The sequence below is a fragment of the Cricetulus griseus genome, chromosome 2 (assembly GCF_003668045.3).
Source record: "Cricetulus griseus strain 17A/GY chromosome 2, alternate assembly CriGri-PICRH-1.0, whole genome shotgun sequence".
Lineage (NCBI taxonomy): Eukaryota > Metazoa > Chordata > Mammalia > Rodentia > Cricetidae > Cricetulus > Cricetulus griseus.
Genome location: NC_048595.1, coordinates 116,110,172 through 116,182,260, shown reverse-complemented (window position 1 = coordinate 116,182,260; position 72,089 = coordinate 116,110,172). Strand labels below are relative to the sequence as shown.

The 72,089-nt window shown below is 37.4% G+C and overlaps 1 protein-coding gene and 1 pseudogene across 1 annotated transcript in view; one reads left to right on the top strand and one right to left on the bottom strand.

The window, feature by feature from the left end:
• The first annotated feature begins 42,923 nt into the window (after nucleotides 1-42,923).
• LOC100764193 lies at nucleotides 42,924-43,527 on the top strand (annotated as a pseudogene).
• A 27,598-nt stretch (nucleotides 43,528-71,125) lies between these two features.
• Fut9 (fucosyltransferase 9) overlaps nucleotides 71,126-72,089 on the bottom strand; it is a gene marked incomplete at its 5' end in the record, with an annotated part of 2,072 nt that continues 1,108 nt past the window's right edge. The window contains 1 exon segment of the mRNA NM_001244024.1: nucleotides 71,126-72,089. This exon segment is cut by the window's right edge and continues 1,108 nt beyond it.

The following is a 72,089-nucleotide window of genomic DNA, read 5'->3' as shown; positions in this document are numbered from 1 at the left end:
TGTCCCATGCTTGCTTCTCACAATTCTCTCACTTTGGTGAGGAATAGAATCTCAAGGGAAGGTTTAGGAAGTAGGACAGATTGTTTAGAATATTTAAAGAAGGGTTGAAATCTTTAAATTGGGCTTCATAGAGGGATAAATCTTTCTCCCTCCCTCCCTCCTTTTCTCCCTTCCTTCCTTTGTTCTTTTCTTCCTTCCTTTATTCTTTCCTTCCTCTGTTCCTTTATTTCTTCCTTCCTTCCTTCTTTTTTCCTTCCTTCCTTCTTCCTTCTTTCTCTCCCTCCCCTCCTCCCTCTCTCCCTTTCTTCCTTCCTTCTTTCTTTCATTTATTTTTGCGACAGGATCTCTCTCCATAGCTCAGGCCATCCTAGAACTAATTATGTAGACAAGGCTGGCCTTGAACTCATAGAGGTCCACCTACCTCTTCCTGTGCTACCACACCTGCCTCCCTTAAACCATTCCTTGGGTGTTCTCAGGAGATAAGTTTCACTTTCTTCCTTTAGTCACATTGAATATCTGTACATCACAGTACCTTTACCAGCAGCAGTACTTGTAACTAGGATTTGTTTTTGACCCTTTGTCATTTAGGTCTTTTCTTAAGCTTCTCACTCTATGTAGTCAACCAGGGAGAGGACAGAAGAATGTTTAGTTAATGCTTTCTTAGCCTGAAGCATCCATCTTCAGTGCCTTACATCTACCTCTATGTTGGAAGTGCCTTTTATGGAGGTAAACTGATTCCTGAGATGGCTCAGATGGAACCTGATGACATGGACAAGGTACCTTGATACTGATTTACAAGGGGATTTCATTTCAAATATGGGCATGATTTTTAAAACATGAAAGAAATACTATGGAATAAGTTTTCTTTACAAACTCTCTTTAGCTCATTTTTATTAAAGTTTTAAGGCCAACAACAGTTAAATTTACATGGGAGCAAAATCTTTCCAATGTGGTCCAAACAGTTTGTGATTAATTTGCTTCCATTGTGTCAGAAGAGATGGCATTGCACTGGGGAAGTTTACATTAAACCAGTCTTTAAAATGAGATACACATGCACGTTTCAGTTAATAAAAAAGTGATTACAAAGGGCAGTGAAAAGTCAAAGGTAGGAAAGGATCTTAAATGTTCTTGTTTCAGTTAGCTAAATCTCTATCTCTGCTTGCTTGCTCATTTGTTTGTTTGTTTATTTATTCTGAGTCATGACTTTACTAGGTGGCCCAGGCATGCCTGGAACGTACTGTGTATAACAGGCTAGATTTATCTCTTCATGGGCTTTGCCTTGCAAGTGCTGGGCTTAAATGAATACACCACCACATTCAGCCCTCAGCCTCCATCATTTTACATATGCTTCTTCAGGTCAATTTGATGTTTGACTCCTTTAAAAGATTGCTGTCTTCTTAGTGTGTCTCTCCAACATGCTGTTTGTTTAGGAAAAAAAAAAAACCTCCAGAGTAGCAGGGTGTGCCTTCTTCCCTTGCTGTCCTCTAGTCTGGCAAGTGCTATTTCTCTTTTGTTTGTCTTAAGTCTGCATATTGGTTATATATAACAATGCATTTCATTATGACATTTTCTTTTATTTTTCCTATGAAGTTTTGATTTTGTGTTTATTAAATGATAAAATTTATGTATGTCTAATATTCTCAGAACACAAATTTATTATGAGTTAATGTTTGGTTTATATATTTGCATATTTACATTATACATATATTATATGTACCTATATTATATTTAATGGCATGCATTATATATACAAATTTGCATGCACTGTGGATAACTACATATATATTTCTGGTTCACATGAAAAGTTCTCAGATTAAAAACAGTTGTAAGTAGAAAAGTTTAAGAAGGTTTAATCTACATCACACTTTGTTGGTAAGCTATGATGCATGGTGGGCTATTTGTATTAAATATATTTAAAACTCACGATATCTGACATTTCACTGAGGATAATCCCAGATTGCAATCAGTTAAGATGATTGTAATTCACTGGAGTATCTGAATGAATCTTGGTTGAAAGAAAATATGCAAAAAGCTGGATAGGTAAAACATGAGATACTTTCCCAGTCAAATGGACCCAGAGCACTGTGGTAGTGTATTTATCACAGTACTCAGCCTTGTCTCCATACATACAAGCTTAAATTCTTTATTTGCTGACTTCTGGGAAAGGGATCCCATTACCCAATCTTTATGAAGTGGCACGTCAATCAGCATTATGGCATTTTCTTACATTTGCGTAATGTATTTTGATTATAATCTTCTCTATTACCATTCCTTGTCGTCTTCTCATCACCTTCATTGTGCCATCTTGTTCCTCTTCTGTTTGTTGTCTTTTTTCTTTGTGACCCAATGAGTTTCTTTAGGTTGGTTTAAAAGAATATGAATGAGGTGTTATTTACAGAAGCATGATCACCCTATTCCCTATTAGTGGCTATGCCACTGAAGAAAATGTTACTTTCTCCCCCAGCAATTATTTACTGCCTTTTGATCCCTGTGGAGTGGAGCCTCACGTGCTCCTCTCCCTAATCTACCATTAGTTGTCTATAAATGCTCTGAGGAATGATTGTCCTTGTAAGTCTATTCCCCCTCCATGTTGGGTCATTGGTAAGTCCAGTCTTGTGCAGGTAATCATGGCTGCTGTAAGCTCAAGAGTGCACTAACATTGCATTACTGTTCTACAGCATTCTTCCCACCCTCTGGCTTCTATAGTCTTTCTGTTCTCCATTTTATTTTACGGGAGGGTGAGACACATGTTCTACTTGGGGATGGGCACTCAGCCTTTGGCTATTCTCCTCACTTCGACCAGGATGAATGCCTATAGTTGGTTCTGCTGACTGTAAAAAGAAAATTCCTGAAGAAAGCTGATAGAGCTACTAACTTGTAGGGATAAAAATAACTATTTAATTTTTTTTGTTTACGTTGATTTTTTTCTGAGAATTTCATACACTAGCACTGTATTTATATTATTTCTACCCCCAGACTCCCCTCAACTTCCTCCTTTGTCACTACTCAGTTTCATGAACTTGTCTTCTTTAATTTTTTTGCACGTGTGCACGCGCGCGTGCGCGCGCGCACACACACACACACACACACACACACACACACACACACACACACACCCTTCTACTTCTCTGAGTCCATTTGTGTTCCGCATATGCTTAGAGTTGAACTTTTGGATTCAGATAACCTATCAGGAGCTTAAAACTAGAGAAGACAGATTCTTTTTGAGAAGCCATTAATAGCCTGTAGCAATTCATCTAGGGGAAGGTCCTTGTGAGATTTCTACCACCCATGCTTGGTTGGCAACTGGTGTTGTTGTACAGGCCTTGTTTAGGCAACTATATTGTTATAATGTTAAGATTTCTTTCTTTCTTCTTTTTTTTTTTTTTTTTTTTTTCGAAACCTGGTTTCTCTGTGCAGCTTTGGAGCCTATCCTGGCACTCTCTCTGGAGACCAGGCTGGCCTTGAACTCACAGAGATCCACCTGCCTCTACCTCCCGAGTGCTGGGATTAAAGGCGTGTGCCACCAACGCCCGGCCAAGATTTCATGTATTATATGTAGAAGATACTATATCTCATACCTGATATCTTGGTTCTCTGGCTGTTACAATCCCCACTTCTGTGATGTTCTCCAACTCCATTCCTAATATAACTATTTTGAAGGCAATTTGCTGGGCACATCTTATCTATTTAGCAAATAATAGCTGTGGCTTGCACTATTGGTCCTATGACCTCTGCAGTTACAAGTTTTTGAATAGATTTACAATATTAGATGGTTTTCCTCCTGTGAAGTGGGAATCAGTACCAGTCAAGAATTGGTTGTTTACCTTCATTGCAGACTTACCATTATTATACAATGGATACATCATGTGAGAGTAGTTTGTCATGTGGCACACAGTTCAGAGTTGAGAATGATTACTGATGACAGTTCTCTTCCAGAAGCCTGCATAACTCCTTCCAGGGCTATGAAGGCTAACTAACATGGAGAAAACTTTTATATCAGAGGCACTGTGTTTTCTGTGTGTTCTGTTACCGGATTTATAAAGTCTTACCTTATAGTTCTGTTGGGCAACCAGCTATAGTGGCAGTTGCCCAATTGCTTTAGGGGTCTCCTGCGTAGGGAGATAGTCCACTCCTGCACTTAGATTTAATCTAATAACTTGTAGTTTCTGGATACAGCATTATTCACTTACACAAGATACCTTAACTCAAACACTTTCAATAATTTTATTATTTATTTGACTTTTGAACATTAGGCTTCCTTACAGTATTTCATATATCTTTCCATCCAGATCCCTTTCTCTGCCCATCTCTTTCCCCCAACTCCTTAAGCTTTTCTACCCCGTGTATAAAGTACTTTCACATCACATGAATTCTAACCTGCAATGCACTGTTAAACCATCTCTCATGGGTTCCTTTCTAGTTTCCAGTTCTCTATACATACTCACTCTCACATAAGTACACATAAATAAACCCACATATAGGGCAGAACAGGCAGGCCCTGTGTATGCTGCATAAGAGACTTGTATACTTAGTAAATGGAAGGAGGATAGTTCGTGGAGAAAATAAAATAAAACAAACAAAAATTTGAGTGGTGTCTGGTCAAGTCTATGACCAAATATACACATCCTCTTGAGAAGATAATCATTAATTATCAGAGTTAGAATGGAATTACAGAACATAGCATTGAACAGATTATTTGGGATGAGATACTACAAAATGTGAAATACTTTTGGTGTTTTCTCCTTTGTTTTTCTTCTTAAGTGATCCTGATGTTACATTTTGCTATTATTATGACTAAAGAAGTTGGGTTTTATAATAGGTGGTTAGCATCTAATTATTCTCCACCCACTCTAGTCAGCTGAACCCGTTAGCATAATTCACTTAGATCATTATCTCATTTTTTTTAGTTGGACTCTTTTTCTTTTCACTTTCTTTTAAAACCAATAATCTATATAAAAGCCAGAGTAGCTGCTTCAAAATGTCGACTAGATCACAGATTTCTGTGCTTAGCTCAATCTATGAATATTACACTTGGAAAAAAACTACAAATACATTCTTCAGCCTTTTCTAACATCCGTCTTTGAGTACATTTCTGGCTTTGTCCCCTATCTAGTCATCATTCTTATTCTCACTTTCTGGGTTGCTACTACATTGGCTATTCTATGGCTCCTCACTTTCACCACCAGTCACCATTTAAGTGCATTAAAAAGACTCAATATTTATTTACAAAACAAAAAACTGGATGTCCCCTATATCTATGTTGTTCTCCCTCATTTATCTCATGATACCCAAATTCATTTCCTTAGTTTAATGAAGAGTTCTCTGTTCTCTTTGTGTCTAATCAGGCATCTTGTCTTCTTCAGTTTACCTATGTGACTTTGAATTTTCTTCCTGGTACTTACTGCTACCTAACAATGTTGTACATCTTATCATGGTTTATCTTCCTCAGTAGACTTTATATTCTTTAGGAATAGTTATTTTTATTAAAAAATATTAAAGATTTTGATGAAAAATTTACAATGATCAAGAAGACTATTTTAAATCTAAATTATATCCCATATCTTTGGAAATAAATTTTGCCTGAGGAAACTAATTATGCTATAAAGCCATCACTAGTTTCAGGGTTCCAATAAACTAATCATTTGGAAAAATGACCATGTTTTAAACAATATTGGGGGCTATATTAGACTATAGTACTTTATATAACTTAGTCAAATAAAATAAATGATGAGTTGAGGTTTCCTAAGAGTTCTGAAAGCTCAAATACCATTTTTTTTTTTCATTATAGAAAGTTTTGTTGATTTAGTTGTCATTTTCTTGGTGAAAATAAGTTGAAATACTACATGAAATTAATGTGTGATATTAGCAGATAGAAACATTTCTAGAGAATAAAGGAACATGTGTTAAGAGCATATCATTTCAGGAGGTTGGTCAAACTAGTGTGTGAATGCAGAAATTTTGTCACTTGCTATGTTAGGATTATTTTTGGGAACAAAGAAAGATGCACTTCCAATTATGTATTCTCAATATAAATGACTTCATTTAATGAATAATATTTTATGATGTGTGTGTGTGTAAATATTGATAAAACTTGCTTACGAAAGAAGGTCATTGATTCTAGAAGAAAACCTACTGTTATATTTTGTTACATGGACATGGTGACATACTATCTTCTAAAAACTTATTTATTATGATAGATTAGTGCTGCTTTCAGCCTTGATCAGAAAAATTTCTGTTAGCAGTAGACAATAGTCATTGCTTGGAGCTGTAAATTAAATTTCTCTTTATGATTGCATGGATATTGTCACAACTGAAATGCTGTGTAAAAAAAAAACAATTGGCAAAGAGAGGATCATTTATAGCTGTTTTGAATATAAGTTAAAATGAGAACTAATACAGAACTCTGAATTATTTCTTAGCATAAAGAAGCAGACATGAACACTCTTTTGTAACTCAGACTAGTTGTTATATTATGCAAACATTTATAGATTTGACCACTACAAAGAAACTGTATTCTTTTACAAAGGGTGTGATAGTTAATCTTTGTTGTCAACTTCATTGGGTTTAGAATGACCCAGTGACATATTTCTGGCCATGTTTAGGAAAGCGTTTCCAGAAAAGTTGAAGAACAGGGAAAGACCCAAAGACTGACGTCTTAAACCAAACACAAAGAGAACAACGGAGAATGCAAACTGAACATCAACATTCATCATGTTCCAATTCTTCCCTGTAGACACAGTACAATCTGTCTCGTCACATGCATGTTGCCATTCTTCACTGTCATGGTGGACTGTGTTCCTTCAACTGTGCACCCAAATGAAACCATCCTTCTTCAAGTTGTTTCTATTGTTTTACTTCCCTCTGCCCACAGAAACAGGAAAAGTAGCTAACAAAGAAGGCAATAATTTTAATTTTTTCTACCTTTCTGAAGCTGAGAAGGCATATTACACAAAGACTATTTTTTAACTCAAAATATTGTATTCAAGTAAAATTCATAAATTTTAACACAGAATTGAATTCTTATTCAGATAACTCTATGCCATGACAAGAGAACTTTGAAAATATGTAATTCAAAATGTGGTTTGATTGACAAAAGCAATAGCAGATAAATCACCTCTACATTATGAAGTCTGTATGTCTACACTGACCTAATAATATCTTTTAAATTTTCTCAGAGAAGAGTGATATATACTCGAAATGCATCTATCTATCTAATCTATCTAACTAAAATATTTGTACATGTTTTAAAAAATAAAGTGTGCTTTATTCTATAAGGTCTGATCAACATTCAGAAAGGTAAAAATTCATTAGCTCCATCTGATATTGATGAATAAAATTGAAACAGTATATCAGGATTTAGTAGATATAGTGGGGTAATTTTTCTATTTGGATCATTTTTTCTGTTTAAACTGTTTATTACAACACAAAAATTATCTAAAATTTCATATTGTAGCATATATTTCATAATTTAGTAGCAGAGGTGAGCAGACATTAAGAGGATTAGACAGTTAAAACAAAAGTAGTGTTTATTACTTCTTATTGTTCAAGAGAGAAGTAATAGTTACAGAAAACCTTTAAATGAAAAGGATCTCTAAGAATTTGTGGCATATTTTTCCAGAATGAATGTGTGCCATTCAATCAGGTATGAAAACAAAATGAAGGTATAAAACAGACACTGGTATTGGTATACATAAGGATGTTACGTAAACATCGATAAAGTGTTTTGTAAGCACCATAGCATTTTAGATTATGCTCGTGTGTTCTTTTAACCATCTGAGCACAGAGCATTAATGCCCCAATGCCCATATCTAACTCCAAGATGCTCTAGTGTTTAGCTGCCTGTCAAGGTAGGAATTAGTCTCAGTCTAAAGTTCTCACAGCCCAGAACTCTCTTGGTATTGCTTTTCAAAACAAAATTAAAAAAATTCTTTCTGATATGAATTCCCATTTTTAGAAAAAAATATTTACTATCATTTAAAATTGTGAAATATCACATATTTGAGTGTGACTTCATTTCCTTCTCCAAGTTAATTTCTCTGCCTTGATGTGAGTTCTGGCTTCAGGGGAAGCTGCTCATCCTCACTCATTCCCCCCACTTTGTGTAATCTCACCCTTTATCCTAACTGTTATCCTTAGTTCCCATAGTGAGTATGGGAAAAGATACTCACCAAACCCTCATCTGACAGAGGACTGATTTCCAAAATATACAAATTTCATTCAGAACACTAGCTTAAAAACAGAAAAAATATAGAACTTCAAGAACAATATTGAAGAGGTATGGAGACAGTGGACAGCCATAGCCAAAACAATCCTGTACAATAAAGGAACTGCTGGAGGCATCACCATCCCTGACTTCAAGCTTTATCATAGAGCTATAGTCCTGACAACAGCTTGGTATTGGCACAAAAATAGACAGGTAGACCAATGGAATTGAATTGAAAAACCACATACCCACGAAAACCTGATTTTTGACAAATGAAAATTATACAATGGAAAAAACGAAAACATCTTCAACAAATTGTGCTGGCATAACTGGATGCTGAAATGTAGAAGACTGCAGATAGATCCATATCTATTGCCATGCACAAAACTTGATTCCAAATGGATCAAAGACCTCAACATAAATCCAGCCACCCTGAACTTCATAGAAGAGAAAGTAGGTGGTACCCTCAAACAAATCGGTATAGGAGACCACTTCCTGAACATAACCCCAGTAACACAGACACTGAGATTGATAATAAATGGGATCTCCTGAAACTGAGAATCTTTGGTAAGTCTAAGGACACAGTCAACAGGACAAAACAGCTGCCCACAAAATGGGAAAAGATACTCACCAAACCCTCATCTGACAGAGGACTGATTTCCAAAATATACAAAGAATAAAAGAAGCTAGTGAGCAAAACAACAAATAATAAACAACAAATAATTAAAAAAGTATGGAACGGAACTAAATAGAGAATTCTCACCAGAAGAATCTAAAATGGCTGAAAGACACTTAAGAAAGTGCTCAACATCCTTATCCATCAGGGAAATGCAAATCAAAAGAACTCTGAGATACCATCTTGCTCCTGTCTGAATGGCTAAAATCAAAAACACCAATGACAGTTTAAGCTGGAGAGGATGTGGAGAAAGGGGAACACTTCTCCACTGCTTGTGGGAGTGCAAACTTGTATAGCCACTTTGGAAATCAGTATGGCAGTTCCTCAGGAAAATGGGAATCAGTTTACCACAAGATCCAGCAATTGCACTCTTAGGCATATAACCAAAAGGACATACAACAAGGACATCTGTTCAGTTATGTTCATAGCTTCATTAAATTTGTCATAACCAGAAGCTAGAAGCAACCTAGAAGACCCTCAACTGAAGGATGGATAGAGAAAATGTGGCACATTTACACAATGGAGTACTACTCAGCAGAAAAAAAATGGAATCTTGAAATTCTCAGGCAAATGGATGGAACTAGAAGAAACTATACTGAATGAGGTAACCCAGTCACAAAAAGACAAACATGGTAGGTACTCACTCATATATGGATTTCAAACATAGTGCAAAGTATTACCAGAGTACAACCCACACCTCCAGAGAAGCTAGGAGACAAGGAGGATTGTACATGATCCCACGGTGAAGGGGAAAGGGACAAGATCTCCTGAGCTAATTGGGAGTATGTGGGGAGGGGAGAGGGAGTTAGGAGAAAGATATGGGAGAAAAGAAGGAGAGAGGCAGACATGAAGGAGCAGGAAGATTGAGTCAGGGGAAGAATAGTGAAAAGCAAGAAAAGAGATACCATAATAGAGGGAGTCATTATAGGTTTAAAGAGAAATCTGACAATAGGGAACTGTCCAGAGATATACAACGATAACTCCAACTAAGAATCTAAGCAATAGTATAGAGGCTACCTTAAATGCTCTTCCCTGATAATGAGATTGATGATTACCTTATATGCCACCCTAGAGTCTTCATCCAGTAGCTGGTGGAAACAGAAGCAGACATCCACAGATAAACATTGAGCCAAACTCCTGGAATCAGTTGTAGAGAGGGAAGAGTGATGAGCAAAGGGGTCAAAACCAGGCTGGAGAAATCCACAGAATCAACTGATCTGAACAATGAATGGGGAGCTCATGAACCCCAGACTGATTGCTGGGAAACTAGCATAGGACTGATCCAGACCCTCTGAACATAGATCTCAGTTTGGAGGTCTGGTCAATCAATGGAGCCTCTAGTAGTGGATCAGTATTTATCCCTAGTACACAATGGACTTTGGGAGCACACACTACATAGAGGGATACTCTCCCAGCCTAGACACACAGGGGAGGGCCTGGGCCCTGCTCCAAATGATATGACAGACTTAAAAAAAATCCCCCATAGAAGGTCCCACCCTCCCCAGTGAACAGAAAGGGGATGGGATAGGGAACTAGTGGGAGGCAGGGGAGGAGGGTAGGGAGAAGGAACTGAGATTGACATATAAAACAAGCTTTTTTCTAATGTAATTTAAAAACACAAACAAATTTTTCCCTACACTCTATTATCTAATTTTTATTTTGTTTTGAATATCAGAAATTTAGGAGTCCATTTTTGTTTGATTTTCTCTACATAACTTATTTTTCAGAATGTAAAAAGAACCATTACTTATTTATGTTCATTCTTTCTATACAATGCATTTTAATGACATTCCTTCTTCTCCTCCAGCTCCTCCTCTCAGATTGTCTTCTGTCTGTTCACCAAATTCATGTCCCTTCTGTCTCTCCTACACACACACACACACACACACACACACACACACACACACCACACACAGAGAGAGAGAGAGAGGAGAGAGAGAGAGAGAGAGTAAAAGAGAGAGACAGTGACAGAGACATAGACAGAGAGAGGGAGGGACAAAGAGTGAGAGAGAGAGGGGGAAGTTGAGAGAGAGAGAAGAGAGAGAGAGAGAAAGAGAGAACAAAATCAAAATTAACAAACTAAAGCCAACAACAGTAACAAGAAAATAACAAGACAAAAATTACATAGCAAAACAAAAAACACTGGCTTCATTTAGTGTTTCATCTACTACTGGGCCTGGTGTCTAGCTTGGAGTGTTCTTGGTATATGTACCCAGTGATATTCCATTGGAGAGAAAAGATTTTTCCATTTTTTCCCATTCCTTTCTTGGTTAGTGTTCTTGGAGTGTTCTTGGTATATGTACCCAGTGATATTCCATTGGAGAGAAAAGATTTTTCCATTTTTTCCCATTCCTTTCTTGGTTAGGAGTGGGAATTTGTGTCCACTTTCCCATCTAAGTGCTGGGATGTTGCTGGTTTGAACCTGTGATGACCTTATGTGTGCTATCACAGTTTATGAGTTCATATGTGCACTAGCCCTTTAGAGTTTACAAGCAGAGGCTGGGAAAGTTTGTAGCACTCAGCCCTGAATGGGATGTCCTTATCAAACCCCTTTACTCCAGGCTCAGGTATCTATGCAAAAGAGGAAGTATAAGGACTGTCAGTGCCAGAGGTGGTAGATGACCACAAAGATTTCTCTTTCAAAGTCATGCCTACTTGGTGATTAAATGATCACTTTTTATTCTGCTCAATGATCTTTCTGAAGCCTTGTACACCTAAAGAGTCTGTTCTTCATTTTGTTTTATGATATCATCCTACTTCCTCAACATTTATCACAGATCTTTTTCAAGTCCCCACATTACCAAGAATTTATATTAATCCATATCTGTGCCCTGACTCTATAGATTAAGCTTTCTTTCATATAGATATTTCATTGTATTTATCTCCCATCTTCCCTTATACAATTATGAAGCTTAAAATGAGATATTTAAAAGGATTACGCAGGAGTGATCAAGTCAAGAGCTCATATTTTGGGTAGTGTGTCACTGAGAACATCATGGTTGAACAGTAGCAATCTGATTGTGAAAATCTGAATATTCCAAAATAAGCCTATTGAGCACAGGCATTGTGACACATGCTGAAATTTTCTTATGACCACTTATGTGCCACAATCAAAAGGCAAGTGTCTGGGAATACTTCATTAAATTGGCTTCAGGTTAAATGTATAAAGTATATATGAAACATAACTTGAGAGCTGGGCATGGTGGACACCTGTAATCCTAACATTCAGAAGGATCAAGAGTTTGAGGTCAGAGTATAACATGTAATAAGACAATACTGTAAGTCTCAACTGTGCTTATCTGTATATTGAGAAATATATGCACATATGTGTAAAATTAGGGGTCCTATCGTCTAGATATTGCCTAATGTGTGTGTCCATTTTCTAGAAGAATCCTTGTTACTTTCTGAAACATCAGAAAGCAGCCATCCACTGTCTTTTTTTTTTTTACTGTTCCTACCTCCCAGCAGAATGGCCCTTGAATCTCTGCTTACAGCATTTTAGGGCTTTATAATCCAAAGTCCCACACTCTTATATTCATTCTGAAAACGAGTTCCAAAGGCTACAAACCACATGGTTAGGTGTATGACAACAGAGGCCCTACTTGTCAGCACCAGTCCTCCTTTCCTTATAACTGTGACAGAGTTCCAGACAAACAACTTAAGGAAGAAGGAAAAGGAAGGTTTGTTTTGATTCATAGTTCAAGGGTACAGGCAACCATAATGAGGAAATCAGAATAGCAGACACTTGTTGTGGAGAGCCACAGCCCTAAGATGGTGCCTGGCTGGATGCCAGGTAGTCTGATCTTAGCTGTAAACAAGCCTTATTTGGAAGTGCTTGAGGCATCTGGCGTGCTTCCTCCTTCTGTGGCCTATCCGGGATTGCCAGATGGCATGAGCTGATTGGGCACTGAGCATCTACTTAAGCGCTTTTGGGGGCTGGGAGGAGGCAGAAGCTGAGAGAGAAGCTGATGTACAAGGTTCATGAATAAACTGCTTGAAGAAGAGTCATGGTCATGTTTCTCTTGCTGGTCGAGATAGGCGCAAGAGTGGTGGCCCATACGGGGAGCATCCTCGGGTGAACGGCTCAGAACTTTCTGCAGTCAGGGCAGTCGACTGGTAAGTCCCAGGTAAGTTGGGACCAAGTTAAGGACCTCGGAAAAGAGGCAATAAGGTCTCCGGTGAGGAGCAATAAGGTCTCCAGTGAGGATCGATAAGGTCTCCGGTAAGGAGCGATAAAGTTCTGGGAACGGACAAAGTAGAGGTAGCCAAAAGTGAAAGTATGGGAACTACAACATCGCAACCAATTTTCATTGCTCTTCAAGAGCTGTTACGGTCTAAGGGATTGAAATTAAAGAAAAGTACTTTAGAGAGATTTATCAAAGAGGTTGACGTGGTAGCCCCCTGGTTTGCTGATTCCGGTAATTTAACCACGAGATGCTGGGACAAGCTTGGAAAAGATCTAGATTTTGCCTGGGCACAGGGAACGCTGAAGCCAGGGATGTGGCCTATTTGGAAAATGGTTCACAGCTGTCTAGAGGATCAAAGATGCCGCAAGGCTGTAGAAGAGGGGCAGGAGACATTAGAACAGCTGAAGGAAATAAACAGATTCAAGTCATGGGGCCTGTGCTGTCAGCCCTACCCAATCATGAAGAACCTGATTTGTGGTGTGTGCAGCATAGTGTTCAGTTTGCTTTTACTTTACCTTCTATTCTCCATACCATTATATAAGTGATATATATATATATATATATATATATATATATATATATATATATATATCCCAGGGTATGGCCAATAGCCCCACTATGTGTCAGCTTCTTGTGTGTCATGCTATTGCTCCTATTAGAGAGAAATACCCTGCTGTGAGATGTGTCCACTATATAGATGACATTCTGTTAGCTAGTAAGGAGTTGAAATTGCTGCACTTAGCATAGGGAGATTTGGTAAAGACATTGGAGAGGAAGGGATTATACATAGCCCCAGAAAAGGTCCAGTAGGGTAGTGTTATTAACTATTTAGGAGCTAAAATAAAGATTGTGTTGTGCCGAAAAAAATAACACTTAGATTAGATACATTACAAACTTTAAATGATTCTCAAAAATTATTAGGAGATATAAATTGGATCCGACCATTTTTCAAGCTTTCTAATAAAGAATTAAGGCCTTTATATGATATCTTAATTGGCAATCCTGATTTGAATTCCTCTCGGGTATTAACTGATGCAGCCCGAGTAGCCCTGCAAAAGGTAGAACATAGCTTGAGCACAGCTTCCTTAATGTGGTGCATTCCAAATCAGCCCATTTGGCTGTGTATTCTGACAACCGTTTGTCAGCCTACAGGAGTGCTATGGCAGGGAGCACCGTTGTTGTGGATCCATCCCAGAAGCTCAGTGAATAAATCAATAGAGCATTACTCCACCAGTGTGGCTACACTCGCCTTGATGGGGATTCAACAGTGTTTACAGTATTTTGGATGCCAACCTGATGTGCTCATTACCCCTTATTCTGCTGCTCAAATAAAAGTTTTAGTCGCATCTTTGGATGAGTGGGCAATTCTAAAGTGCAGCTTTGATGGGGATATAGTTAATCATTATCCCAAACATCCTATGTTAAATTTCTTTAAAAAGCACCCAGTAATTTTCCCAAGAGTGACTCGTAAAGAACCTATTAAGGGTGCTGTGAATATTTTTACTGATGGATCCAAGACTGGGTGTGGTGCTTATGTAATTGGGGAGAGCACCCCAGTTGTTTGTCAATTTATACCAGGATCACCTCAGATAGTGGAATTCCAAATAGTTCTTGAAGTGTTTTAAAGGGTCCCTGGGGCCTTCAATTTGATCTCAGATTCTAATTATGTGGTTAATCTAGTTAAGGATTTAGAAGTCACTGGAAAAATAAAGGTAAATAGTCCCATTCAAAATTATGTGAACCAACTACAAAAAATTATTTGGAAGTGCTCACAACCCTTTTATATTCAGCATATTAGAGCGCATACTGGTCTGCCTGGAGCAATTAGTGAAAAGAATGATTTAGTGGATAAATGTACCAGAATGCAGTTTGCATTCACCTCCCTTCCATTGGATAGAGCTCAACAATTTCATTCACATTTCCATGTTAATTCTAAAACTTTGCAATGCCGCTTTGGTTATCCCATGCTGCTGCTCATGATATAGTTAAGGCTTGTAAGGATTGTGTTACTTTCCTACATCCTCCAGCTTGGGGAGTAAATCCTAGAGGATTGACTCCGCTTAAGTTATGGCAAATGGATGTTACTCATATTCCTGAATTTGGGATATTAAAATATGTGCATGTATCTGTGGATACCTGTTCTGGAGTAATACATGCTACCCCCTTAAGTGGGGAAAAAGCAAGGAATGTAATTGCCCACTGCTTGGAAGCTTTGGCTGCATGGGGCATGCCACAACAACTGAAAACAGATAACGGACCAGCGTATACCGCTGTATCCTTTCCTGCCTTTTGCAAGCAAATGAATATAGATTTGAAGCATGGACTTCCTTATAATCCTCAAGGTCAAGGTATTATTGAATGAGCTCATTGAACCTTGAAGGAATGCCTAATAAAACAAAAAGGGAGAATAGGCCAAGGCCGCACCCCAAGGAAAGAATATCGTTAGCTTTATTGACTCTTAATTTTTTTCAACTGGATTTGGATGGGCCTTCAGTTGCTGATCACCATCATAGTGCCTTTCCCTGTACTAAGGGATTGGTAAAATGGAAAGATGTCATTACTGGACTGTGGAAGGGTCCTGACCGTGCTATCATGGGCGAGAGGGTCTGTTTGTTTTTTCCAGAAGGATCAATCAGAGATGGTGTAGGTTCCAGAAAGGCTGACAAGAAGAGTCCCTGCCTCTGAGGATGGCAAAAATCATAAGCAGACCAATGTACCTGATGCTGACGATCATGACGGTGATGCTGATCAACAAGACAACAGCAGAACCCTGATGGGGGATTCTGTCGGTGTTCCGGAAACCACTGCCAATCAGACATTCTGCTCAAGTTTTCCCTAGATTTTTAGTAGCTATTTGAGTTTAAATTTACCTTTTTTGCCTTTAGATAAGGATATTAGTCCTGTAGAGGGTAATGTTAGTTTTGGTTTGCCAGGGAATTTGTGCTTTTTTTATAGTCAGTAATATTAGTCAGAATAATGATGGGTGCCCTGGAAGGAATGCTTATCCTTGTCAGTATCATTGCTTTATGGTGTCTCTGCAGGATGAGGGTTTCACAGAGAAGAAGTAATGCCATGATTGCACAAGCCTTCGCAGCCCTGGAGGCAGGGCAGTCTCCTCAGGCTTGGTTAACAGTACTCAAAAGCTAAGTAATTACTTCCTCCACACAGGTTGTGAGACGTAGTACTGCACATGAAGTGTGAACTTCATGAAGGGCAAATCTGATTGCATATGGGTTGGTATCGTAATCCCATCTCTGACAAAAGATACTGGACTGGTATGGCACCAGCTTGGCTGATACCTAGGTGTGGGGCCATTACATTGTCCCTTGTTTTCAGAGACCAGACCCCACCCTTACCTGTTGTGCTATAAAATAAAAAAAGGGAACTGTGGAGAGCCACAGCCATAAGATGGCAACTGGCTGGATGCCAGGTAGTCTGAGCTTAGCTGTAAACAAGTCTTATTTGGAAGTGCTTGAGGCATCTGGCACGCTTCCTCCTTCTGTGGCCTATCTGGGATTGCCAGATGGCATGAGCTGATTGGGCACTGAACATCTACTTAAGGGCTTGTGGGGGGCTGGGAGAAAAGAGAAGCTGATGCACAAGGTTCCTGAATAAACTGCTTGAAGAAGAGTCGAGGTCGTGTTTCTCTTGCTGGTCGAGATAGGCGCGACGAGACTTGGGGCAACTGCTCGCAATCCATCACAAACTTACTCAGATTTTTTTGTTTTTTGTTTTTTCCTGAAAAGATTCAAAATCACATTGAGCTGAGATCAACCATCACCCTCATTACAACAGAGAACATCATTCTGAAGCCACTGTGACACTTTGTTCTGTGTCACAGTCAGAACAAAATGGAGGACACCAGATTGGCTCTCTTTTTATCATTTCACAAGCATATTTCCCATCATATGTGCTTTATTTACTTCAGTGACAAGGGAGAGTTGCACTTAGATCTGAGATGGATGGATACACAGTAATCTTCATTTTGGTTAATATGCCCCTATGTAGAGATCACAACTGGGGGAGTAAATTCTGATAAAATTGTTCAAAGAATGTGGCACTAACACAAAGAATCTCTCTTCTCTTTGATAAAACATGTAGAGCAAAGAAGGGTTGTTTGTGTAGTCTTAAAAAAAAAACAGTGCTGATCTTCCGTGCCCACTCATACTCCCCTCTCATGAGTTTGAGATGTAAAGACAATACATCATACAAGGTTCTTTACTGCTGTGCCTAATTCTGAGAAATGAATTGTGAAATCTTGCAAAGAATGACATAAAGCATATAAATGTTGCCCCTTTCGGGGAGGTTGCTCAACAAACCTGTTTCTAATATTGCACATATAATACTAAACTTATTTTCCAAGGTCTCTGTGTAGCTTTGCTTCCATTTATCAGCATTGTCTGCAAGCAGGAGAAGGTCTCAAAGATGAATATGTTTGGATCGCTCTATCTGCCAATGTTAGAGACAATGAATCCTTCTTGCTCTAGTTTAGAGAAAGCTACACCATGTCCATGACAAATGAAAGGTAAGAAAAAGCAGTATATATTCATCTCAGACAAAGTGAACATTCAAAGATGTTCACTGAGATTGATGACTACTTATATGCCATCCTAGAGCCTTCATCAGGTAGCTGATGAAAGCAGAAGCAGACACCCACAGCTAAACACTGAGCCGAACTCCTGGAATCAGTTGCAGATAGGGAGGAGTGATGAGCAAAGGGGTCAAAATCAGGCTGGAAAAACCCAAAGAAATAGCTGATCTGAGTAAGGGGGAGCTCATGGGCCCCAGACTTGATAGCTGGGAAACCAGCATAGCACTGATTCAGACCCCCTGAAGGAGGAAGTCAGTTTGGAGGTCTGGGCAATCTATTGGGTCTCTGGCAGTGGATTAGTATTTATCCCTAGTATACGAATGGACTTTGGGAGCCCATTCTCCATAGAGGGATACTCTCCCAGCCTAGAGTCTAGGCCCTGCTCCAAATGATATGACAGACTTAGAAGATTCCCCCATGGAAGGCCTCTCCCTCCCTGGGGAGCAGAAAGGTGGGATGGGGGGCAGTGGGGGTGGTGGAGGAGTGGAGGTTGAGGGAACTGGGATTGACATGTAAAGCAAGTCTAATTTAAAAAAAAAAAGAAGGAAAAGAAGTAAACAAGAAAAAGAAGAATGTCATAACTGTGGAGGCCAAAGGAAGGTATTGGACCCCTTGGCACTGGAGTTACAGGCAGTTGTGACCCACTTGACAGGAGTATTGGGCACTGAATTCTGATCCTATGCAAAAGCAATGCATGTTCATCTCTTCAGCCCCTGTTTTTTGGTTTTGCAACCTGGTTTCATATGACTAGGCTGTCCTCAAACTCATTATGTAGCTGAGGATGTCTTTGAAGTCTTCATCTTCTTGCCTCCACCTTGTTCTGGGATTATAGGTGTGTATCACCATGCTAGGCTTGAAGTATAATTGTTACTGAATTCATGTCACTTTGACACTATAATAAATTAGCAAAAGTGGTAAATTGGGAAAAATGATACTACTATGTTGTTAATTTCCATTTCCCCTGTCATTAGCTAGGTAATAGTGTTTTCCAATATCATACTGAAAATAGTGCAAAATAATGGAAGATTTTCTGGTATCCCCTCTCTGTCAAGACAAAGCAAATAAACAGAAAATTTAAGGGGATGAATGAAAGAAAACCAGTTAAGAACAGTATGTAACCTCTAAATTTGAAATAGTATTTTCTTGTATTCTGACATTGAAAAGTTTTGTTAGTTTAAGACCCAATCACAAGCCTTTGTCCATATTCTATTAAAAACCCACTTTCTTTTGAAAACATTTGCTGTGCTTCACATGCTGGCATAAAACAAGTTCCCCTGATTCAGGCCTGGAAATGGATCTGTGTACTTGATATTTGGAGGTGTTAAATGTGCTTCATGTTTTTTCATAGGACCTGAGTTCAGTTTCCAGAGCTCAAGTCAGGTAACTCACAAGTGCTCATTACTTTGGCTCCTTCCAGGGTATCTCCTGATGTCCATAGGCATGTGCCTGTGTGCAAATATGTGTGTGTGTGTTTGTGTGTGTGTGTGTGTGTGTGTGTGTGTGTGTGTGAGAGTGTGTGCTCCCCCACCACACACACACACAGATCCAGAGATCCACAAACACACAGGCATACAGACTCAGACATGGACATACACACATGGACAAACACACATACACTCAAAAACTAAGTCTTTAAAAACTTCTAATGACTTGTGTTTGAAACGTTAGAACCATGTTATTTTGAGCAACATTTTAGAAAAATATCCTTTTCATCATCCTTAGAGAATAGTTCCTATCTGACCTTTCTACTATGTGCACTGAATTATGTATTTCTTAAATTCATAGTTTGAGGGGGAGTATATGCCTGGGATGTACTGTAACATTTTATACCCACTAAGTAATAATTTAGGTGTCCTGAGTAGCGATTTGCTATGTTGAGGTAAACTAAATATTCAAAATACCTTTTGGATTTGTTATTTTTATTTTGATTGATTGATTGATCGATTGATTGATTGATTGTGTGTGTGTGTGTGTGTGTGTGTGTGTGTGTGTGTGTGTGTGCATGTGAGCGTTTGGGCATGTGAACATAAGTGCAGGTGAGTGCAGAAGCCAGAGGCTTCTGGAAATCTGGAAACAGAAGTTGTAGGAAATGAGCTGAGCTCATGTCTTCTGGAAAAGAAGTAGGTGTTATTACATCCTATGCTATCTCTTTAGACCACAAATAATTTTTGATGTAGAATCTGCTGTATTGCTAAGTCTGGAATCAAACTCTTGAAAGCATGTGCCACTATACTTGGAACTCAAAATAACTATAAAAGTGAAACAAAACTCATTTTCCCCTGTGGAGTAATGTATAATCCATGTCAGAATTGTTTTACAGTTAAATTTTGAATTCTGTGCTATGGGGGTTTTGATTCATATTCTTTCTCTGCAGAGTGATATAAACACTTGGTACAAGGGCTCTTAATTTACAAGCAGAGATTTCACCCTTTTCCATTGTATTTTCAAGACATTGTTTTAAGAAGATTATTTTCAAAAGTACTTGATCATAACAGTCTCACTGATGCTCCTGAAAAAAAAAAGCTATATTTGAGCTCATACCTTTTTCATCTGTGGCAGGTGTGTTAACTCATCACTTCACTATTCTATTTCCACTCAGTAGAGGTGCTGAAAGTGAACTTTTTGAGATATGATTGTGTCTGCTATTCCTAGTCACACACATACATGCCAGCCATACCTTTAGAGCAGGTCAGGGATTCAACCATTGTCCTCTGGCCTGCAACTGCTTGAGCCCCTACACTTACTAAGTACTGTCTACCTCTACTCTATGCATTTTGAAATACATTTTACTAGCCACAGATGGAAAAGTCATTCTAACTTTATGAGAAATGTTGAAATGGTATAAATATAGTCACATATAATTTAAAGTTAACAGAATTATACCTTTTAAATTTCAAGTTTTTATTGACATAATTATACTATTTAAAGCTTGCCTATGTCATTGTTGATGTTCTACTATTGGAAGGATGTTTTGGAGGTGAGTATTGCTCTCATCACAAACTCAGACAAATTTTTTCTTTGTATTCTTTTTAAAATGTTTTTTCTGCTAAAATATTTTTTCCTATGGATATTAGAAAGATTGGAAAGTACTATATTTTTGTTTCTGGTGCAGAAACTTAAACATTAGTATAGGCCCTTTCCTCGCAGTTCCAGACTTTTTACCCATACAGGACTTGAGGTGAACCTGGGAAAATTGTTAACATTCTAAACTCTCCTCTCCCCTCATTTTTCTGGCAGTCTCCCTTTTTGTAACATACGCAATGGTGGTTCAATATATGCAAACCAACACATGTGACACTCCATGTGATTGCTGATTTTATTTGTCAACTTGACATGATCTAGAATACAGGCTTAGCAGAGTGTCTCATCAAATAAGGTTTCCAAATAAAAGAACCATCATCAAAGGATAGAGAAAACATCACTAAATCAGTTGCTCACAACATTCAGCATGAAGTAACGGTGAAAGTTGAAGGGTGCTTCAGGGTTACCAATTGAGGTATCTCTTCATGAATGAATTTTCTTTGGATGAAACTTTGACTTCCTTTTCTCACTTTCAACCACATTTATAACCAGGTGCAAAAAATAGAAAGCTCTGTTGAAATTAAGTTACCATCTTGTCCCAATAAATCAAAGACCTCAACATAAATCCACCCACACTGAATCTCTTAGAAGAGAAAGAAGGTGGTACCCTCAAACAAATTGGTAAAGGAGACCCCCTCTTGAATATAACACCAGTAGCACAGACACTGAGATTGAAAATTAATAATGGGACCTCCTGAAACTGAGATGATTCTGTAAGGCAAGGGACACAGTCAACAAGACAAAACAGCAGCCCACAGAATGGGAAAATATATTAACCAACCCCACATCTGACAGAGGGCTGGTTTCCAAAATATACAAAGAACTCAAGAAGCTAGTCTCCAAAACAACAACTTATCCAATTAAAAAGTGGGGTACAGAACTAAATAGACAATTCTCAATAGAGGATTCTAAAATGGTGGAAAGACACATAAGAAAGTGCTCAACATCCTTAGCCATCAGGGAAATGCAAATCAAAACAACTCTGAGATAACACCTCACACCTCTCAGAGTGGCTAAAGTAAAAAAACCAATGACAGTTTATGCTGGAAAGGATGTGGAGTAAGAGTAACACTCCTCCACTACTGGTGGGAGTGCCATCTGGTATAGCCACTTTGGAAATCATTATGGCGGTTCCTCAGGAAAATGGGCATCAGTTAACCACAAGATCTAACAATTCCACTGCAAGGTGTATACCCAAAAGATGCACATTCTTACAACAAGGACATCTGTTCAACCATATTTATAGCAACATTATTTGTAATACCCAGAAACTGGAAGCAACTTATGTGCCCCTCAACTGAGGAATCGATACAGAAAATGTGGTACATTAATACAATGGAGTATTACTCAGCAGAAAAGAAGAAAAAAACAATGGAATCTTGAAATTCACAGGCAAATGAATGGAACTAGAAGAAACTATTCTAAGTGAGGTAACCCAGTCACAAAAAGAAAAGCATGTTATGCACTCACTCATATATGGATTTTAGACATGGAGCAGGGGATTGCAAGCCTACAATCTACACTAACAGAGAAGTTAGGAAAGAAGGAAGACCCTAAAAGGGACATTCATAGTCCCCTGGAAAAGGGGAAAGGGACAACATCCCCTAAGCTATTGGGGACCATGGGGGAGGGGAGAGGGAGTTAGAAGAAAGTGAAGGGAAGGAGGGGAGTGGAGAGGGGGACATGAGGGAGCAAGAAGATCTAGTCAGGGGAGGGATGGAGGAGAGCAAGAAAAGAGATACCATCATAAAGGGAGCCATTATAGGTTTAAAGAGAATTCTGATACTAGGGAAATGTCCAGAGATCTACAAGGTTGACCACAACTAACAATCTAAGCAATAGTCAAAAGGTTACCTGAAAGGCCCTTCTCTGATAGAGATTGATGACTACCTTATATGCCATCCTAGTGCCTTCATCCAGTAGTTGATGGAGCAGACTCAGACACCCACAGCTAAACACTGAGCTGAACTCTGGAGTCAGTTGCAGAGAAGAAGGGAGGAGTGATAAGCAAGAGGTCAAGACCAGGATGGAGAAACCCACAGAAACACCTGACCTGAACAAGGTGTTGCTCATGGAACAAAGACTGATAGCTGTGAAACCAGCATAGGACTATTCCAGACCCCCTAAAGAAGGAGGTCAATTTGGCTGGACAATCTATGTGGCCACTGGTAGTGGATCAGTATTTACTCCTAGTACACAAATGAACTTTGTGAGCCCTCTCCACATAGAGGGATACTCTCTCAGCCTAGACACACTGGGGAGTGTAACAATAACTCTTTCTGTCAGCTGCCTGGGTTCTGCCACCACTTTAGGGCTCACAAATAACAGATAGAGTATTATATTAGTTACATTGCCACTGACCAATGAGTAGGATTTCTTATTTGCTAGCTCAGTCTTAATTATCAATCATAACCACTTATCTATATATTTTTATAAGGACTTATCTTACCAAGGACACCGACAATATGAGTCCTTTCTTCCTGGGATCACAAGGATATTCTCTCCCTTTCCAACATTTCCCAGAATCCTCCTCCTCCTCTAGTCCCTCCTAACTTGCTACCCTATTGGCCAAGAGTGCTTTATTTATCAACCAATAAGACAAATATTTACACAGAAGGACCTCCCCCATCAGCGGAAGGTCTAGGCCCTGCTCCAAATGATATGACAGACTTTGAAGATCCCCCATGGAAAGCCTCACCCCTCCTGGAGAACAGAAAGGATAGGGTGTGTCAGTGGGGATCAGGGGCGGAGGGGAGGGAGAGGTAACTGAGATTGGCATGTAAAAGAAGCTTGTTTATAATTTAAATAAAATAAATTACAAAAAAGGAATCAAGTTACCATCTAGCTATTATGTTGACAATATTTTTGTTCTTGGGCCATTTTGGTTTTTTTTTTTCTTCCCTAACTGTGACAGAGTTAGGGGAAGCTAACCTATTGTCACACAAGATCCATAAAGGACACTTTGAGACTAATTTGGGTCTGGAATTACATCGATAACTGTCTTCCTGAGCCAGTTTCTCAGTGAACTCAAAGGCATGTAACAATTTACCAATATAATATGTTACTGTAACTTTAGCTAAATGGAGAAAACTGAGAAAGAGCATTTCCTCTCAAATTAGAAAAGCCAAGGATTCCTAAATATAGTATTCAGAATTTTAGTTAGAGTAATAACACAGGTAAAAAGAAACAACAAGATTGCAAATAGGTAAGAAAAATTTTCTACATGTTTTATTTATATATGATATGTTAATATACTTTAAAAACTGTCTGGACCCTACTAGAAAACTCTTAAAACTGATATTTTCATTAAAAGTGTAATATACAAAAATTAACATATAAATTGAGTAACTTTTTTGTTTTTGGTTTTTGAGACATGTTTTCTCTGTGGCTTTGGAGGCTGTCCTGGAACAAGCTCTTGTAGACTAGGCTGGTCTCAAACTCAAAGAGATCAGGCTGCCTCTGCCTCCTGAGTGCTGGGTTTAAAGGCATGCATGATCACAACTACCCGGGTATAAATTGAGTAATTTTTGTATGTATCAATAACAAACTTACTGAAGAAGAAATATCCCATTCATGATGATTTCTCAAAATAATATACTTAAGAATAAATTAAACAAGAGAAACATTATTAGTTCAAAATGAAAACATTGTATGTATAAACTGAAGAAGACGGTAGTATTTTGAAAGACATTCTTTGATCATGGAATGGCAGAATTGATTTGTAGATCAATGTGGCCTACAGATTCAATGCAACCCCCATAAATATTTTAATGATATTCTTTAAAGAACTAGAAAGTACAATTATAACATTCACTTAGAAATAGACAAAATTATCATAAGCAGAAAGAACAATGATGAGGGAACATCATACCTATCCCAAATTACAATACAAAAGACTAGAGATACAGAGCTATAGCTACAGAAACAGCATAAGGGTAGCACAAGAACTGACATGTAAATCAAGAATATAGAGTACACGACCCAGAAATAAACCTACACAGCTCCACTAACCTATTTTTTCACAAAATGGCAAGAATATACACTGGAAAAAAGACAGTCTATTCCATTTAGGGTGTTAGGAAGACTGGACACCCACCTGAACAATAACCAGTTTAAAATATATCAAAGAGATTTGAATCAGCATAGTGGCAAACTCCTTTAACCCCAGCACTAGGGAGATAGAGGCAATGAGATCTTTGAGGTCAAGGCCAGTCTGCTATTCAGAGCAAGTTTTAGGACAGTCAGGGCTACACTAGAAACTATGTCTTGAAATATCAAAATGAAAATGAGGAGAGAAAAACAGGAAGATAGAGAACATGAAATAATAAAATTTCTAGAGAAAAAATAAGGAAATCATTTCAAGATTTGAGATAGTGAAGAATGCATTGGAAAGAATTCTAACAATACAGTAAATAATAACCTTACACAAATCCAATTCCATAAAATTAAAAAAAAATCTGTATAGCCAAAGAAACCACCAGCAGAGTAAAGAGAATAAAAACCTACAGAACAGGAGTAAGTTTTTGGCAATTTACTTTCTACAAGGAGCTATTATCTAGTATATACAAAGAATTGTAAAAGTTATGAACACCTGATTTTTGACAAAGAAGTTAAAACTATACAATGGAAAAAAGAAAGCATCTTCAACAAATGCTGCTGGCTTAACTGGATGAGCACTTGTAGAAAGTTTCAGATAGAGCCATATCTATCACCATACATAGAACTTAAGTCCAAATGGATCAAAGACCTCAGCATAAATCCAGCCACACTGAATCTCTTATAACAGAAAGTAGGAGGTACCCTTGAATGAACTGGCACAAGAGAGCACTTTCTGAACATAATGCCAAATAGCACAATCACTGAGATTGACAATTAATAAATGGGACCTCCTGAAACTGAGAAGCTTCTGTAAAGCAAATGACACAGTCAACAAGACAAAACGGCAGCCCACAGAATGGGAAAAATATCTTCACAAACCACACATCTGACAGAGGGGTGATTTCGGGGGGGGGTGGTATCCAAAGATCCCAAGATACTAGCCATGAAAACACCAAATAATCCAATTAAAAGTGGGGAACAGAATTAGAGAATTCTCAATAGAGGAGTCTAAAATGGCTGAAAGACACTTAAGAAAGTGTTCAACATCCTTATCCATCAGGGAAATGCAAATCAAAACAACTATGAGATACCATCTTACTCTTGTCAGAATGGATAAAATCGAAAACACCAATGACATTTTATGCTGGAGAGGATGTGGAGAAAGGGGAACACTCCTCCACTGCTGGTGGGAATGCCAACTGGTACAGCCACTTTGGAAATCAATATGGAGGTTCCTCAGGAAAATGGAAATCAGTCTACCACAAGATCCAGCAATTCTACTCTTAGGTATATACACAAAAGATGCACATTCTTATAACAAGGATATCTGTTCAACCATGTTCATAGCAGCATTATTTGTAATAGCTAGAACCTGGAAGCAACCTAGATGCTCCTCAACCAAAGAATGGATAAAGAAAATGTGGCACATTTATACAATGGATTACTACTTAGTGGGGGAAAAAACAATGGAATCTTGAAATTCTCGAGCAAATGGAGGGGTCTAGAAGAAACTATTCTGAGAGAGGTAACCCAGTCACAAAAATAAAAACATGGTGTGTACTGGCTCATATAAGGATATTAGACACAGAGCAAAAGGATTACCTGAGTACAACTCATACCTCCAGAGAAGCTAGGAAACAAGGAGGAATGTAAGAGAGATATACGTGTTCCCATGGTGAAGGGGAAAGGAACAAGAGCTCCTGAACAAATTGGTAACATAGGGGGAGGGGGAAGGCATACAGGAGAAAGAATATGGGGAAAAGAAGAAAGGGGAGGAGAACATGAGGGATCAGGAAGATTAAGTTGGGAAATGAATAGAGGAAAGCAAGAAAAGAGGTATCTCAATAGAAGGAACCATTATAGGTTTAAAGAGAAATCTGGTACTAGGTAATTGTACAAAGATCCACAAGGATGACCCCAACTAAGATTCTAAGCAATAGTGGAGAGGCTACCTCAAATGCTCTTCCCCTATAATGAGAATGATGACTACCTTAAGTGCCATCCTAGAGCCTTCATCCAGTAGCTGATGGAAGCAGAAGCAGAGATCCAGAGCTAAGCACTAAGCTGAACTCCTGGAATCTAGCTGTATAGAGGGAGGAGTGATCAACCAAGGGTCCAAGACCATCCTGGGAAAACCCACAGAAACAGCCAACCTGAGCAAGTGGGAACTCATGGACACCAGTCTGACAGCTGAGGAATCAACATAGGACCAAACCAGGCCCCTGAAAGTGGGTGTCAGCTAGGAACACTTGGGAAGTCTCTGGGGCCTCTGGCAGTGGAACCAGGATGTATCCCTAGTGCTTGAATGGACTTTGGAAGCCCATTCCCCATGGAGGGATATTCTATTAGCCTAGATACACAGGGGAGGGCCAAGGCCCTGCCCCTAATGACTTGACAGATTTTGGTGATCCCTCATGGAAGACCTCACACTTCCTGGGGAGTGGATGGGGGAATGGATGGGGGGTTGGTGGGGGGAATTCGAGGATCAGAGGGAGAGGGAACTGGGATTGCTATGTAAAATATTATTGTTTCTAATTTAAATAAAATTTAATAAAAGAAATTTAAAGACCCTCTCCTCTGAAAGACAAGAAATGTAGAAATTTTAAACTCAGTATCTTGGCCAATGGGCTTAATAGTTAGTTCTAAAACAAAAGCATAAATGGCAAACAAACATTCTAGAAAGTGTTTGGTATTCTTAGCTATTAGGGAAATGCAAGTTAAAACTACTTTAAAATTACATCCCAATGAAGTTGGGATAGTCAACACCAGTAAAACAAAGGAAAGTGCTTATCAGGATGTGTTGGAGGAGGAACCCTTTTTACTACTGGCTGTAGTGTTAACTGGGGCATCCTCTGTGAAAATCAGTATGTAGCTTCTGAAAAAAGACTGAAAATATAACTACCATGTGACCCAGATATATCAATCATGGCATTTTCAGGAAAATGGATGAAACTTGAAATTATATTAAGTATTCAAGATTCAGTAAGACAAATTCCACGTTTTATTTTTTTGTGGATTTTGTTTTCATACACACACACACACACACACACACACACACACACACACACACACCTGAGAGATATATAGACACACACACACACACATACACCGAGAGAAAGGGGGTGATGAAACTAGAAATGGGATCATAAAAGAAAAGGGGGGGTGGGTCTAAAGTGTGACATAAGACCAAAAAGAAGGCTACAGATTCAGCAGGATACCAAAAGTGAATTGTGTATGCCAACCTAGCCACAAAACCTTTGATGTATAAAGTTTCCATGCTTGTGGGAGTTACAAACCAATGGATGATTTGACTCAAGGTACACTCCATGCGATTGAACCTATACCCGACACTGCTTGGGTGACCAAGAACCAGAGATTAGAGAGCTCAGAGACCTAGAGTATAATCAAATACTACTGGTAAAAAAAAGTAACAATAAAATGAGTCTAATAATATTCTTCTATAATCACTGATAAGCATAGATCATTGACTTATTTAGTCATCATCAGAGAAGCTTCATCCTGTAGCAGACAGGAACAGAGACCCATAGCCAGACATTATGAAGTAAGAGAGAGAGAGAGACCTTGGAACACAAAGCTCTAAATGGGATGGCTCCATTAATTTCCTCCCCTAGGATTAGAGGGTGTTAAACATATGAGTAAAAAGTGATAGAATATACCAGGAGAACAAGTCCGTCTTAATCAACCAAGTAAAGCTCAAATGAACTCACAGAGACTGAAGCAGCAAGCACAGGGCTTGCATGAGTCTGCATCAGGTCATCTGTGTATATTAATGTATATACAGCCTTTAGTTTAGTATTTGGATGAGACTCCTGAGTGTGTTAATGAATAGGTTTCTGATTCTAATGTCTTCTCTTGGGCTTTTCTTTTTTCTGTTGGTTTGCCTTGTCCATCATTGATGTGATGTTTTTGTGTTATATTTTTAATTTTTGATTTGCTATATTTTGTTGTTATCTCATAGAAGTCTGTTGTTTTCTAATGAGAGCAATAAAGGGAGTAGTTCATCATGGGAGGAGAGGTCTGGAACTACTGGGAGGAGTAAGAGGAGGGGGAACTCTAATGATATATTTATTATATGAGAAAGGAATACATTTTCAATAAAAAGGGGAAATGTCTATCTTAATACTTAGCATAGTTTTTCATTCATTTACATTCCACATGTATCAGCGCTTTGTTATTTAATTTTGAGATTTTAAAAATTTGACGAATGGATCAATGACAAGGCTCAGTGTGTAAAGGCATTTGCCACTAATCTAGACTACCTGAGTTCAATACCCATTTTCTACATGGTGAAAATAGAGAACCAACTCTAACTGCCACTTACATACTTGACACTTGAAACAACCCTCATGTGTACTGAAACAAAATAAGGAAAATGAAAGAATGTAAAGATAAAGTTACATTTATATTCTTCTTACATCCCATTGGTCTGATGCCTTTCTCTACTGCTTGTCCTTTCATTCCAGGCTTTTATTTCATCTTACCTCATCCTGTGTTGCTGAGAGCAACAATGCATGAAAAGTTTGAAGCTGAAGAGAAGACTGCTAATCTGATTTAAGTTTACACAATCTGGTGATAACACAGTTTAAAAGAGTTAATTTCTTCATCAACATTTTTCATCAATATTTTTCCTCTTTTTTCAGACTTTCTATATGCTTTTAAATAAATAAAATGTCCTGGTGATATACTATTGCAATTTACTTAGACTTCTACTCTCTTTTTTTTGTTTTGTTTTGTTTTTTTGAGACAGGGTTTCTCTGTGTAGCTTTGGAGCCTATCCTGGCACTTGCTCTGAAGACCAGGCTGGCCTCTAACTCACAGAGATCTTCCTGCCTTTGCCTCCGTGTGCTGGGATTAAAGGCGTGTGCCATCAACGCCCTGCTGACTTCTACTTCTTTTTACAAATAAACATGCAAAGCCCAGATATTTATATAATTTTCCATGCAATTTAACATTGGTTGTTTTTCCTGGTTGGTAGTCCATGAATTTTCTTCTTTGTATCATTTCTGTTTAATGGGAAGAATTGCTATTGCCACCAAAAGAGAAGGCAATCAACAGCCTTCTTCATTTCTATTTTCAATGATTTTTTTTGTGAGAAAGGAATTAAATTCTCCTGGGATGATAATTCTGTATAAAATGTGAGTGATCTTACAGGCCAGGGAAAATAAGAGCTTTCTTGGGGAGAAAGTGAAGGAAATTAACAGGAGAGATTCAAAGGGAGCTGAGATTCTTGCCAAGAAAAAAAAAAAGAAGCAATTACCTCCTGAAGAAGATACCAAGGCTCATATCTGCAGAACTGGTTGCAAAATACATAGCTTTTACTTGTGGGTTTATTTAGCGCATTGCTTATGTCAGAATTTAATGTAGCAAGACTTTAGATAGGAATTCTTTACACTGCACATTGCATAGCTTTGACATGCTACTTGTGTTTGAAAAGTGCAAGTAAAGCTTTTGTTAGGGAGTGAAGGGCTGTCAAACCATGCTCTACGAATCTGCGATGTGTAGGCTTCACTTCTGCAGCTTTTACATCCCTGTTAAGAAATGGAGCATGGCAAAAACCCACTTAGTTTTCAGGAAAACACCAGCCTTCCTTCTGCTGCCGTTTTCTGTAGGAGAAACTGTGGCCAGCCTACTCAAGCAGCAGTCGCCCTGCCCCTGGTGCGGTGCCCAGGCCAGCAGAGTCAGCCACCTGAGCCACTAGGACATTGGGAGGGGGTATAAAGGCAGGTCTAACTCCCTTAATAAATGAGTCTGCCCCATGCTCTGCTACTCACTGATTCCCAGTGTCTGTGTCCTTGGTGTAGCATCTTCTCACTCCCCCAAGGGATGATTGAGCAGGGTAATGAGCAACAGTTTCCCGTGTATCATAGCATTGTATGCTTTTAAATCCTAGTACATTTTAATATAAAGCAGTAATTTATTTGCCTGTCCTTAGTTCAGTGACATAGTGATAGTTTCCTCTGTGTAAATAAATGTCTAATGTGGTATTTAGACAACATGGAGACAAAAATATAATGTGACAGTTTCCCATAATTGAAAACCTTAAAATTAACATTTGAACTAGAATAAATTTCATGAAGATTGTTAGGTTTTATGGGAGAAGGCAATGGGGTTTCGTCATGTTATCAATGGACAGATAATGTTAAAACAAGAAAGACATTCATTAAAAGAGAAAATGCCTTTGGCTATATAGGCAAGCCCAAATAAGAGTGCAGAGGGAGAACATAGGGCAAACAGATAAGACATTTTTCCACATTTATGCCATGGTATTGGCATTACCTCATATAACTTTCATTTCTTCATCTGAAAAATGCTGAAAGCTATGCCTGACGTATGTACTGCTCATTATTGCCTAGAAAAGCACATAGATGGAGATTTTGTGAGCTTATCTTTATGACTGAAAGATGATGCATCAGTGCTTACTTGATCCACACAGAGGCAGGAAAAATGATCCAGATGTGTGTTTTTTGTTGTTTTGTTTTGAAATGGACTTCAGAAAGTCTATGACTCACCCAGTGTCACACTTCAATATATTTCTTTCCTTCTAGCATACTCTCTATAGCTTTTATTTTAAAAATCACATTTAAGGATAGGGAAAGGGTTTTTTGGTTAATTAATTAGTTGCTAAGCTTCTTGATTGGTAGTTATATATAGGTTAATTGGTACATTATTAGGTTAGACAGCATTTTGGTTGCCATGTGGAAAACAAAATTCAATCAATTTAGGAGAAAAATTTAAAAGGCATGTATGTGTATTCATCCATCTGCAGTAGTTAGCCTAGAAATGGTTTCAGTGACTTCTACCTCTCAATAGCCAGACCTTTTTTTTTTTTTTTTTTTGGTTTTTCAAGACAGGGTTTCTCTGTGTAGCTTTGGAGCATATCCTGGAACTCGCTCTGAAGACGAGGCTGGCCTCAAACTCACAGAGATCCACCTGCCTCTGCCTCCCAAGTGCTGGGATTAAAGGCATGCACCACCATAGCCCAGTAATAGCCAGACTTTTATATTGTTCCCTTCCATATTATATCATGGTTGGTTTTCATGACCAACAAATTATAGTAAAATGATGGCATTAACATCTGGAGATAAATTATAAGGGACTCTGTAGCTCTCACTTCCTCTCTCAGATTCCACAATAGTGGGAGAGATCTTTCTGATGTGCCATGAAGGCCCTCAAGCAACATATTTTAGAGTCTATGTCATGCGATCTGAGCCTTCCACATAATTTAATGTGGATCTGGGGCTTCTGGGTGAAAAAATCATCTGTCCCTATCTCATTACTCTGCTACTGTTCTCCTCAAGTGACATCTTGTCTTCATTAAGGGAGATCCCAGGAGATAATTCCATTTAATCTACTACTACATTCCTGACTCTCAAATCAAATGCAAAACAACACCCATTTTTCTATTTTAAAAATGCAGTATTTAGGAATAATTTATCACATAGTTATGTGTACCCAATAAAACAAATGAGAACTCTCAAGGTAGAATTTGCTGAAGTATATACCTATTCAAATATTTGAGGGTGTGGTCAGAGCCAAATATTGCCTCATTTCATGATTCTGAATTTATTCTAGTCTCTTCTATTAGAATTCTTCATGTGATAGAAACAAAGATCCCTAGGAAATTCTGGCACACAATATACAATTTTAATGTTATATGAGAACAAAATATATTCAATGCTATATTGATACATGAAGTAGTTTTGAAATACATGTGTTTTTATTTTTTGTGGCAACCTGGAGCCTCATGTATGCTAATCATGCTTTTTTTTATGAACTATTCCAGGCCCTACCACTTTTCCTAAAGTAAATATATTTTTAAGACTAGGTTGGAGTCGTCCTCTTGGCCTTATTAGATGTTTCAAATATATCTAATATAAAGATGTGTACTAACCTCATTCAATTCAGAACTTATGAGGTACAGTGAGGCATCTCAAGAAATGCATACAATATAATCATATCAGTGTTAATTATCAAGTATACTATTTCAAAAAGTTGCCATTTCACTATGCTGTGACTACTAAAATACTTTCTTCTCTTGTGTAAATATACCACATTTTCTTTTTCCACTCTTTCATTAGTGGACAATGAGATAGATACTATACTTTTGCCATTGCAAATAGTGTTGAAATAAACACTGATATTTCCCAATTAAAGATTTAATTTCTTTTGGATGTGTACAAGGTACTAGAATTACTGGATGATAAGAGTACTATTTCTAGGTTTTGGACCGGACCTATACTGTTTTCTCTAATAGGTGCATGTAGTTATATTCCTTCTGTCAGTATGAGGGTATATGCATCTATATTCCTGCCAATGGTGTGTGGTAGTTGATCTGGATCTTTAGAATCATTGGTTTATTTTTGTCCTTTAGGTAATAAATATGCAGGTGTGGCATACTAACATCCCACTTAGGTTTTGAGGTGACTTTCACTGTAATACTCAACATTTTCTGAGATACTTCCTTGGGGTTTGTGTTTACTGTGCATGTTTGAGAAATGTCTAATCAGATCATTGACTCATTTCCTAGTCAGATTATTAATTTTAATGCTATTTGTTGTTGAGTCATTTGAATGTCTGGTATAGACTAATTATAAACCCTTGTCAAATATACAATGTTTAAATATGTTCTTCTATTTTGTGGTCTGTTCACTCTTCAACATGTGTGTACATAATCTTGCTATCTATATCATCTTTCACATATGTGTATTATTCATTTGATATGGAATAATAAATGTATTTTTATTTTGTTACCAATGCTTTTGGAATTGTATCACCTAAATTTGGCTTAGATCGATACCCTGAAATATTTCTTTAACTGTTTCACTACTTGAAATTTTATATTTTGTTTTCTCTTATTTGAGTTGAGTTTTTTTTATTTTATTATAATATTAGTATTTTCTTTTTTTAATTTGAATTACAGACAATATTGAATTACATGAAAACCCCAGTTTCCTTCTCCCTCCCTTCCTCCCCTAACACTCAACCAACTAAAACCCTACCTATCACATATCCATTCTTCTAATCTACACCTGACTCAAACTTTCTGCTCCCTCATGAACTCTGCATCCTTCCTTTTCTTCCCTTCTCATTCTCGTAGCTCCCTTCCCCCTCTTCCCATGTTCTCAATTTGCTCAGGGGGTGGTGACCCTTTCCCCTTCTCCAGGGGACAAAGTTTGTATCTTTTAGGGTCCTCCTTGTTTACTACATTCTCTGGCAGTGTGGATTGTAGGTTGGCAATCCCTTAATCTATGTCTAAAACCCACATATGAGTGAGTACATATCATGTTTGTCTTTTTGTGATTGGGTTACCTCACTCAGAATGGTTTCTTCGAGTTCCATCTATTTTCTTGCAAATTTCAAGATTCCATTGTTTTTACTGCTGAGTAGTACTCCATTGTGTAAATGTACCACATTTTCTCTACCCAATCTTCGGTTGAGGGGCATCTAGGCTGCTTCCAGTTTCTGGCTATTACAAATAGTGTTGTTATGAACATCGTTGAACAGATGTTTTTGTTGTATGAATGTGCTTCTTTTGGGTATATGCCTATGAGTGGAATTGCTGGATCTTGTGGTAGACTGATTTCGATTTTCTTGAGGAGTCTCCATACTGATTTCCAAAGAGGCTGTACAAGTTGGCACTCCCACCAGCAGTGGAGACATGGTCCCCTTTCTCCACATCCTCTCCAGCATAAACTGTCATTGGTATTTTTAATTTTAGCCATTTTGACAGGAGTAAGATGGTATCGAAGAGTTGTTTTGATTTGCATTTCCCTGATGGCTAAGTATGTTGAACACTTTCTTATGTGTCTTTCAGACATTTTAGATTCCTCTATTGAGAATTGTCTATTTAGTTCTGTACCCCCTTTTTTAAATTGGATTGCTTGGTGTTTTGGAGACTAGCTTCTTGAGTGCTTTGTATATTTTGGAGATTAGCCCTGTCAGATGTGGGGTTGGTGAATATCTTTTCCCAGTCTGTGGGCTGCCATTTTGTCTTGGTGACTGTGTCCTTTGCCTTACAAAAGCTTCTCAGTTTCAGGAGGTCCCATTCATCAATTGTTGACCTCAGTGTCTGTGCTATTGGTGTAATGTTCAAGAAGTGGTCTCCTGTACCGATTAATTCAAGGGTATTTCCCATTTTATCTTCTAATAGGTTCAGTGTGGCTGGGTTTATGTTGAGGTCTTTGATTCATTTTGACTTAAGTTTTGTGCAGGGTGAAAGGCTTGGGTCTATCTGTAGTCTTCTACATGTTTGCATCCAGTTATGCCAGCACCGTTTGTTGAAGATATTCTCTTTGTTCCAGCGTATATACTTGGATTTTTTGTCAAAAATTAGGTGTTTGTAGGTGTGTGGATTAATATCAGGGTTTTCAACTCTATTCCATTGGTACACCTGTTTATTTTTGTGCCAATACCAAGCTGTTTTCAGGACTATAGCTCTGTAATAGAGCTTGAAGTCAGGGATGGTGATGCCTCCAGATTGTACAGGGTTGTTTTGGCTATCCTGGGTCTTTTGCTTTTGCATATAAAGTTGAGAATTGTTCTTTCAAGGCCAGTGAAAAAATGTGTTGGGATTTTGATCAGGATTGCATTGAATCTGTAGATTGCTTTTGGCAAGATTGCCATTTTTAATATGTTGATCCTGCCTATCCAAGAGCATGGGAGATATTTCCATTTTCTGATATCTTCCTTAATTTCTTTCTTTAGAGACTCAAAATTCTTACAGTACAGGTCTTTCACTTTTTTGATTAGTGTTACCCCAAGGTATTTTATGTTGTTTGTGGCAATTGTAAAGGGTGATGTTTCTCTGATTTCTTTCTCCACCAATGTGTCATCCATATATAGTAAGGCTACTGATTTTTTTGAGTTAATCTTGTGTCCTGCCACTTTGATGAAGGTATTTATCAGCTGTAGGAGTTCCCTGGTAGAGTTTTTCCAGTCACTTATGTAAACTATCATATCATCTGCAAATAGTGAGAGTTTGACTTCTTCCTTTCTGATTTGTATTTCCTTGATCTCCTTTTGTTGTCTTATTGCTCTAGCTATACTTCAAGGACAATATTGAAGAGGTATGGAGAGAGTGGACAGCCTTGTCTTGTCTCTGATCTTTAGAGGAATTGCATTGAGTTTCTCTCCATTTAATTTGATGTTGGCTGTCGGATTGCTGTGTATTGCTTTTATTATGTTGAAGTATGATTCTGCTATCTGTGATTTTTCCAAGACCTTTATCATGAATGGGTATTAGATTTTGTCAAAGGTTTTTCGGCATCTAGTGAGAATATCATGTGGATTTTTTCCTCAGTCTGTTTATATGGTGGATTACGTTGATGGATTTTCATATGTTGAACCATCCTTGTATCCCTGGGACGAAGCCTACTTGATTGTGATGGATAATTTCTCTGATGTGTTCTTGGAATCAATTTGCCAGTAATTTATTGAGAATTGTTGCGTCAGTGTTCATGAGGGATATTTGTCTGTAGTTCTCTTTCTTATTTGTGTCTTTGTGTGACTTGGGTATCAAGGTTATTGAGGCCTCATAAAAAGAGTTTGGCAATGACCCTTCTGCTTCTCTTGTGTGGAATACTTTGAGGAGAATTAGTAGTAGTTGTACTTTGAATTTCTGGTAGAATTCTGTTCTGAAGCCATCTGGCCCTGGGCTTTTTTTGGTTGGGAGACTTTTGATGATTGTTTAATATAGTGTGAGATAGGCATCTGATTTCATCAATTTCCATATGGAGATCTAGTTTCCCAAGCATCATTGATTTGAAGGAGAGATGATGGGTGATGTCCTTCTGTATATATGTTTCTCTTGTTGGTTGATGAATAAAACAGTGTTGCCAATAGAAGCAGGAATATAGGCAGGGCTAGGAGACAAGGAGAATGCTGGAGAGAGAGGCAGAGGGATCGTGAGGAGACAGCATGTAGCTGCCAAAGGAGTAACAGGTCTGGGCATTATCTGGTAAGCCAAGACCACGTGGAAATACATATATTTATAGAAATGGGCTAATAAGACAGAGCTAGCCAATAAGAAGCCCTATCCATTGGCCAACTGTTTTATAATTAAGATAGTGTCTTTGTGTTTATTTTGGGGCTAATTGGCAGGTGGAACAGAAACCCCCATTTACAGTGAGACCTTACTTCAGCTCTTTCTCTTGCATTCCTCTATAGACAATTAGATGGATGTAATACAAGATTTAGTTTTGGTTTTATGATCTTTCATTGATCTATGTGTGTTTTGTGTTAGCATAATGCTGTTTTTGGTTATTGTAGAAATTAGTATGCTTTGGTATTTACATTGGAATATACAATGGAAAAATAATTGTAAGTATAATATCTGAGAAAATTCCAATATATTCACTATTTGCTGTGACCTTGAGAAATAAGGCCCACTTTTCAGAAATTACTATAGTAGAGTCATTTCTACAAAATAATCATCTGAATCTTGGTTGGTTGGGAATTAAATAAATGAAACACATTACAGAGTGATTCTAATGTGCACAGAATTTCTTTCTGACAAGGAAGTTTACACAGACTTGGCTATGCATTTGCAGAAATACTTCTACTTTAGTTTTAGAATACATAGACTTCTTCATGGAATCCTGTGGCATTTCCTTGCTCAGTGTTGTGTGCTTTGTAGGGAGAGATGAATTACTTTCAATAGCAACAGAGTGGCATCATCTTGTATGTGAGACCTGTGACTGTATTTATTTCTATTAACATAGCTACACTGCAGTTCTTAGATTTCAGGTCTGCAGTAGTTTTCTAGAATCATGGTAAACTAGGCAGTATTCATTGGGACTAAATTGGTTCTAAGTGGTTTGAGTTAAACAGAGTTTATCAAAGCAAAAGAACTAAAGATTGTAGTGCTTTTTGTTATGTTGTTTTGCTTACTTGTTTTTAAGTGTAATTTACATTCAAACATTTTTGATGAATTCCAAAAATGGCTTATCTTTTTAAGAGACCCCACATTTTTTGGTGCCTGTTCATACAAAAGGTAAGCTCTGACACAGAAATTCTTGCTCAGCTTTGGAATATTTCTTGTGAAGGATACCCATGTGTGCTTTTAAAAAACAGCCACATAGCAGCCAAATATTAAGGCAGAATTGTAGTATTAAGAAAGTGTGTAACTTTCAGATGAAGGAGCAACAAATTAAACTCTCAGTTACCCTTCTTCCTTGCTCTGTACCTGCCTGGTCATAAAATTTCTATTCCTACATGTGAGGGTGACTGTGCTGGTCAATGCTTGAAATCAAAGAGATTTTAAGGCATCAGAACAATTGGTTAACTCCTGTCTGTGACTATACACATGCATGGTTTGTCTCAATCTCACCTTGACTCAACCTAGTGTTGGTCAGTGAACCTTTTCCCACACTTGGAAAATCTGTTTACTCCATTGCACCTGGAAAGTTGACATACCCATCTTTCTGAAACTCCACTCCTGATAGTATGTGAAAACAGCTGGCTATTTCGCTGTACTTAAGTGACTGAATTGTAAACTCTGGGATACTAGGAATTGGTGTTGTTTTCCATCGTGCCACTAGTCTCCACTTTTTGGTCTCAGACGTATTTCCTGAATCTACAGCTAAATTATGAGACAAAACAGACAGTGGTTTGTTTGTTTTCTGATATAAGACACCTCTGAAGTCATGGAAAAAGTCTGCATTGGTGAACAGATAAGTGATATATGTGGGTTCTGCTCTATTGGCCAGGCAGACAAGTCCCTTTAGATAACTTAACATCTTTGATACTGAGTTTACACCTCTAAATATAGTGATAAATATTCATATGGGTGCTGCCTAGAACAGTCATATACAGCTTCAATCTTAGCTACACAGGAAACTGAAATGAGAGAGTATCAAGTTCAAACTCAGTGGTTCAAGACAAGTTTGGGTAATAGAGTGAGACCCCATGTGAAAAACTGACAACACTATAACTACAGATTGGATTCTTTTCTTTTAAGCCTTCAGTTATGCAACATAGGTGAAAAACATAGCATAGTGTGCACATGCAGTATTCATAAAATAAACTGTAGTTACATCAGTAGACACGAATGACAATCAATAGCAAAATCAAGCTATAAATAAATGGTATCCCCTACTTATTGTGAAAGCCTCATTGTCTGTTAATATTAATTTTTAAAAATCTTCCAATGTTCAGTAAAATGACTTATAGGGCAACATTTTTGTTTCTTTTGAATAACTTAAGAAAGCGAATCCCAGGAGTATGTGCTGTGTCAGTTGCCAGTGTTATAAAAGATGAAAACAGTTCAGTATGGGAAGAGTGTGATGTCTTGATCTTTGTGGAGCAAAGAATATTTTGAAAAAAATGAATCAAGTTATTAATTCATGGTGAAAGATAACTATTAACTCCATTTCTTTTTCTGTAGATATCTCTGAGGAATTGAAAGGAAAATTGCAAATGCATTTGGGAGCTGAAGACAGACAGCATTTTTTCACACAAGATGGCTTTATGAAGGCTTCTAAACTTCATGTGTTGAGAAAGGATTAATCTACTGGTGGCTTTTGTCTTGACATCAGAGTCTCCTGAACAAAAAGAGCTATTGATCAATGTTTTCCACTGACTACTGTCATCTCTATCAGGTGGACTTCTCTGGGTGACAAAGAAGCCCTTTGAGAGCTGATAAACAAGATCGTGGTAGTCTTAATATCAGAAGGTTTGTGGGCAGGGTGAGATGCTACTAGTGGAATAATTACTTAAAAGGCACATTGAAAATTTGGGGGATAAGTCTGAAAATGTTATGGCTTTGGATGAATCATGCAAGTGTAGGAACATGAATGGAACCCAGGTAAGTTACAAACTCATTGCTAAAGAAAGAACACTCATTGTAGGAAGGCATCAGACCACATAACATGCTGATACTACTTGGTATGCAGCAACCCCTGCCATCTTCCAATGGCAGAGGAGCCACTGCTGGATTTATTATATACATTAATTTGATTGCATAGTGATATATTAATTAGACCCATTAAAACAGGTCTAATTGAAGGGCGGGCTTAAAGCCACCTGATTACTGATTTACATTTCATTTATTCTCTTCCAATGTATTTTTGTAGATAAATTAGATGTAATTTCCAAGTAATAAAACTTAAGTAGTGTAAAATCTCAAGGTTGCTAGATTGAAAATGAACAGAGATACTTAACCAAATCATTGAGTACTGTGAGATATTGAAGGAGGCAGTGTATATTAGTATCAAAAGCACAGTATAAGAATTGCAATACCAGCTCCCTCAGTCCGGGAACACCTCACTCTTCCTTCCCCCTCCACTGGCCCAAACTCTCCTGAGGTGAGTGTACCCTCTGCTCCTGCCTGACTCCTGTGCAATGCCCCCATCACCTCCCAGATCTCTCCGGGCCCATGCCTGCCAGAGAGTGGACCCTCCCAGACAGGAAGAACCTCCCTGGGTCTAGAAACACCTCACTCTTCCTTTCCCCTCTGCTGTCCCAACTCCTGCTAAGTGAGGAGACTACCAGGAGAGGTTCAAGACCATTCTGGGGAAACCGACAGAAACAGCTGACCAGAGAAAGTGGAAGTTCATGGACCCCAGTCTAACAGCTGGAGAATCAGCATAGGGCCGAACCAGGTTCCCTGAATGTGGGTGTCAGTTGGGGGGTCTGGGCAGACTATGGGGCCACTGGCAGTGGAACCAGTATTTATCCCTAGTGCACAAATGGACTTTTGGAGCACATTCCCCATGGAGGAATATACTCTCAGCCTAGATACATGGGAGAGAGTATAGGACCTGTCCCAAATAATGTGACAGACTTTGATGATCCCTCATGGAAGGCCTCTATAGGAAATAGATGGGGGTTGTGATTGGGGTTGATGTGCATGAAAGGACAGGAGGGAGAGGGAACTGGGTTTGGTATGTAAAAATAAGATTGTTTTTCTTTAAACAAAAAATTTTTAAAAATGAAATAAGACACAAATAGAAAGTTGTCATTCTGTGTTTGATATAGTGATTTTATTGTGGCTCATTAATGAAGTTCACTACTTTTAATGGTTTGACCCTAATAGGTTTGAAGTAATCTGGAATATGAACAAACTTTTAGAATTCTGAACTATTAATTCATGAGGGTTAGCTAAGATGGAATGTGAAAGGAGGCCAGATGAGCAGGCTCCTGGTGATTGTTCTATGCTCTAGAAACTGATCATTCTAGGAACCTACCTTACTGTCAGCAAAGAAAATCTGTGAGGGAGTCTTTCTGGCATGCTCCTTCCTGTAGGGGACACCATAACCATGCAAAGATGCCCGGCTAGCTCATTCAGTAGAGCATGAGACTCTTAATCCCAGGGTTGTGGGTTCGTGCCCCTCATTGAACACCTTTTTCAGATGACTTTAGAGTTTAGTTAAAATAGACATAGTTAGGATGTGACATAAGCAGATTGTTGTATCTTCTTATATTTCACCTTAATGATTGTCAATTTTGGATACTTTACACTGTTAAGTTTTAATCTCTTTTAGACTAAAAGGGAAATTGTAGAGGACACCATATCCACACCTGCTAGGGGCTGGCTACAGGTGTGCCTGACCATACCTGCAAAGGTGTAGTCAGGGTGATGTAGGGAAGGTTTAAGAGTGAAGGGCATGCATGTGGAACTCCCTTCTTCCTTATCATCATCAGCTTGCTGTACTTACTCCTTCCCTGCCAGCTGGGTAGGTGCCTCTGTAAGTAAGGCATCTCCCTAATTAATACCCTTATATCTTTGCCTGAGTTTGTATTGGTAATTCCCTCCTTATGCTCCTTCATTGCTTTCTAGGTTAGTTGTGTGTGTGTGTGTGTGTGTGTGTGTGTGTGTGTGTGTGTGTGTGTGTGTGTTTGTGGGCATGTGTGCATTCATGCATGTGAGAGAACAAGAGACAGAGTTTGTGTGTGTAACCTGAGGTATCATTTAAAGCCCAATTTCTCGGCAGGCAGATCCACTCAGCCCCAGAGCACCAAGCAAATCTTAGTCTGCTGAGATCACTGGGCTACTCCCACCCTCACTAAGGGCAGAGGTGAGCTCTTTGGTCCCTGCCTTGGGCCCAACTTCCACCTGCCCACTCTGCAAACTCTGGTCCTGGGGTCTACAGGCAGATCAACTCTGCCCCTGAGGAACAAGCAAGTCAGAGCCTGATGACATCTCTGTGTTAGTCTTCCTCCCACTCAATGAAGAGCCAGTGCCTCAGACACACCTGCAACCACCTTGAGACCCATCAGAGTATCAGATCCTCTTGCACCCACTGGAAGAGAACCTTGAACCCATACATACCAGGAAAGGAAGAGTCACCACCTGCACACACTGGAAGAAGAGATGGGAAGACAACAATATAAGAGCACATCCCAAAACAGAAAAACCAATAGGACACCACCAGAGTCTAGGGACACTAAACCAGCAAGACCTGAACATCCCAACACAGATGAAGCAGAAGAGAGCAACCTTAGAAACAACTTCATGAAGATGATAGAGACCATAAGAGAGGAAATCCTTCAGCGAAATGGAAGAAAAGACAAACCAAAAGATGCAAGAAATCAAGGAAAGTCAAGGAAATACAATTAAACAGTGAAGGAAACAGTTCAGGACCTGAAAACTGAAATAGAGACAATAAAGAAAATGCAAACTGAGGGAATGCTGTAAAAGTTGAGTAAACAATCAGGAACCACAGATGCAAGCATAACCAACAGAATACAAGAGACAGAATATCAGACACTGAAGATAAACTAGAGGAAATAAGTTCATGAAGCAAAGAAAATCTTAATCCAACAAATCCTTATTACAAAATATCCAAGAAATATGGGACACTGTGAAAAGACCAAACCTAAGGATAATAGGTATAGAAGAAAGTGAAGAAACCCAACTCAAAGGTGCAGAAAACATAGTCAACAAAATCATAGAAGAAATCTTTCCCAACCTAAAGAAAGACATGCCAGTGAAAGTACAAGAAACCTATACAAGGTGGCTCCGAGATCTGAGCAGGTGCAGCAGGACAGATGGACCATTGATGAAGTGTACAGAAGGCCTGATAGCCCTGGTACACACCTAGACATTTCTCAGGGTGCCAGGGTGGGATGTACATGCTGCTTTTGGGGCTGTATAAGTACATGTTCCAGAAGGATGAATACTGTATCCTGATCCTAGGCCTGGACAATGATGGGAAGACAGCCTTCTTGGAACAATCAAAAACACGGTGTAACAAGAACTACAAGGGGATGAATCTATCCAAAATCACTACTACCGTGGGCCTAAGCATTGGCACTGTGGACATGGGGAAGGCTTGTCTCATGTTCTGGGACTTAGGTGGACAAGAAGAACTACAGTCTTTGTGGGACAAGTACTATGCAGAGGGTCATGGCGTCATCTATGTCATTGACTCCACCGATGAGGAAAGACTGTCAGAGTCCAAAGAGGCATTTGAGAAGGTGGTTTGGAGTGAAGCACTGGACAGTGTCCCCATCCTGGTGTTGGCCAACAAGCAGGATGTGGAGACTTGACTCTCCATTCCTGACATCAAGACTTCATTCAGTGACTGTACCTGCAAGATTGCCTGGCGAGACTGTCTGACCCAGGCCTGCTTTGCTCTCACAGGCAAAGAATTCAAGAGGGCATCGAATGGATGGTGAGCATGTCATGTGGAATGTTTACCAGCCACCATGGCAGAGGGACATCACATAAGCACCAACTTTGCAGTCTTGGAACTGTTCATCCCCTGGTGTTGGAAGAGTGCTCCCTGATGGCTCTTTGCCACTGATGCTAGGGCTAAGGTGGCTGTTTGTTAATTCTTTTATTTGCTTTATGTTTTATCTAAGACAAAAAAAGAAGCCTACACAACACCAAATAGATTGGACCACAAAAGAAAGTCCCTTCATCACATAATAATTAAAACACCAAGCATACAGAATAAAGAAAGAATATTAAGAGCAGCAAAGGAATAAGGCCAAGTAACATATAAAGGCAAACCTATCAGAATTACACCAGATTTCTCGATGGAAACTCTGAAAGCCAGAAGGACCTGGATAGATATTCTACCAACTCAAAGAGAACATGGATTCCAGCCCAGACTACTGTACCCAGCAAATCTTTCAATCACTAAAAATGGAGAAAACAAGATATTCCATGATTTAAACAATATGTCACCAATAATCCAGCCCTACAGAAAGTATTGGGAGGAAAACTCCAACCTAAGGAAATTAATTACACTCACAAAAACATAGGCAATAAATAATCCCAGTTTACAAAAACTCAAAAGAAAAAGCATGATAAATTCCCATTCAATACCACTGCCAACAACAAATCAAAACAAACAAGAAGAAGCACTCAATGGTCTTTAATTTCTCTCAGTATTAATGGTCTTAAATTGCCTATAAAAAGACAAAGGCTAACAGAGTGGATATGAACACAGAATCCATACTTTTGCTGTATACAAGAAACAAACCTCAACTTCAAAGACAGACATTACCTCAGGGTAAAGTGTTGGGATAAGATATTCCAATCAAATGGACCCAAGAAACGAGCTTGGGTAGCTATCCTAGGATCTAAGAAATTAGACTTCAAACTGAAATCAATCAAAAGGAATGAAGAAGGTCATTTCATATTCATCACAGGAAAAAATCCATCAGGATAAAGTCTCAATTGTGAACATTTATGCCCCCAAAACAAAGGCAACAACTTTTGTAAAACAAAGATTATTAAAACTCAAATCACAAATAAGACCACACACAGTTATAGTGGGAAACCTCAACACCCCACTCTCACCACTGGAGAGGACCACCAGACAGAAACTTAACAAAGAGACATAGGAACTAAAAGAAGTTATGACCCAATTGGGATTAACAGACATCTATAGAACATTCAATCCAAACACAAAAGAATATACCTTCTTGTCAACTTCACATGGAACCTTCTCTTAAAATCGACCACATATTTGGCAACATAGCAAACCTCCACAGACACACAAAAAATTAGAATAAATCCCTTTGTCTTATCAGACATGCTTTAAAGTTAGAATTCAAAATCAACACAAATTGCAGAAAACCTACCAACTCATGGAAATTGAGCAACACACAATTGCACCATTCCTGGGTCAAGGAAGAAATAAAGAAAGAAATTAAAGACTTCCTAGAATTCAACAAAAATGAAGACACAACATACCCAAACCTATGGGACATTTTGAAAGCAGTACTAAGAGGAAAGTTCAAAGCTCTAAGTGTTCACATGAAGAAACTAGAGAATAGTCATACCAGAGTTGACATCACAGCTGAATGCCAGGAAATAATCAAACTGAGGGCAGAAATCAATAAAGTCGAAATAAGGAAACAATTCAAAGAATCAATGTAATAAACAGTTTGTTCTTCCAGAAAATCAACAAGATAGACAAACCTTTATCCAAACTAACCAAAAGGCAGAGAGAGAATATGCAAATTAACAATATCAGAAATGAAAAGGGGGACAAAATAACGGACATTGAGGAAATCCAGGGAATCTTCAAGTCCTACAATGAAAACCAGTACTCCACTAAATTGGAAAATTTAAAGGAAATGGACAATTTTCTGGACAGATATCACTTACCAAAATTGAACCAAGAATAAATAAGCAGGTAAAACAGACCAATAACCTCTAAGGAAATAGAAGCAGTAATCAATAGTCTCCCAACCAAAAAAAAAAAAAAAAAGCCCAGGGCCAGATGGCTTACTGCAGAATTCTACCAGAAATTCAAAGAAGAGCTAATACCAATACTCCTCAAATTGTTCCACACAATAGAAGCAAAAGGGTCATTGCCAAACTCTTTTTATGAGGCTACAATTACCTTGGTACCAAAGCCAGACAAAGACACAACTAAGAAAGAGAACTACAGAGCAATATCCCTCATAAACATTGATGCAAAAATACTCAATAAATTACTGGCAAACCGAATCCAAGAACATATCAGAAAAATCATCCAACATGATCAAGTAGGCTTCATCCCTTGGATGCAGGGTTGGTTCAACATTAAAAAATCTATCAATGTAATCTACCATATGAACCAACTGTAAAAGAAAAAAAAACATATGATCATCTCACTAGATGCTGAAAAAGCCTTTGTCAAAATCCAACACCCCTTCATGATAAAGGTCCTGGAGAAATCAGGGATAACACGAACATATCTGAACATAATAAAAACAGTATACACTAAACCAACAGCCAACATCAAACTGAATGGAGAGAAAAATCAAAGCTATTCCTCTAAAATCAGGAAAAAGACAAGGCTGTCCACTCTCTCCATACCTCTTCAATATTTTTCTTGAAGGTCTAGCTAATGCAATAAGACAACAAAAGGAGATCACTGGGATACAAATTGGAAAGGAAGTAGTCAAGCTTTCACTGTTTGCAGATGATATGATAGTCTACATAAGTGACCAGAAAAAATCTACCAGGGAATTCCTGCAGCTGATAAACACCTTCAGCAAAGTGGCAGGATACAAGATTAACTCAAAAGAATCAGTAGCCCTAATATATATGGATGATAAATGTGCTGAGAAAGAAATCAGAGACACATCATCCCTTACAATTGCCACAAACAACATAAAATACCTTGGGGTAACACTAACCAAAAAAGTGAAAGACCTGTATCATAAGAATTTTGATTCTTTAAAGACAGAAATTAAAGAATATACCAGAAAATGGAAGGATCTCCCACGTTCTTGGATAGGTAGGATTAAAATAGTAAAAATGGCAATCTTACCAAAAGCAATCTACAGATTCAGTGCAATCCCCATCAAAATCCCAGTACAATTGTTTACAGACCTTGAAAAAACAATTCTCAACTTTATATGGAAAAATAAAAGACCCAGGATAGCCAAAACAACCCTGTCCAGTAAAGGATCTTCTGGAGGCATCACCATCCCTGACTTCAAGCTCTAGTACAGAGGTATAGTCCTGAAAACAGGTTTGTATTGGCACAAAAATTGGCAGGTAGACCAATGGAATCGAGTTGAAAACCCTGATATTAACCCACACACCTTAGGAACTCCTGATTTTTGACAAAGAAGCTAAAGATATACAATGGAATAAAGAAAGCATCTCCAACAAATGGTGCTGGCATAACTGGATGCTGGCATGTAGAAGAATACAGATAGATCTGTGTCTATAGCTATGCACAAAACTTAAGTCAAAATGGATCAAAGACTTGAACATAAATCCAGCCATACTGAACTTATTAGAAGACAAAGTAGGAAATAAGCCTGTAGTGAATTGGTACAGGAGGCCACGTCCTGAATATTTCACCAGTAGAACAGGCACTGAGATCAACAATTAATAAATGGGACCTTCTGAAACTGAGAAGCGTCTGTAAGGCAAAGGACACAATCAGCAAGACAAAATGGCAGCCCACAGAATGGGAAAAAATATTCACCAACCCCACATTTGACAGGGGCTTGATCTCCAAAATATACAAAGAACTCAAGAAGCTAGTCTCTAAAACACCAAACAATCTAATTAAAAATTGGGGTAAAGGACTAAATAGACAGTTCTCGATGGAGGAATCTAAAATGGCTGAAAGACACACAAGAAAGTGTTCAACATGTTTAGCCATCAAGAAAATGCAAATCAAAACAACTCTTGGATACCATCTTACACCTGTCAGAATGGCTAAAATCAAAAACACCAATGAGAGTTTATGATGGAGAGGATATGGATATGGAATGGGAAACACTCCTCCACTGTTGGTGGGAGTGCAAACTTGTACAGTCACTTTGGAAATCAGTATGGCAACTCCTCAGGAAAATGGGAATCAGTCAACCACAAGATGCAACAATTTCACTCTTAGACATATACCCAAAAGAAGAATGTTCATACAACAAGGACATCTGTTCAAATATGTTCATAGCAGCATTATTTATAATAGCCAGAACCTGGAAAAAGCCTAGATGCACCTCAGCTGAAGAATGGATAGAGAAAATGTGGTACATTTACACAATGGAGTAGTACTCAGTGTGTGTGTGGGAATGGAATCTTGAAAATCGCAGGCTAATGGATGGAACTAGAAGAAACCATTCTGAGCATGGTAACCCAGTCACAAAAAGACAAACATGGTATGTACTCACTCATTTGTAGAATTTAGACATAAAGGATTACCAGCCTACAATTCACACTGCCAGTGAAGCTAGTAAAAAAGGAGGACCCCAAGAGAGATATACATGGTCTCCTGGAGAAGGAGAAAGGGATGAGAACTCCTGAGCATATTTGGAGCATGGGAGGAGGGGAGAAGGGGAGAAGGAAGTAGGAGAATGAGAAGGGCAGAAGAGGATGGGTAAGGAGGACATGATGGTGCAGGGAGGTTGAGTTGGGGGAAGAAGAGAAGAGAGCAAGATAGATACTATAATAGAGGGAGACATTATAGGTTTAAAGAGAAATAATGCACTAGGGAAATGTCTGGAGAACTATAACTAACAATCTAAGCACTAGAGGAGAGGCTATCTTAAATGCCCTCCTCTGATAATGAGATTGAGGACTAACTTATATGCCATCCTTTAGCCTTCATCCAGCAGCTGATGGAAGTAGAAGTAGACACGCATAGCTAAACCTTAACTGAACTGAAATCAAGTTTCAGAGGAGGACTGATTTGCAAAGGGGTCCATACAAGGTTGGTGAAACCTACAGAAACAGCTGACCTAAACAAGTGAGAGCTCTTGGTTCTAAGACTAATAGTTGGGAAACCAGCATGGGGCTGATCCAGAGCTCCTGAATGTGGGTGACACTGAGGAGATGTTGGAAATCTGTGGGACCCCTTGTAGTGCATCAGTACTTATCCCTAGCATAGGAATGGACTTTGGGAGTCCATCCTACATGGAGCGATACTCCCTGAGCCTAGACACAAGTGGGTTGGCCTAGGCCCTATCCCAAAGGATAAGACAGACTCTGAAGACCCCCTACGGAAGGCCTCAACCTTCTAGGGAGCAGAAAGTGTATGGGATAGGTAGGGTGTTAGTTGCGGGGGGGGGGGAGAGTGAGAGGGTCCTGGGATTGACATGTAAAATAATCTTCTTTCAAAATTAAAATAAAAAGTAAAAACAAAGCCCCATTTCTCTTCCCTGCTGGAATCTCAAGGCTAACCATGCAAGTGGTAACAGCTTCCTGCCTCCTCTGTTTACAACCCCCTTCAGTGCTTTGTTTCCAGCAAGCCCTGCTCCTTCTGTGCTTCTATAATCCTGTATACTCACCTTCTTCATGATAAATTTCTTCATTCTCAAAATTGGTACTTTTATTTTTTACTATATCACATTACTTCTAAAAAATTCATTTCGATATTGTCACACTCTCATTTATGCTATCTGCTTCATTTTATCAAGTTAATTCTGTTTTCCCAGATGGCAAATGCCTTGTGATATATATTAGTAAGTTCAGCAAATGTAGCTAAAGGTGAGAAGTTGAGATAAGCACAACCGCGTTTGTAAGATCCAGTTTTATTTATTGTTCTATCTGAAGGTATACTTAATTATTTCCATTTAAAATGTTATCAGTAAAATTAATAAAGTTTTTAGTTAAGTGTAATGTGTCGTCCATCAAAGTTAACCATTCCAAAAATGGGACAAAAAAGAATAGAAGAAAAAAGAAGTTTGGGCTTCATAAAGTATTTCTTCCAAAAGAAAATTTAATAATGCTGATGACTCATGCTTAAGTTTTGCAATACAACATCATATGTCATATTTCTACATAAAGTATTCACCTCTTAAAGTTTTATTTTCTTGATATACATATTTTCTCTGTATTGCTCTTGAGATATGTATTTTTCTGTGATACATGTTATAGAAGAAATGTTCCCATGTAAATCATATAGGAAAAATTGTAAATGCTTTCTATATTCTAAACTAAGATCACATAGTAACATTAAATGAGATCTGTAAGACAGCATTTGATTCAAAGTGTTGAGATGACCCAGTAGAGTACCAATATTTCCTAGAGCATAAACAAGTTTGGAAGATCATAGAAACACATTTTCATAGAGTTAAACACACAGTTTTAGCAACATGCAAAAGTAATAGATGATTTGTGGTTTACTGAACCAATTGTTTTCCAAAGGTATTTTTTGAGTCTGCTGTGAGTACAAAGAAAGAACTTTGACTAGTATTAGAAATGATAATGGAAAGGGAAAAGGGAAAAGAGGGAAGTGATGGAAGAAAACAGACATGCACACAAAAGCACAAACAGACAAGGAGACAGAAAATCAGAGAGAGACTGAGAGAACAAGAGACAGAGAGAATTGGGGAGAAGGGAATGGAGAAAGGGAGAGATTATTTTGGTGTTTTTAGATTAATTTTTCTTTCAGTCAAAAACTTTCTAAATTGAAGCATTTACATTCAAGAGTTACCAGCTGACAACACAGCATACTAGTTTCTGTGGATACATGTGCCATATTTTTTTATTGTTTGTGTTAGTTTCTTCATAATCTTGTTATTTTTGGCAGACAGTACCATATGCAACCATCCCATCTCACTGTGTCAATTATAGGTATGTACATGGACAATTAACTCAGACAGCATGTACCACTTGTTATGTTCCCCTTGAAAGATTCATAATCTTCTATATATCCACTTTGTGTCATAATTAATAGAAATTAAATAGGAATTAATCTACATCAAGACACATCTATGCCACTCTTGGGTATATACCCTAAAGGATGCTTCATCCTGCCACACAGTCACTTACTCAACCATGTTCATTACTGCTATATTCATAATAACCAGAAAGTGAAAACCACCCAGATGTTCCTCAACAGCAGAGTGGATAAAGAAAATGTAGTAAATTTATATAATAGGGTATACTTCAGCCCTTAAAAAGAATAAAATCATGAAATTCATGGGTAAATGGATAGAAATTAAAAATAACATCCTTAAAATCAGGCCCAGAAAGACAAATATGGTATGTATTTGCTTATATGTGGATTTTAGCTGTTAAGTTGATGGTAATCAAGGTACAATCTATAGAAAACACAGATATGTGATATAGAATATGGGACCAGAGGAGGGTAAGATAGACCACGCTAGGAAAGGGAAAGAGAATAGATACTTATGAATGAATGGGGAGCTAGAAGGGAGGATCTGGACAGGTAAAGGAGGATAGTGGAGGTCAAGGGAGGGAGCACATGGAAAGAAACATAAAATTAAGTGGTATTTGAGAAGTATGGAATATAGTATAGTAGAACTTTCTTTAAAAATAAATATACATATATAAAGGTGATTTAAATAAAGTTGTCAAATAGTGGAGGAGACAGAGCCCTAACTGGCCATCTCTTGTCACCAAATGAAGTTCCCGGTACTGAGATTGGCTTATATCTAATTGAGTTTTTGGCCAAAATGGTCCCATGGGAATTCTCAAACAACACAGGTTATTGCCAGGACTATAGGGTACTCTTTAAAAACTTACAGCAAGGCCCATTAATGAATGCAACACCTATACAGCACACTGAACATGGAAAAGGTGAGCTGGTTCTCACATAGAGCCTTCACCTGTACATAATAATGGCTTTGGTACAGGAAGGTACTCTGCATGCTACCAAAAGAGAAAAATAAACACCATGCCAGCACAGACATTTTCATCTTCAGTGCTGTCCTGCCTGCAAGATATACTAGGGCAATTGTGGCACAAAGTTTGTAGGAGTAACCATAGAATCCATGAATAAGGCTCCACTTCACAAGATGGAATCCATACTTGACACTGCCTAGATGCCTGAACAACTACAGTTTGACCTTCCTCCTGTTCTCCCAGTCCCTTTGTCACTTCCCTCAGATCCCTCCAATCCACTCCTCTAGTTACGATTCAGAAAAAGACAGGCCTACCATGGACATCAACAAAACCTGAGACTAGATAGCCCAACATCCCAGGGTAAACTAAATACTACTAGTCTAGAAGACTAAGAGGAAGAGGAAGAAGACAGCTATAAAATGACATTTTATATACTCATAGGAGACCCACAGACAGATATTTTACAGAGAGTGAGAGACCTTGAGATACTCAGCCAGAAGGTGGTATCTCCTTTAAATCCCTCTTCTTAGGGCTTAGGGAACCCTATGGAAGAGGAGCCAGAATGAGTGCAAGAGCCAGATAGGAGAGAAGACATCAAGAAAACAAATCCCACTAAATCAACATGATGGTCTTAGTGAGGGTTATGTTTTTCCATATGGTGGAAATAAGTTTATGATTTCACAAAAATATTTTGATCTTTTATCTCCAAAATGGGGAGGAGGAGGAAGAGATGAAGCAACTTTTATTTCTTTTTTATGTCTAATTTTATTTATTTTCATTTTAAATTTGTGTTTATGTTATGTCCTGAACAATTACAGTTTGACTGGGGAGGAGGAGGAAGAGATGAAGCAACTTTTATTTCTTTTTTATGTCTAATTTTATTTATTTTCATTTTAAATTTGTGTTTATGTTATGTCCTGAACAATTACAGTTTGACCTTCCTCCTGTTCTCCCAGTCCCTCCCTGTCACTTCCCTCAGATCCCTCCAATCCACTCCTCTTCCAGGTACTGTTCAGAAAAAGACAGGCCTACCATGGACATCAACAAAACATGACACATCAAGTTCATATTAGCTCTCTTTACAATAAGGCTGCACAAGGCAACCCAGTATATGAGGAAGAGGGTCCCAGAAACCAGCAAAAGAGTCAAAGACAGCCTCCTTTTAGGGGGCTCCTACTATTAGGATTCCCACAAGAAGAGAAAGCTACATAACTGTCACATAAATGCAGAGGACCAAGGTCAGTCCCATTAAGGCTCCCTGACTATCATTTCAGTGTCTGTGAGCCCTTGTGAGCCCATGTTAATGATTTTGTAGATTTTCTTGTGATGTTTTTGACCCCTCTGGCTCCTACAATCCTTCCTTCAGCAGGATTCTGCTAGTTCTACCTAATGATTACCTGTGGGTCTCTGCATCTATTTCCATCAATTGCTGGTTGAAGTATTTCTGATGACAATTGAGATAGGCACCAATCTATGAGTATAGCAGAAAGTCATTAAGCATCATTAAATCGAGGTTTTTTTTTTTTTTTTTTTATCAGTGTTGTTTAGTTCTATTCTAGGTCTCTGATCTCTCTGATCTCAGATCCAGCCTCTGGATCCCGGCACTCCATGCAGTGTCAGGGGTGTGTTCAATCTCAGTTTAAGGATCTCAGAATGGATCAGGCATTGGTTGGCCAGCTCCATAATTTCTGCGCCATTTTGATGCTAACACATCACACAGACAGGACAGAATATAGGTCGAAATATATGTGGCTGGTTTGGTGTTCCAATCCTTTCCCTGGAAGTCTTGCCTGGTCACAGGAAATGGCCAGTTCACACTATGTATCTGGGTCTGGGTTACCTCACTCAGGATGTTTTCTTTTTCCTAGTTCTATCCATTTGCCTTTGAATTTCTTGATGGCATTGATTTTTAATAGCAGAGTAATACTCTAATGTGTAAATGAACTATGTGTTAACCATCCCTCAGTTGAGGGAAATCCAGGTTCTGGCTATAACAAATAAAGTTGCTACAAATATAGTTGAACAAATGTCCTGGTGATATGATTGAGTATCCTTTGGTTATATGATGAAGAGTGGTATATCTGGGTCTTGAGGTAGGTTGATTTCTCAATTTCCTGAGAAACTACCATTGTGATTTCTAAAGTGGCTGTACAAATTTTCACTTCTACCAGCAATGGAGGAGTGGTCTTTGATCTTAGCCGTTCTGAGTAGGGTAAAATGGAATCTCAGAGTCATTTTTATTTGCATTTCTCTGGTGATTGAGGATGTTGAACATTTTTTAAGTGTTTCTCTGCCATTTGATATTCTTCTCTTAAGAATTCTATTTAGATATATATCCCATTTTAATTGGATTATTTGGTTTGTTGATGTCTAGTTTCTTGTGTTCTTTACATATTTTGGAAATCACCCCTCTGTGAGGTTGTTGATCATTTTCCATTCTCTAAGCTGCCTTTTTTGTCTCATTCACACTGTTCTTTGCCTTACAGAAGCTTTTCAGTTTCATGAGGTCCCATTTGTTTATTGTTGATCTTAGAGTCTGTGCAATTGGTGTTCTGTTCAGGAAGTTGTCTCCTGTGTCAATTCACTCAATGTTATTCCCAACCTTTTCTATCAGGTTCAGTGTATTTGGATTCATGTTAGGGATTTGATTCACTTGGTCTTGCATTTTTTGTAGGGTGATAGATATGGATCTGTTTGCATTTTTCTATATGCCTACTACCAGTTATGTCAGAATTGTTTGTTGAAGATGCTTTCTTTTTCCATTATATAATTTTGGATTCTTTGTCAAAATTCAGGTGTCCCTGGGTATGTGTCTTTATGTCTAGGTCTTCAATTTTGATCCATTTTTCCATCTGTCTGTTTTTATGCCTATACCATGTGATTTTTATTACTACAGCTCTTTAGTAGAACTTAAATCAGGGATAGTGATATGTCCTGAAGATCTTTTATTGTTCAGATTGTATTCACTATCCAGGTTTTTGTTTTATCATATAAAGTTCTTTCAAGGTCTGTAAAGAATTATGTTGTTATTTTAATAGGGATTGTGTTTAACCTGTAGATTGCTTTTGGTAAGAGTTTTTAAATCTTACTAATTCCTGAGCATGGGAGATCTTTCCACCTTCTGATATCTTCTATTTCTTTCTTAAGAGACTTAAAATTCTTGTCATTGCTTGTTTAGAGTTACACTAAGATGTTTTATATTATTTATATCCATTGTGAAGGATATATCTTCCCTGATTTCTTCTCAGCACATTTATTATTTGCATCTTGAAGGGCTACTGATTTCTTTTAAGTTAATCTTATATCCAGATGTTTGACTATAGGTGTTTATCAGCTTTAGGCTTTCCTTAATGGAATATATGGGGTCACTTATACATACTATCATATCATCTATGAATAGTGATACTTTGACTTCTTCCTTGACCTCCCCTAATTCCCTCATTGCTCTAGTTAGAACTTAAAATACTATATTGAATAAGTATGGAGAGAGTAGACAGCCTGTCTTATTCCTGATTTTGGTGGAATTCTTTTAAGTTAATTCAACTTAATTTGATGTTGGCATCTCTGTTAGTCTGACTGGTGTGGCTTGCTTTTTTTTCTGACTGTTGTCCTCTGAACCTCTTCTGACTGATACGGTCGCTACCTGAGATGGTCAAGTCCATTCTTCAGACTGGTGTGGTCTGTACTGTAGCAGTGGAATTCTGCTGCAGTTGGGGTCAGGGTCTAGCAGAGGTGCTGTTGATGAGGTGGGAGGTGGAGGAGCATGCTAAGGAATGGGTTCTGGGTAGGAGAATCTGGGGATTGGGGCCACTCAGCTGGCAAGCATGTCACTCACCTGTTCTTCTGACTCAAAACAACTTTGAAATTATCCATTCAGTTTATGTTATTGCTAAATGTTCTACTTTGCATATAAATGCAAATAAATAAATGCAAATAAATGAAAATTTATTGTCTAGTCATTTGGACTAATATTTATAAAAGGTTTTCTTGGCACTTTGTTGTAAAATAACTATGTTTATGGATACGGTTTTAAACAACCATGACAACTCTTATAAACAAAAATATTTAATTGTGATGGCTCACTTACAATTCAGAGGTTTAGTCTATTATCATCATGGTAGGAAGTAAGGCAACATGAAGGCAGATATGGTTCTGGAAAAGGAGTTGAGGGTTCTTACATATTCACTCACAGGCAAACAGGAAGTAGTCTGAGACACTGGGCATGGATTGAGCATACGTGAGACTGTAAAACTTTGCTTTTACAGTAACACACTTCTTCCAACAAGGCCACAGCTACTCCAAAAAAGCTACACCTCCTAATTGCTACACCTCCATTTCAAACCACCATTATATATAATACTAAAAAACATATATTTAAGTAAAGTTAAAATAATATGTTTTCGTATAATTTATTCAGTCATTTTTGTTTTCCTAATTCCCATTTCCTTCCTCTGCCTTAGTGTTGTCATCTCTTAATCTCTCCAGATACCCCTAACCTAGTTTTTACAGATTCCCTTTCATATCAACTGTGTCATATATTATCCCCTATCTCTAGAGATCCTTCTTCTCACACCAATGGTGTCTTTTTACTTTTATGGTTTCTATAATTACACCAGGTTATATATACACATCTAAAAATTCAGAGGTAGGTTCCCAAGACAGCAGAATATGCAGTGTTGGTCCTCTGAATTTGGGTTACCTCATTTAATGTATTACTTTTCTGGTTTGAACCATTTACCTGAAAATTTTATGAATTTATTTTACTTTACAACTAAATAGCATTTCATTGTGTATATGCATTACAGCTCCATTATCCACTCATCAGTTGAAGAATATTTAGGTTGTGTTTGTGTCCTAACCTTTGTGAACAGAGTGGCAACGATCATGATTGAGCAAGTTAACTGTTGTATAGAATGCTGAGTCTTTTGAGCATTTGCCAAGATGTGTATTAGCTGGTCAAATAGCAGATCTAATTTTATCTTTTTAAGAAACTTTCAAATTGATTTCCATAGTGGCTGCACTGATTTGTAATCTCACTAACAATAAATGTGCGCTCCTCTTCCCCCACATTTTCAACAATTGCTGTTGCTTGTTTCCTTAATCTTGGCAGTTCTGTCTTGGGTGGGATGAACTCTCCAAGAAGTTTTAGTGAATTGCTTGGTAACTTGTTTCTTCTCTTTTTTCTGTTGCCCCAAACAGTGTAAAAGACATTTTAAGATAATCTCTCTCTTTTTATCTCCATCTCTCTTCATTTATTCTCTTCTCCTTTACCCTTCTTTCACCCCTTCCTTCCACCTCTTGTTATTTGGCATCCTATATGAAATACAGTTTATCTTTTTTGTTTATCCAGACCAGAAACTGCCCTTTCTGAAGACCTCTAGTGTCTTCAGTATCTGTTTCTACTTCCTTTGTAAGTGGTTATGATTTCCATTTCATTTATGATATTCTAGTGATTTACCTTTTTATTTACACATAATAGACATTCTATCAGGAAGATTATTGAATGAATGATGAGTGATGAGTGAGGATGTGGCTTCCAACAATGTCTGCTGATCCCGATGTTTCTTAGTGGCAGAACTTGAAGTAGAGTGATTTGTTCAGGTGATTGGACTGCATTCCTTGCACACCATTCTTTACGACCAGATAATCTGCTTATCAGATTTTATGGATTCATGCCTAAAATGATCAGTAACGTATGTAGGAATTTCACTGTAAATGTTGCTTAGAATTGATTTGCGTCACCCCAAAATTTGGTGACATTCAAAGTGCATAAAATAAAAAGTGGCTTTGCTCTTGGTGACAGGTACTTTATTAAATATATAACTCCTCAGTAGAATTTTCTTAACTATCATGCTAAAAGCACTAGATTCATGTCCTTTTTACCTTATCTTAACTATTAAAAATTTTATTATGAACCACCTAATGATTTTGAAATGATCTTTATAGTTTATCCATGTTTTAACTGTCCTCAGAAGAAATTTTTAGCATAATGTTTAGTACATGATTTCAGAATCAGAGATCACAGTATTCTCCCTGAGTCTGTTAATAAGCAGTGCATTGTATCAGTGATATTATTCTTAAATCTTAAGTGAACTGTTACAGTAAAACTTTAAACTATTTGTAATATTATATGATACATTAGAAAGCTATTGAAATATCACATAGATTTGCCAGGTGACCTATAGGGACAACGTCTCTTATTGCTGAGGGCCATGGCTGCAGAAGAGGCAAAGCTATTTCTGGTTTGCAGGTCACACTCATAAGCATTACATCATGCCATCTACTAGCAATGCCCTGTCTTAGGGAAGCTCCATAACTGTGGGATACAATATTCTTGTAACTCATCTTTGTGGGCCTTCAGTCTGATCCAACTGGCATGCCTGGTTTATACCTGAAAGGGAGCATGGATTCAGAAAGGCAGATAAAGACACAAAGAAGAAGAAGACAGAGACACAGGATATAATCAGGAGAGCAATCCAGTGAATACAGAATGCCTGAGTTTATTCTTTAACATTCTTAAGTGCCCTAACCAACAGGGGGACATGGTAGAAGACTTCTATTTTCATATATAAGGAGCAAACAGACTTTCTTAACTTAATGCTCCAAGCATTTGGCAACCACACCTGTTATCCAGCCTTGAAGGTCAAGAATAAACACAGCTGAGTCCAAGTCTGTTGTTATTTAGATAAGATGTCTGTTAACAAGACCAAAACATCCTACAGTAGCCACATCTTAGTTATACCTTTAGGTCTTTTGACTTGCTAAGGACAGTTTTTTCTTCCCCTGCCCCTTTTTAATTAGAAAGAAAATTATTTTACATGTCAATTCCAGTCCCCTTTCCTTCCCCTCCTCCCCTGCCCCCCAAACTAGCACTCTACCTATCCCATATCCTTTCTGCTCCCCAGGGAGGGTGAGGCCTTCCATAGGGGGTCTTCAAAGTCTGTCATATTCTTTGGGATAGGGCCTAGGCCAACCCCCTTGTGTCTAGGCTCAGGGAGTATCCCTCCATGTGGGATAGACTCCTAAAGTCCATTCCTATGGTAGTGATAAGTACTGATCCACTACAACAGGCCCCATAGATTTCCAAGGTCTCCTCACTGACACCCACATTTAGGGGATCTGGATCAGTCCCATGCTGGTTTCCCAGCTATCCGTCTGGGAACTAAGAGCTCTCCCTTGTTCAGGTCAGCTGTTTCTGTGGGTTTCACCAGCCTGGCATGGACCCATTTGCTCATCAGTCCTCCTTCTCTGCATTTGGATTTCAGTTCAGTTCAAGGTTGAGCTGTGGGTGTCTGCTTTTACTTCCACCAGCTGCTAGATGAAGGCTATACTATAGCATATGAATTAGTCATCAATCTCATTACCAGGGGAGGGCATTTAAAGTAGCCTCTCCTCTGTTGCTTAGATTGTTAGTTGGTGTCATCTTTGTAGCTCTCCAGACATTTCCCTAGTACCTGATTTCTCTGTGAAATTATAATGTCTCCCTCATATTATCTCTTATCTTGCTCTCTTCTGTTCTTCCCCCAATTCAACCTCCCTGACCCATAATGTCCTCCTCACCCATCCTCTTCTTCCCTTCTCATTCTTCGAGTTCCCTCCCCCTCCCCCCATGCTCCCAATTTGCCCAGGAGATCTTGTCACTTTCCCCTTCTTCAGGGGACCATGTATGTCTCTCTTAGGGTCCTCCTTGATTACCAGCCTCTCTGGAAGCCTGGGCTGGCAATCCTTTACTCTATGTCTAAAATTCACTTATGAGTGAGTCGTGGCACATGCCTTTAATCCCAGCACTTGGGAGGCAGAGGTAAGCAGATTTCTGTGACTTCAAGGCTGGGTGTTGATGGCACATGCCTTTAATCCCAGCATTCCAAAAGCAGAGGAAGCCGGATTTCCACAGAGAAACCATGTCTCAAGAAAAAAATAAACATAAGAAAGTAAAAAATAGAATAATAGAAAAGCCATGTAAAGATGGAAAATACACAGAGAGTCTGGATACTATATGATATATTGTTGTCTTTAAATTGTTTTATTGCTGAGGAAAGAGCAGAAGCTGCTACATTACATTTGATTATCAATGCTGGTAAATTAATCCAACTTATAAATTTTGAAAATGTTTCGACTTCAACATTTAAGTCTTAGGACAAGCTACTTGCAAAAAATTTTTTGCTTGTGTTTCCACAGAAAATAAAAAGCTGTGGATTCATTCCAGACTAATATGGTTTGATCAAGCAAGACCCCCTGAAGTGATGGCCCAACTGATCCTCCAGTCAAAACAGCTGAGCTGATGCAGCCATAGATGACTACAGCCGGAGTTCTGTGTTTCATCATGATCCTCATGGTATGGACATTGCACCCAACCAGTAGGAAGCAGTTTGCTTATAAATGTTGTTTTCATTTAAATGGGGGTTGGTTATAAGTGGCAATGATCATAGTCAATCTCTTTTTAAACGTAAAAAAGGGGAATAGGATATGGACATGAATATTTTACGTTGGTATGGATTTTCATTTATTGATACAAATTTAAGGTCAATTTTGTGATATGTATATGTCTCCTCTTGTTTAGATATTGTGTTTATACAGGTCTTTTAAAATGATATGTATAACTAAATACAGATTATATAGTCACCTATAATAGTCAAAATTATAATTAGGTAGCTAGGTTTTCTAGATATACACAGATGTATTTGAGATGGATAGATATTCTTCAAATCTTTCAAAGACCTACAGAATTTATGTGATTTAAATGGTTTAGGGTTTTTCTTGACAGTGAGATGCAACTGCTCCTGGCACACCAAGTATGTCAGAAAAGAGGATGGGCATCAAAGGAACTCGTTATGGAGTTTTCCTTCAACATGGCAAGATCAGCCATTTGGGCAAGAAACTGGTCTTGTCTGGACTGTTTGTTGCTGCATAAACTAGACATGCAGGACCCACAAGAAAGTGACTACTGAACTTACAAAACAAGATGTACAGTTCTCAAGGGTTCCTGCTGAAATGGAGAAGTGTGCCAGAGACACTGTGGCCTATAGGCTGAAGATGGATGTCCCAATATAACAGAGGAACTTTGGGTGACTCTTAAGGTAACCAGATGTCTCTGCCAATTCTAGAGTTTATATATTATCCTTCTGTGGTCTTTGATAGAATGGAAGACAGATAGTTATGGCTATAGTTTTCTTCAGTTATTATAAAAGATAAGTTACTATTTTTTATTTAGACAGAAAAGAGGAGATGATGGGGCATGTCCTTCTGTGTATGTTTATCTTATTGGTTAATGAATAAAGCACTCTTTGGCAAATGAGGCAGAAAGATAGGTGGGACTAGGAGTCAAAGAAGATTCTGGGAAATGTAGTAAAAAGACGTCTTGTGATACAGGCAGGAAGTGACATAACAGGCAGACTCATATTTAAGCAAGGAGAAGCAGGAAGTTGTCCCTTTTCCCTTCTCTCTTCCTCCTGCTCTCTGTTCTGGAGTCACCATGTGATCTATTAGCAAGACAGGGAGCCAGAGGAAGGCATCCTCTATGAGATAAGTCTTATAAAATGTATAGATTTATGATATTGAAGACTGAGCTAGCAGATGAGAAATCCTAGTCTTTGGCCAAGCAGCATTTGTACCTAATATAAGTCTCTCTGTGTTATTTGGTACCTTAATGTGGCAGCAGGCAGAACTTCGGCAGCCTGGCAGAAAGTGCCCACGTGGCAGCATGGCTCAGGCAGCTTGGCAGAAAGACTTATTGTTACACTTTTGTCTCATTGATCATGGTATATAGAAATACCACAGCCTGGCACTGGCATCTGGTAGACATCCAGTTAGTCTTCTTAATGTATTATTATGATTAGTGGGAAGCACCACATGACAGGGTTTTGTATGTTCATTCTGATTCTCTTCCTTTCCCTTTCCCTTTTTAATTCATCTAGTTGTAGTACTGAACCCATTAAAACAATGCTTAAACAATCTCTCTATGTACATTGCTTATTGCTGCTTGGTTTGATATCTATAGTGAATGTGTAATCTGATAAATATAGTTTTAATTCAATATCAGCATGAATATTTGCATGTGAGTGAAAATAAAATCTGGGGGGATAAATTGAATGTACTCATTGTAAATAACCAAAACTAACTACCGTACCTTTAAATTGAATTCTTTTATTTTAAATATTCACATTACAGGAATTCATTAGGCCCAAATAGAACATCATTATTTATACATCTAATAACTCCAGTGTCAAATCAGTGAGGTATTTACATTGAATAGAGTAAATGTGACATAAGGAAGAGACTCCTTACATACAGGTTCAAATTCTTCACCCATTTACTTCTGCATTAGAATCTTTGTGCAGATTGTAAAATCCATTCATTGCTAAACAAAATTTCACAAAATTGTAGCAGTCACATCATATAGATAGAAGCCTGAAAAGGCATCAATGAACAGGAACATACATTATAATGGCATATTTTTAAGGGAAGGAAATTTCAGATGGTAACTCCAGTTTAATTTATGGACAGTAAAATTTCTCCAAATAGACGAAAGTACAGATTTTTTATGACATCTTGCGTTTTGTGGATTATTAAAATACTTGCTTAGCTGCCACAAAGTGTTGTTATTTACAGGTAAATTTAATGAAGGGATGCATGCAGTATCACACTAGCAGACCAGACCAGATGTTTGCTGGGTGTTACACACCTACAGTATCAAGAATTGCATTGTCATCCTTTCGCAAACCTGAAGTGCTGTGAAGTTCTGTCATCCTTTCTGTGGCAGGCCAGGCTGCTCAGACATATAATAGATAATATGACTGCTGTAGTTGTCCTCTATGACTGGACAAACAGCCTGCCTATAATTTCAATCAATGCTTTACTTTTGTAATACAACATAACTCAACTTCGGGATTTTGATTTGGAATAGGAAGAAGAGTCAATTTTCTTAGCATTATATTAACTTCACTGATCCTGTTAAAACTAGACTCCAAATAAGCAATCTTTTGTAAATAAATAAATAAGCAAATAAATAGATAACTAGGGTTTCCATTGCTTTGATAACATGACAGTGAAATCATCATACAATATTGTGAATGTTTATCCTGGTGATTTGAATTACTGAATGCTATTTTCTACCCCTTATGTGTTAAGATAAATGACTTCTCATATGGATAGGGAGAGGTTGGTCTACACATATCACCTGCTTGAAATTTGGCCTTTCAAAAACACAATTACATTTCTGAAACAAATCAGACCAAACAATCAAAATGCCTGGACACATCCCTCCCAGAATGGGAGGAGTTTTATTTTCAGAGATTGCTGTGAATTACCAGCATGTAAAGGTGCATCTCAGTTGGCAAAATTCATACTCCTTCTACATTTTGCAAATTAAAAAGAAAGAAAAGATTCACTCTACCATTTCCCCATCTCTGCTGTACCAATTGGCTCTGGTCTGGATAGTCTATTATTGCTCAAGTTAGTTTAATGCAGGTCTGACTTAGTGTTTCTCCCTTTTGGCAGTAATACTGATTTGGCAGTGTTTCAAAATGATAAGCTTTTTTTGATTATACAAAAAGCTGCCAGAATATTGTATTCATATAATGGAACTTGTAAAAGGGCTCTTTCACATCTTCATGCTCTGAAACATAAAGTTGCTCTGTAGTCAGCTGTAAGATTTATCAAGATTTTATTTTATTTCTTGTCATTAATTGCCAACAACTCCAAGAAAAAGTTTTCTGGGAAATGTATAACAGTATGATGCAACGTTGGAAGAAAAACTAAAGCAGAACAGTATTGCACCTTGTCTCAGGGGCTCATCAGCACTGAGAGTCACAGATAACTTTGTAAATATTGAAAAGGGTCTTGTGAATCATGCACACAGATCAAGACAAAACTTGCATGTAAGGTGGCAGTGGAAAAGCACACCCCAAAGCTGCATGATTCATCACAGCATGCATATTTTTCACTTACAAATACAACCTTAATATTATCATATACTATTTAACATCTTATTTCAAACATGCGTCGGCTACTAAAATAAGATTTTAAAGAAAAACTGATGTTTGATATAAAATAATCATGTTTTTTCAAGTGTGGAAAAATACTCTACAAAAAAATAAGTAGAAAAGTGATTTCTGATCAATGTATGATTTTATCTATAAAATGCTAGATGACTAATTAGTGTGCTTACAACCACCCTGTTGTATCTGCATATAATAACACACCCAGGGAAAGTTAATAGCATTAAACAACTGGCACAATGCAATGTAATTCTTGTAAGAAATATCATGAACCTATGAACTCTACATTTGGCATTAGAGAACATTTTAAATTTGATTGATCATGACAATATCATAGTGCAAATTACAATAATAAAACATACAGTTGACTTCAAAGTAGTTTATGGATTACTGATCCTTACAATTTATATACTGGAAAAATTGGCACATTTTGTTATACTATGATTGCTCTGACCTCCATTCCTTGAGGATTAGTCCCTTTATGAAAATAACTTGAACTACTCAAGACAAGTGTTGGCTATGCTCTACATGGCTACCTTGGGCAGAATCAAGGTGGTAGGCACATTCACTGTTCTTCCTTTGTGGATCTTCGTTGCAACTTTCTTCCTTAGCAGCACTTTATTCCAAGCTTTATATGAAATGGTCTGACACTTTCTTACCAGTCACAGAACATAGCCACCTGGAAGAAGGCATGGAGGAAAAGTCTAGAATATATGGTAGCCCATATTTCTGATCAGGATTTCTGATCAATGTCCATATTTATCAAGAGTTTCTTAGGTGAATCTAATGGCAGTCTATCACCTTTGGATAACAGACGAGAGATCTGTGGCTCAGGAATGCTAGCAAATTACACCATGGGTGCTAAAATCTAAAATGGACTTTGATCAAGTGTTTATTTCACATTTTCTTGTTTCTTCTTGATGCTTTCTTCTTTCTGCATCATGTAAACCTGGGTCTAAATTTAGGCTTATTAACTGTTATTCTTGTGTTCAAAAAAGTACCCCTTCATCCCATGCTGGTATGGATACAGAACTATCTACATTACTACTAAGAACATAATTGAATTTTAAAAATATGGTTATTTATGAAAGAGTGTTGCCTTTTACCATCTTCCCCCAACCTGCTTTGATCCTTAGGGACTCTACAAAACAATATATATATTTTTTATATTGTCACATTCTATTATCCATGACTCCCATCACATGTGATTTTAAGGGATAGAAAATGAAAAAGAGATAATATTCTCTCCTTGGTTATTTTTAAGAAACAATGCATTAGAATCTGTCATAAATCATACGTTTTCTTATAAAGAAGATGGCTTCAAGTTTTATGTAGACAATTAGGATCTCTGGACTCTAATCTCATCATAGTCCATGGAAATACAAAACATACTACTCCCATGGAAACTCCTTTGGTGATCTCACATTGACAAGAGTGCCGTGTCTAGGATTGTCTCAACTATGAGCTCAAGGGAGTTAATGAAGTCAGTTTGAGACAGGGGGATGCACTTTAACTAGCATGTATTGTTTACATAATAAGTAGTCCCAGGTCCTTGATACTAAATGAGTCTTTGTGAAACATTTTTTGCTAATCCTGAGAATCTAGCTTCTATACCCTTATTAATCACAATGGAATTCAGGCATGTAGAAAAGTTAACAATGTGCTTTGCCAATTTTAGATTATATAGAAATCATCTGTAATACTTTTTTCTCACTATTTTTTTACAATTAAAACTACAGTAGTGTCTTATTTAATGTCTATTACATAGTCAACTAATTAAAAAATATTTGATGCCTGAGATTTCAGCAAACTAATTCAATTTTTGAGGTTTTCTAATAAGATAGAACATTTCTATTATCTTTTAAAGAAACACAATTAAAAATAACTAACATGCTATTGTAAATATCACTTTTTTACATGTGAAAATTTTCCTTAAGAGTATCTCTTTGGGTTATTCAACTTAAAAATTATATATACATATATATATATATATGTATATATATATATATATATATATATATATATTGTTTATGTGAAAACTCTATTTATCATGCAATTTGCAGAATCTTAATCACAGCCTGGCTAAACTATTACATCTCTGTATCACTGAACAAATTAGTTTCTGTTTAATGAGTTTATATCTTAACATTTTGATTTTTTCACTTTCTGTAATCTTTAGGAAAGGTAAATGGAGGCTGGGTTCTCTTGCAAATTAAATTACCCTTAGCTGGTTCTGTGCCTAAGCTGACAGTTTATATGGAGTATTCAGTCAGGTTGTTGGATGTTTCTATGAGTGACTTCCTTATCAGAAAATGAGCTCTGAGAATATTTCTGCTATTCTATTCTTCAACTCCAGCTGAATGAACTGCTAACAAGCTAAATTAATATTAATTTACTGGTTTCTCATAACAGTATGGAAAAAGTAGGCCTGCTTATTTTAGGAGATGGTATATGGGCTTAATGAGGCAAGCTATGTCTCTCCATCACTACTATCACCGAGCACCCCTCCCAGTACTTTCCAGTTTCAGTAGATGTTATTGCATGCTACCACGTTTTATTTGTTTATATCCCTTCTAGTGAGTAATTGCCCTTTGGCTTGTTTAAATTTTCAGTAATTTTTATGAGCTGCCAGCTTAACATCAACAGGTGTTAGAGCTGAAATTTTGATTCGCTATATATTTCTTTTATTCTCTTTTATAATTAAGGGTATATCGTAGTGGTAGAAGAACACTCACATATATATATATATATATATATATATATATATATATATATATACATTTGTATATATCATTGTCTATTATTTTAGAGATGCATTCGTTTTCAAAATAGGCTACTCCTATTATACATATACAAAATATGATACTATCAGAGATGAAGAGCTCAAGCACAGCTAGTGAATAGCATAGATCACATTTAATTGTGAATTTATGAGTGTGGAAATCTATAGTGCTATAACTTGTTGCCATATCCTAACTATCACACAGACTACTGAGGCCCAAAAAAGCAATTGGTCAAACATGTGCAATGCTTTGATGGCTGCAAAAGATCCTAAAAACTGTCTACCAGTTTTTTGTACTGAAAATTTTTTTAAAAGTGCATTTAATTACTAAGGGAGAGAATGAAAGAAAAATTCCCTATACAAACAGATGGAAATGGTAAATAGTTTGTCCTAAATAATAGGAACAGCTAAAGAACATCATAGCTGTTCAAAAATAATTAGGCATGAGGAACCTCTTGAGTTGTGAAATACGGTAATAATTGTCAATATATTTAAGAAGAATTCAAGTGAGCCAAAATAAGGCAGTATCTCATGTCTGTGTTGTTTGAATATAGAATGATTTCTATTTAATAAGCAGGACACAGACCAAAAGTAGCAACCTGTTAGAATTGTCTACATAGTTAATAAAAATATATACCTAGGGCATCAATGGTATATATTATAACAATATTTAAAATGATGTAAATAATTCTTATACCATTGATCTATGGAGTCCCCAAGGCAGAAGTGAGTATGAGAAGCCCTGTCAGGCACAGAATAACTTTGTACTAATAGCATGGCTTCTTCCTTTTTTTTCTTTTTCATTCATAGTGGAAGAAGTTCCAATTTCATGGAACAAGAACCAGTTGTTAGTATTATTAGTAAATATCTATTGCAAACTCTAGATCACTTGGCTTTGGGTAATGCTTTAAAAAATTAGTGATAGGGAATTTTCTTTTAAATTAGAGTATATTTGAAGGATGCTAAATGAATGGACATTAATTAGTCATGGGTTAAAAGAATAAAATTTCTAAATATAAACTCAGTAGCTTATTCACTCAAACTGTATATTCCTTTTGATTAAGAACTGCCTGATTTGCTTCCTCTGACTTCCTAAGTTTTGCTTCAATAAACAGTTTTATTGTTATACGAATTTCAATATTGCAGATATATCTGAAATGCTTTAGAATAGGGTACAATATATGGTTGACTTTCTACAGGCAATCAAGTTCTCAGAGAACTCTGTATTATAAAAGACCTAAGACAAAGAATAAAGGAGAAAGATTAGCTAATTGTGCACTTGCTACATTGTAAGTTTTAATAAATAACCAAGATTATGCTCTTTCCATCATTAAAGCAACCAGTTTAGTGCCTTAAATATTTATATGTTGTTGTAGAGAAATGAGAAGCAATTCTATTTGCAGTATTAACTTCCAAAAATATTTTTATATGGGCAAGGAAGTTTGAAATTCAAATTTATGGACATATCAATTTAGGCCTTATATTAAAGAGCTGTGGTGTTAAAGGAATTCTTACGGATGTAGTTGTTCAGAGAGGTTAAGTGACTTTCTCTAGGCTACAATTTGTTGCAGTGATAGCCTAGGGTAGAGTTACTTATATTTCTAGTTTAACAGTGTGTCCCATTTAGACTGTATTAACTGCTTATGAATATGGATGGATTGAATATGAATTACTAAGAGGGGCCATACTTTGGATAGTAGTGGAGCTTACCCATTTTCAAAGTGCCATAAAATCTCCAGAGCAGAGATGTCCACAATGGAAAATCACATGAGTAAATGATGTTTGTAGTAGCTTCACAATACAACAAATACAATTAACAAGGGATGAAAGGTAAAACTGTTTTCTCTTCTCACAGTTTGGTAATACATATTACTTATTACAGTGCTTCATTTTGTATCTTCTTTACATAATATTTTCATTTCTATTAGAAAAGCCAATGAATCGTCAATATCTAGTTTAGGCTTTCTTAACATTTTAGTTCTGGGCTCTTTTAAAAATTATATGTATTTATTTTTTATATATTAGTACTCTGCATGTATACTTGCATGCCATAAGAGGACATCAGATCCTATTACAGATGATTGTGAGCCATCATACGGGTGCTGGGAATTAAACTCAGCGCCTCTGAAAGAATAGCCAATGCTCTTCATCACTGAGCCATTTCTCCAGCTCCTTTTCTGTATTCTTAAAGCATGGTAAGAAGAACTTATACTGTCTGCCCTGTCTATGCAGGGAGCAATATTAAGAGTAATGCTAATATAAACATTATTTCCATTTGTCCAGAAGAAGATGATATTTTGTTTACATTAAAAGTATTTTCATGTCTACTAATTTCATTGATGTAACCATTTACTAGGCATTAATTAGTAACCCTCCTTCACCAGGGACAACTTATCCTTTATCTCTTAAAGTTTTTGTATTCAGTAGCTTGCCTCCAAATTTTATGATGCCCTTCCCTTGAGGTTAAGTTTCAGGGAAGCCAACAGATGTCATCAAGCACAAAGTAAAAACACATGGAGCTTAACTTTATGAAAGATTAATTCACACCAAACACTTTCTGGTTGAGTAGCCACCATATGATCTAGTTTGAACCTAGACAAGTTTAAAAAAATCTCAGTTATTTATATCCTTTTATATTATATTTTGCTCCTCCATTATTTAATCTTTAATTAGAAGAAAGAATTTAAAGGCTCAGAAAATAATTCCTTAAATAATCTGTCATTTTACACCCAACGGTTTTTGTCCAGGCTCCACACATTCTAGAGCCAGTAAATATATTTTCACAGTAAATATAAAACTTGTATGCTGTTGCTATTCTCCCACTAAGATTTTTTTTATAGTTTCTACTTCATAAAAAGTTGTGACTGTCCTAAAAGATATGGCTGTCATGGCCTTCCTTTTAAAAATATGCATATGTATAGATATGGATAATTAAGTACATGTTCTAATTAGTAAGGCTTGAAATAATTGTTGACATATTCTTAATAATAAGGTCTGCAATAATTAACAATTAATATTCAGAGCGCTGGTGATAATGACTTTCTGCACTTTGAAGGAAAACTTATCCATGACCTTTTTAGAGCCATTGTTCATTCTCAGGCATATTATCTGTCTTTACTATAATCAACACCAAGCCAAATTGGTTGAGTCAATCTATCTTTCACATGAGTTATCCTTAAAGAAACTATGAGTCATAGTACTTATTAAAAGAGTGGTCACTGGCATAACTTTTCAGTGGTTATGTCTCACACATAGCAAAGCTCTTCTTTCTGCTAAATCAGAAAGAGTGCCAACATTTAAATTTTTATTTACTATATATTTAAAAGTTGAAGTCCCAGAACATGCTAATGTAACATTCACATTACGGGAATATTTGTTTAATAAGATGTAGAGAAGCTGGAGACAAACATGAGATTAATATCAATAGGACCCTTAAATTCTAATCTCTACTATCGCTATGTGTGGTTTTCACATGACTGTCTTTCAGCATGTGTCAAGGATAAATAATGGCTTTATATCTAATTATCTCACAGATTGGAAGAAGAGTCTAACTTATAAATATTGCTGTGATTCCTTCTAGTTAAAAAGCTGGCTTGTTCAGTTGAATTTCAGACCCTCGTTTTTGTCTTGGTATTAGGCTCTCAATGCACAGAAGCTCTAGCAGAATAATTGTTGCCTTGGCTTAGCTTATATTACTGGCAATTAATTACTGGCATTGTTGTTTCAGTCTGAGAATGAGCTCAAACTCTTTGCCAACAGAAGAGACAACTGCCTTAGCATCCAGTTAGCCAGGGTGGATGGAAACAATGTTGAATGCTTTCCAGTCTCTAGACAAAATACATTCTAAGCTTAGCATTGCATCTTTAGGTATCTACATTTTGTGGATCAAAAACATAATGAATAAAAGTAAATTATGAAATTGACTTTTAAACAAATAAATATATGACAGAACTTTTAAGATACTTATCTATATATGTGCACTACATATATATATGTATATATATATTTCATATAAATATATGAAATAAAATCTGTGTTGGGCCAAATGAAGAGAAAGATCTGGAAGTTCCAACACAGGTTGAGTAGGTAAGCAACTGGATAAATTTGATGGTAGGTTTTTTCCATTAAATTAACAATGATTCATTAAAAAATCCATTGAGAGTCATATAAGATGGAACTTATAGGAAGCTCTGTATCACAAGCTCCTTTAAAGCAGTGACAACATCTTTTCATTTTTATTTCTGTGTTAGTTTGGGGCTGACTACATTATCTGTGCAATTATGTCTAAAAGAAAAATGAATGTGGGATCAAAGCCTCTGTTTTATTCTGAAGTCTTTTTTTACTCAAATCCTCCCCATGCCAAGGAAGCTTATTTTCTCACAGGGCACAGAGTTCCTGCTTACTGAACTGATCTCTATCTTCCCTATAATCTAGAGTGAGTATATGTTCTGTTGATTGTAATCAGTAACAGGAAAATTAGAATGAACCATAGAAGATCCAATTGGATATAATCAGAACATTACATTTTCTGTAGATTTGGAAAAGAGTAGAACACAAGCATTAGGAATCTTTTGGAGAATAATTTTCTCTAAGAGTCTTCAGTATTTTTTCCTAATCCTCTGTATCTGTATATGCCCATCTATATCCTCTAAACTCACAGAAGAGAATTTCTGTAGGCCGGTGAAAGCTCATGAATAACATGCCCCCAAATTCAGTGCAATAATAAGTTTAAATTGGTTATGTAAAGCCCTGAATATTATAGCAACATATGCTATGTATAAGTAATTTTTAAAATGGAATAAAAAGATAATTTTCAATTAATAATCATAGGCTAGAACTGTTCCTTTTTTGAAACAAAATTACCCATTGCTTTTCAATGCTGTTAATTAATTTATGTAATAAATACATATTGAAATCCTACTCTGTGTCAATACTGTTTGTTCCTTGAAGTGGAAACCTTTTTATTATATTTAAAGATATATTAGATACACTGGTAATAATTCTGTTTAGTTTTATTTTAATGAAAGAATAGACATTTCAAGTTTTATATCTATTCATTATCAAATATGGAAAAATAAAGCTTTTAAATATGGATGTTTTGGAAAAATACTTCAAATGGATGATGTAATTAAAATTATGTAAATGGTACAATTTATATATTTCATTTATACTTGTAGATATCACTTTTCTTGTTATATGAGGAAATCGTTTATTTTTACAACAATGACTATGTTCAAGATTTGAATGGGATAATCAAAGCTTCTCTTAGGTGTTATTTTAGGCATTAAGAATATCATATAAAATTGTATGTCTCAAAATTCTTGGATACTTTAACTTAAAACATTGAGAGTCTTCATTTGCAAAATGACTTAATGAAAATTAATGTGATGTCTAATAACATTTCTGCTTCATATCTTTCTTATTTACTACATGAATAAGTCTGTCTTCACAAATGTGGTAAACAGTTAAAAAGTACATCAATTACACACAGTGTCAACTCTGAACTCAAAGAGGTTAAGAATTAAGTGATACTCTAATACTTCTTTGTTACCATTATGCAAACTAGAATCTAGACATTATAATACTTTGCAAAAAGCTTTCATATTTTAGGACACCCATTTCCATTTCCCAAACAGACTAAAGATCTGATTGATGTAGAAACAATTGAATCATAAACTTACTTTACAGACAACTATAAGATGTGAAAAAAGAATGTTTACAAATGAGAGTGGAGAATAAATTATTTTCAGTGCTCATTATCACGTATATACAGGATAATTTAATCCAAATGAAGTGATTGCTAATTCTGAGCTCTTAAAAATTTTCCATCAAAATATACATGTTACTCAAGGGAGGGCAATTAAAATAAACTGTGATTTGAAAGCAAGGTGTTTCTCTTCTTATCCTTACAACTTATATGATGTCATGTTAATACATTTCCTTAAATTTGAAAATGAGGG